Here is a 72,089-nt window from a genome sequence, read left to right on the forward strand (position 1 = left end):
AGTTACGAGACATAGACAAATGTAAGAGGCACGAGGGAATATGGCGTCGATTGCTTCTCAAGAGACTAGTTGTGAAGCTGACCGCCATGCAGGAAACCGCCTGCAAGGAAGCTGACGGGGAAGCTTTCCGAGTTCACGTAGATATTCATCAGCGGGGACCAAAGCGGCAGCGTGTTGAGGAGGAGGTCGAGGAAAGGGATGGGAAGCGTCGCCAGAGTTCGGCTGCGCTTCGGTGGAGGGAGGAACGTGCTCGGGTGTTTATTGCCGGGCTTCGGCCCTGCACGATCGACATGGACGCCCTGGACGAGGAGCTTGGACCGGAACCTGATATCGAGTTCCTGGATGACTGAGCCAATTCATTGAGTCTAGAGCAACGTCTTTTATATCCTCCCCGCCATAGTAATGCCTTATGAGTACTTTGCGTTCCTGTGTTCCGTCCGGGCTATTTCTTTTTAATATTGCCATCATTGCCCAGTAACACAGATATAGCACGCTTGACAAGCGCCGTTTTCTCGTATTTTGTTCATTGTGGAAAGAACTCCTGCAGCTGCATGTGTTGCTTACAACCCTGCAGGGTATACACGATATTGAAATTTGAGCAAATTTCAAAATTTTCGCGAGTTCATCACTGTACACAAGGCAAGTTTCCATTAATTTGTTACATTTAAGTTTCCATCGAGGCATTTTATTTCATTTGCGGTGCAGTCTACCAGATACAGTCTATTCCTTATTTTATCGCGCGTTTTCTTGTATATAGTGCTTTCGACGTATTGTTTGTAAATATCCTCGTCTCAATAAAGGCTTGATTTTCGACAAAGCATACTACACAGCCACAGTTGACGTGTTTGTGGCAAGTAAACTTAGCGGTGATGTACCATCCAGATTTCATAACGACCTCCTCAGCATACCATCATTCTTATTTTTCATTTTTTGGAAACGTCTATTCAATAAACCGGAAAGGGGAACTGAGGAGGAGTCTGGCGACTGCCACCGGAAGGGACACAACGCCTGCCTAATCTTCAGAAAGGAAGTGACAGAAACACGCTAATAGAACATAGGAAGATGGGTAGGATACAGGAACGAAAGAATAACATGATAAGCCTAAGATTATAAATTTGAACACACACTAAACGTCACACACAGTAGGGCCGGGCACTCAAGGTCAAGCTATTACAGAATGTTAAATACTATAGCAGCCTGACCTTCAGTGTCCGGCCCTACGGTCCTTAAAAGGAACGTAATAAAACTGCGCTTTTAATCACCTTTTGTACTCCCTGCAAATATGACGCGTCTATGTTTGTGTAACTGTCGCTAAAATATTACCCGAGCAACTGAATACACCCTGAAGGCAATTTGTTTTCTGTATATACAGAAAGTTATATTGTTGTGTCAGAGAGCTTTACTGTGTGTTACAGGAGCTCATAATATTTAGAAATGTGTGGAATAGGAGTACCAGCAGCAGTTAATTCTTATAAAAAAAATTGCTGGTTACTACCAGCAACTAAAAAAAAAATTACATGGAAATGAGTATCTGCTAGTACCAGCCACTCAGAAATTTGTAAAAAAAGGAGATTGGCTGTTAGAAGCAGTACCTCACGAAAATAAAAACAAAGTGACTGGCTGTGAGTACAAGCAGCAGGAAAAGATATGAAACGAAATTCGTTGCTGCTAGGATGAGCAGCCATAATTCATTAGGGAGAAATTGGCTGCAAGGACGAAGCGCTTAACGTGCTGGTTTATGTTTTCCAAGATGACGGTCTTATAAGAATTCCCGCTCGTATGCGTGAAAGCAAACGGACGCCAAAATTGTAAACATGTACAGACAAAACCATTGCTCAAGGTTCTTGAAGACAACTCATGTGACGGCAACGGCACACGTCACTGACCTCTTGGATCGCAATATTTCGCTGTAAACGCTGCTGTATTTTGGAATACGCATAGTTTATTTTTTTTCCTTCCCTCTTACCTTTCCTTTCCCATTTTCTGCTCTATGGCGCTCGAATATGCGCGGTAAATAACCACGTGCGACCTGTTTGTCCACCCTGCCTCTTTTCTTTTATTTTTCTTTTTTTTTTTGTGGTTCTCCCATTTCTGCTGCAGCCGCGCTTATGACACGTGCGTCCGTATTCGAGGTCACTGCCCACTGCACCTTTCTAGTTCCTCCTTCTGGGAAAGTGGGTTTAAGGAAAGCGATGGAAAGAGGGTATGCCAACAGAAAGCTGCGTTACCTTTACACCGCCTCATTCTGTTCTCTGTTCCTGCACGGACTGGACTGCTCTTCCTGTTTTCCTGATTCCAGTGTCATTCGGGTAAGCAGAGGGTGCTACGTATAAAGCAGGATGAGTGATGCCGATTTTATTCTTTCCGCAGCGTTCAGCAAGTTACGAGACATAGACAAATGTAAGAGGCACGAGGGAATATGGCGTCGATTGCTTCTCAAGAGACTAGTTGTGAAGCTGACCGCCATGCAGGAAACCGCCTGCAAGGAAGCTGACGGGGAAGCTTTCCGAGTTCACGTAGATATTCATCAGCGGGGACAAAAGCGGCAGCGTGTTGAGGAGGAGGTCGAGGAAAGGGATGGGAAGCGTCGCCAGAGTTCGGCTGCGCTTCGGTGGAGGGAGGAACGTGCTCGGGAGTTTATTGCCGGACTTCGGCCCTGCGCGATCGACATGGACGCCCTGGACGAGGAGCTTGGACCGGAACCTGATATCGAGTTCCTGGATGACTGAGCCAATTCATTGAGTCTAGAGCAACGTCCTTTATATCCTCCCCGCCATAGTAATGCCTTATGAGTACTTTGCGTTCCTGTGTTCCGTCCGGGCTATTTCTTTTTAATATTGCCATCATTGCCCAGTAACACAGATATAGCATGCTTGATAAGCGCCGTTTTCTCGTATTTTGTTCATTGTGGAAAGAACTCCTGCAGCTACATGTGTTGCGTACAACCCTGCAGTGTATACACGATATTGAAATTTGAGCAAATTTCAAAATTTTCGCGAGTTCATCACTGTACACAAGGCAAGTTTCCATTAATTTGTTACATTTAAGTATCCATCGAGGCATTTTATTTCATTTGCGGTGCAGTCTACCAGATACAGTCTATTCCTTATTTTATCGCGCGTTTTCTTGTATATAGTGCTTTCGACGTATTGTTTGTAAATATCCTCGTCTCAATAAAGGCTTGATTTTCGACAAAGCATACTACACAGCCACAGTTGACGTGTTTGTGGCAAGTAAACTTAGCGGTGATGTACCATCCAGATTTCATAACGACCTCCTCAGCATACCATCATTCTTATTTTTCATTTTTTGGAAACGTCTATTCAATAAACCGGAAAGGGGAACTGAGGAGGAGTCTGGCGACTGCCACCGGAAGGGACACAACGCCTGCCTAATCTTCAGAAAGGAAGTGACAGAAACACGCTAATAGAACATAGGAAGATGGGTAGGATACAGGAACGAAAGAGTAACATGATAAGCCTAAGATTATAAATTTGAACACACACTAAACGTCAGACACAGTAGGGCCGGGCACTCAAGGTCAAGCTATTACAGAATGTTAAATACTATAGCAGCCTGACCTTCAGTGTCCGGCCCTACGGTCCTTAAAAGGAACGTAATAAAACTGCGCTTTTAATCACCTTTTGTACTCCCTGCAAATATGACGCGTCTATGTTTGTGTAACTGTCGCTAAAATATTACCCGAGCAACTGAATACACCCTGAAGGCAATTTGTTTTCTGTATATACAGAAAGTTATATTGTTGTGTCAGAGAGCTTTACTGTGTGTTACAGGAGCTCATAATATTTAGAAATGTGTGGAATAGGAGTACCAGCAGCAGTTAATTCTTATAAAAAAAATTGCTGGTTACTACCAGCAACTAAAAAAAAATTACATGGAAATGAGTATCTGCTAGTACCAGCCACTCAGAAATTTGTAAAAAAAGGAGATTGGCTGTTAGAAGCAGTACCTCACGAAAATAAAAACAAAGTGACTGGCTGTGAGTAGAAGCAGCAGGAAAAGATATGAAACGAAATTCGTCGCTGCTAGGATGAGCAGCCATAATTCATTAGGGAGAAATTGGCTGCAAGGACCAAGCGCTTAACGTGCTGCTTTATGTTTTCCAAGATGACGGTCTTATAAGAATTCCCGCTCGTATGCGTGAAAGCAAACGGACGCCAAAATTGTAAACATGTACAGACAAAACCATTGCTCAAGGTTCTTGAAGACAACTCATGTGACGGCAACGGCACACGTCACTGACCTCTTGGATCGCAATATTTCGCTGTAAACGCTGCTGTATTTTGGAATACGCATAGTTTATTTTGTTTCCTTCCCTCTTACCTTTCCTTTCCCATTTTCTGCTCTATGGCGCTCGAATATGCGCGATAAATAACCACGTGCGACCTGTTTGTCCACCCTGCATATTTTCTTTTCTTTTATTTTTCTTTTTTTTTGTGGTTCTCCCATTTCTGCTGCAGCCGCGCTTATGACACGTGCGTCCGTATTCGAGGTCACTGCCCACTGCACCTTTCTAGTTCCTCCTTCTGGGAAAGTGGGTTTAAGGAAAGCGGTGGAAAGAGGGTATGCCAACAGAAAGCTGCGTTACCTTTACACCGCCTCATTCTGTTCTCTGTTCCTGCACGGACTGGACTGCTCTTCCTGTTTTCCTGATTCCAGTGTCATTCGGGTAAGCAGAGGGTGCTACGTATCAAGCAGGATGAGTGATGCCGATTTTATTCTTTCCGCAGCGTTCAGCAAGTTACGAGACATAGACAAATGTAAGAGGCACGAGGGAATATGGCGTCGATTGCTTCTCAAGAGACTAGTTGTGAAGCTGACCGCCATGCAGGAAACCGCCTGCAAGGAAGCTGACGGGGAAGCTTTCCGAGTTCACGTAGATATTCATCAGCGGGGACCAAAGCGGCAGCGTGTTGAGGAGGAGGTCGAGGAAAGGGATGGGAAGCGTCGCCAGAGTTCGGCTGCGCTTCGGTGGAGGGAGGAACGTGCTCGGGAGTTTATTGCCGGGCTTCGGCCCTGCACGATCGACATGGACGCCCTGGACGAGGAGCTTGGACCGGAACCTGATATCGAGTTCCTGGATGACTGAGCCAATTCATTGAGTCTAGAGCAACGTCTTTTATATCCTCCCCGCCATAGTAATGCCTTATGAGTACTTTGCGTTCCTGTGTTCCGTCCGGGCTATTTCTTTTTAATATTGCCATCATTGCCCAGTAACACAGATATAGCACGCTTGACAAGCGCCGTTTTCTCGTATTTTGTTCATTGTGGAAAGAACTCCTGCAGCTGCATGTGTTGCTTACAACCCTGCAGGGTATACACGATATTGAAATTTGAGCAAATTTCAAAATTTTCGCGAGTTCATCACTGTACACAAGGCAAGTTTCCATTAATTTGTTACATTTAAGTTTCCATCGAGGCATTTTATTTCATTTGCGGTGCAGTCTACCAGATACAGTCTATTCCTTATTTTATCGCGCGTTTTCTTGTATATAGTGCTTTCGACGTATTGTTTGTAAATATCCTCGTCTCAATAAAGGCTTGATTTTCGACAAAGCATACTACACAGCCACAGTTGACGTGTTTGTGGCAAGTAAACTTAGCGGTGATGTACCATCCAGATTTCATAACGACCTCCTCAGCATACCATCATTCTTATTTTTCATTTTTTGGAAACATCTATTCAATAAACCGGAAAGGGGAACTGAGGAGGAGTCTGGCGACTGCCACCGGAAGGGACACAACGCCTGCCTAATCTTCAGAAAGGAAGTGACAGAAACACGCTAATAGAACATAGGAAGATGGGTAGGATACAGGAACGAAAGAGTAACATGATAAGCCTAAGATTATAAATTTGAACACACACTAAACGTCACACACAGTAGGGCCGGGCACTCAAGGTCAAGCTATTACAGAATGTTAAATACTATAGCAGCCTGACCTTCAGTGTCCGGCCCTACGGTCCTTAAAAGGAACGTAATAAAACTGCGCTTTTAATCACCTTTTGTACTCCCTGCAAATATGACGCGTCTATGTTTGTGTAACTGTCGCTAAAATATTACCCGAGCAACTGAATACACCCTGAAGGCAATTTGTTTTCTGTATATACAGAAAGTTATATTGTTGTGTCAGAGAGCTTTACTGTGTGTTACAGGAGCTCATAATATTTAGAAATGTGTGGAATAGGAGTACCAGCAGCAGTTAATTCTTATAAAAAAAATTGCTGGTTACTACCAGCAACTAAAAAAAAAATTACATGGAAATGAGTATCTGCTAGTACCAGCCACTCAGAAATTTGTAAAAAAAGGAGATTGGCTGTTAGAAGCAGTACCTCACGAAAATAAAAACAAAGTGACTGGCTGTGAGTACAAGCAGCAGGAAAAGATATGAAACGAAATTCGTTGCTGCTAGGATGAGCAGCCATAATTCATTAGGGAGAAATTGGCTGCAAGGACCAAGCGCTTAACGTGCTGGTTTATGTTTTCCAAGATGACGGTCTTATAAGAATTCCCGCTCGTATGCGTGAAAGCAAACGGACGCCAAAATTGTAAACATGTACAGACAAAACCATTGCTCAAGGTTCTTGAAGACAACTCATGTGACGGCAACGGCACACGTCACTGACCTCTTGGATCGCAATATTTCGCTGTAAACGCTGCTGTATTTTGGAATACGCATAGTTTATTTTTTTTCCTTCCCTCTTACCTTTCCTTTCCCATTTTCTGCTCTATGGCGCTCGAATATGCGCGGTAAATAACCACCTGCGACCTGTTTGTCCACCCTGCCTCTTTTCTTTTATTTTTCTTTTTTTTTTGTGGTTCTCCCATTTCTGCTGCAGCCGCGCTTATGACACGTGCGTCCGTATTCGAGGTCACTGCCCACTGCACCTTTCTAGTTCCTCCTTCTGGGAAAGTGGGTTTAAGGAAAGCGGTGGAAAGAGGGTATGCCAACAGGAAGCTGCGTTACCTTTACACCGCCTCATTCTGTTCTCTGTTCCTGCACGGACTGGACTGCTCTTCCTGTTTTCCTGATTCCAGTGTCATTCGGGTAAGCAGAGGGTGCTACGTATAAAGCAGGATGAGTGATGCTGATTTTATTCTTTCCGCAGCGTTCAGCAAGTTACGAGACATAGACAAATGTAAGAGGCACGAGGGAATATGGCGTCGATTGCTTCTCAAGAGACTAGTTGTGAAGCTGACCGCCATGCAGGAAACCGCCTGCAAGGAAGCTGACGGGGAAGCTTTCCGAGTTCACGTAGATATTCATCAGGGGGGACCAAAGCGGCAGCGTGTTGAGGAGGAGGTCGAGGAAAGGGATGGGAAGCGTCGCCAGAGTTCGGCTGCGCTTCGGTGGAGGGAGGAACGTGCTCGGGAGTTTATTGCCGGACTTCGGCCCTGCACGATCGACATGGACGCCCTGGACGAGGAGCTTGGACCGGAACCTGATATCGAGTTCCTGGATTACTGAGCCAATTCATTGAGTCTAGAGCAACGTCTTTTATATCCTCCCCGCCATAGTAATGCCTTATGAGTACTTTGCGTTCCTGTGTTCCGTCCGGGCTATTTCTTTTTAATATTGCCATCATTGCCCAGTAACACAGATATAGCATGCTTGACAAGCGCCGTTTTCTCGTATATTGTTCATTGTGGAAAGAACTCCTGCAGCTGCATGTGTTGCGTACAACCCTGCAGTGTATACACGATATTGAAATTTTAGCAAATTTCAAAATTTCGCGAGTTCATCACTCTACACACGGCAAGTTTCCATTAATTTGTTACATTTAAGTTTCCATCGAGGCATTTTATTTCATTTGCGGTGCAGTCTACCAGATACACTCTATTCCTTATTTTATCGCGCGTTTTCTTGTATATTGTGCTTTCGACGTATTGTTTGTAAATATCCTCGTCTCAATAAAGGCTTGATTTTCGACAAAGCATACTACACAGCCACAGTTGACGTGTTTGTGGCAAGTAAACTTAGCGGTGATGTACCATCCAGATTTCATAACGACGTCCTCAGCATACCATCATTCTTATTTTTCATTTTTTGGAAACGTCTATTCAATAAACCGGAAAGGGGAACTGAGGAGGAGTCTGGCGACTGCCACCGGAAGGGACACAACGCCTGCCTAATCTTCAGAAAGGAAGTGACAGAAACACGCTAATAGAACATAGGAAGATGGGTAGGATACAGGAACGAAAGAGTAACATGATAAGCCTAAGATTATAAATTTGAACACACACTAAACGTCACACACAGTAGGGCCGGGCACTCAAGGTCAAGCTATTACAGAATGTTAAATACTATAGCAGCCTGACCTTCAGTGTCCGGCCCTACGGTCCTTAAAAGGAACGTAATAAAACTGCGCTTTTAATCACCTTTTGTACTCCCTGCAAATATGACGCGTCTATGTTTGTGTAACTGTCGCTAAAATATTACCCGAGCAACTGAATACACCCTGAAGGCAATTTGTTTTCTGTATATACAGAAAGTTATATTGTTGTGTCAGAGAGCTTTACTGTGTGTTACAGGAGCTCATATTATTTAGAAATGTGTGGAATAGGAGTACCAGCAGCAGTTAATTCTTATAAAAAAAATTGCTGGTTACTACCAGCAACTAAAAAAAAAATTACATGGAAATGAGTATCTGCTAGTACCAGCCACTCAGAAATTTGTAAAAAAAGGAGATTGGCTGTTAGAAGCAGTACCTCACGAAAATAAAAACAAAGTGACTGGCTGTGAGTACAAGCAGCAGGAAAAGATATGAAACGAAATTCGTCGCTGCTAGGATGAGCAGCCATAATTCATTAGGGAGAAATTGGCTGCAAGGACCAAGCGCTTAACGTGCTGGTTTATGTTTTCCAAGATGACGGTCTTATAAGAATTACTGCTCGTATGCGTGAAAGCAAACGGACGCAAAAATTGTAAACATGTACAGACAAAACCATTGCTCAAGGTTCTTGAAGACAACTCATGTGACGGCAACGGCACACGTCACTGACCTCTTGGATCGCAATATTTCGCTGTAAACGCTGCTGTATTTTGGAATACGCATAGTTTATTTTTTTTCCTTCCCTCTTACCTTTCCTTTCCCATTTTCTCCTCTATGGCGCTCGAATATGCGCGGTAAATAACCACGTGCGACCTGTTTGTCCACCCTGCCTATTTTCTTTTCTTTTATTTTTCTTTTTTTTTTGTGCTTCTCCCATTTCTGCTGCAGCCGCGCTTATGACACGTGCGTCCGTATTCGAGGTCACTGCCCACTGCACCTTTCTAGTTCCTCCTTGTGGGAAAGTGGGTTTAAGGAAAGCGGTGGAAAGAGGGTATGCCAACAGAAAGCTGCGTTACCTTTACACCGCCTCATTCTGTTCTCTGTTCCTGCACGGACTGGACTGCTCTTCCTGTTTTCCTGATTCCAGTGTCATTCGGGTAAGCAGAGGGTGCTACGTATCAAGCAGGATGAGTGATGCCGATTTTATTCTTTCCGCAGCGTTCAGCAAGTTACGAGACATAGACAAATGTAAGAGGCACGAGGGAATATGGCGTCGATTGCTTCTCAAGAGACTAGTTGTGAAGCTGACCGCCATGCAGGAAACCGCCTGCAAGGAAGCTGACGGGGAAGCTTTCCGAGTTCACGTAGATATTCATCAGCGGGGACAAAAGCGGCAGCGTGTTGAGGAGGAGGTCGAGGAAAGGGATGGGAAGCGTCGCCAGAGTTCGGCTGCGCTTCGGTGGAGGGAGGAACGTGCTCGGGAGTTTATTGCCGGACTTCGGCCCTGCACGATCGACATGGACGCCCTGGACGAGGAGCTTGGACCGGAACCTGATATCGAGTTCCTGGATGACTGAGCCAATTCATTGAGTCTAGAGCAACGTCTTTTATATCCTCCCCGCCATAGTAATGCCTTATGAGTACTTTGCGTTCCTGTGTTCCGTCCGGGCTATTTCTTTTTAATATTGCCATCATTGCCCAGTAACACAGATATAGCATGCTTGACAAGCGCCGTTTTCTCGTATTTTGTTCATTGTGGAATGAACTCCTGCAGCTGCATGTGTTGCGTACAACCCTGCAGTGTATACACGATATTGAAATTTTAGCAAATTTCAAAATTTTCGCGAGTTCATCACTGTACACAAGGCAAGTTTCCATTAATTTGTTACATTTAAGTTTCCATCGAGGCATTTTATTTCATTTGCGGTGCAGTCTACCAGATACAGTCTATTCCTTATTTTATCGCGCGTTTTCTTGTATATAGTGCTTTCGACGTATTGTTTGTAAATATCCTCGTCTCAATAAAGGCTTGATTTTCGACAAAGCATACTACACAGCCACTGTTGACGTGTTTGTGGCAAGTAAACTTAGCGGTGATGTACCATCCAGATTTCATAACGACCTCCTCAGCATACCATCATTCTTATTTTTCATTTTTTGGAAACGTCTATTCAATAAACCGGAAAGGGGAACTGAGGAGGAGTCTGGCGACTGCCACCGGAAGGGACACAACGCCTGCCTAATCTTCCGAAAGGAAGTGACAGAAACACGCTAATAGAACATAGGAAGATGGGTAGGATACAGGAACGAAAGAGTAACATGATAAGCCTAAGATTATAAATTTGAACACACACTAAACGTCAGACGCAGTAGGGCCGGGCACTCAAGGTCAAGCTATTACAGAATGTTAAATACTATAGCAGCCTGACCTTCAGTGTCCGGCCCTACGGTCCTTAAAAGGAACGTAATAAAACTGCGCTTTTAATCACCTTTTGTACTCCCTGCAAATATGACGCGTCTATGTTTGTGTAACTGTCGCTAAAATATTACCCGAGCAACTGAATACACCCTGAAGGCAATTTGTTTTCTGTATATACAGAAAGTTATATTGTTGTGTCAGAGAGCTTTACTGTGTGTTACAGGAGCTCATAATATTTAGAAATGTGTGGAATAGGAGTACCAGCAGCAGTTACTTCTTATAAAAAAAATTGCTGGTTACTACCAGCAACTAAAAAAAAAAATTACATGGAAATGAGTATCTGCTAGTACTAGCCACTCAGAAATTTGTAAAAAAAGGAGATTGGCTGTTAGAAGCAGTACCTCACGAAAATAAAAACAAAGTGACTGGCTGTGAGTACAAGCAGCAGGAAAAGATATGAAACGAAATTCGTCGCTGCTAGGATGAGCAGCCATAATTCATTAGGGAGAAATTGGCTGCAGGGACCAAGCGCTTAACGTGCTGGTTTATGTTTTCCAAGATGACGGTCTTATAAGAATTCCCGCTCGTATGCGTGAAAGCAAACGGACGCCAAAATTGTAAACATGTACAGACAAAACCTTAGCTCAAGGTTCTTGAAGACAACTCATGTGACGGCAACGGCACACGTCACTGACCTCTTGGATCGCAATATTTCGCTGTAAACGCTGCTGTATTTTGGAATACGCATAGTTTATTTTTTTTCCTTCCCTCTTACCTTTCCTTTCCCATTTTCTGCTCTATGGCGCTCGAATATGCGCGGTAAATAACCACGTGCGACCTGTTTGTCCACCCTGCCTATTTTCTTTTCTTTTATTTTTCTTTTTTTTTTGTGGTTCTCCCATTTCTGCTGCAGCCGCGCTTATGACACGTGCGTCCGTATTCGAGGTCACTGCCCACTGCACCTTTCTAGTTCCTCCTTCTGGGAAAGTGGGTTTAAGGAAAGCGGTGGAAAGAGGGTATGCCAACAGAAAGCTGCGTTACCTTTACACCGCCTCATTCTGTTCTCTGTTCCTGCACGGACTGGACTGCTCTTCCTGTTTTCCTGATTCCAGTGTCATTCGGGTAAGCAGAGGGTGCTACGTATCAAGCAGGATGAGTGATGCCGATTTTATTCTTTCCGCAGCGTTCAGCAAGTTACGAGACATAGACAAATGTAAGAGGCACGAGGGAATATGGCGTCGATTGCTTCTCAAGAGACTAGTTGTGAAGCTGACCGCCATGCAGGAAACCGCCTGCAAGGAAGCTGACGGGGAAGCTTACCGAGTTCACGTAGATATTCATCAGCGGGGACAAAAGCGGCAGCGTGTTGAAGAGGAGGTCGAGGAAAGGGATGGGAAGCGTCGCCAGAGTTCGGCTGCGCTTCGGTGGAGGGAGGAACGTGCTCGGGAGTTTATTGCCGGACTTCGGCCCTGCACGATCGACATGGACGCCCTGGACGAGGAGCTTGGACCGGAACCTGATATCGAGTTCCTGGATGACTGAGCCAATTCATTGAGTCTAGAGCAACGTCTTTTATATCCTCCCCGCCATAGTAATGCCTTATGAGTACTTTGCGTTCCTGTGTTCCGTCCGGGCTATTTCTTTTTAATATTGCCATCATTGCCCAGTAACACAGATATAGCATGCTTGACAAGCGCCGTTTTCTCGTATTTTGTTCATTGTGGAAAGAACTCCTGCAGCTGCATGTGTTGCGTACAACCCTGCAGTGTATAAACGATATTGAAATTTTAGCAAATTTCAAAATTTTCGCGAGTTCATCACTGTACACAAGGCAAGTTTCCATTAATTTGTTACATTTAAGTTTCCATCGAGGCATTTTCTTTCATTTGCGGTGCAGTCTACCAGATACAGTCTATTCCTTATTTTATCGCGCGATTTCTTGTATATAGTGCTTTCGACGTATTGTTTGTAAATATCCTCGTCTCAATAAAGGCTTGATTTTCGACAAAGCATACTACACAGCCACAGTTGACGTGTTTGTGGCAAGTAAACTTAGCGGTGATGTACCATCCAGATTTCATAACGACCTCCTCAGCATACCATCATTCTTATTTTTCATTTTTTGGAAACGTCTATTCAATAAACCGGAAAGGGGAACTGAGGAGGAGTCTGGCGACTGCCACCGGAAGGGACACAACGCCTGCCTAATCTTCAGAAAGGAAGTGACAGAAACACGCTAATAGAACATAGGAAGATGGGTAGGATACAGGAGCGAAAGAGTAACATGATAAGCCTAAGATTATAAATTTGAACACACACTAAACGTCACACACAGTAGGGCCGGGCACGCAAGGTCAAGCTATTACAGAATGTTAAATACTATAGCAGCCTGACCTTCAGTGTCCGGCCCTACGGTCCTTAAAAGGAACGTAATAAAACTGCGCTTTTAATCACCTTTTGTACTCCCTGCAAATATGACGCGTCTATGTTTGTGTAACTGTCGCTAAAATATTACCCGAGCAACTGAATACACCCTGAAGGCAATTTGTTTTCTGTATATACAGAAAGTTATATTGTTGTGTCAGAGAGCTTTACTGTGTGTTACAGGAGCTCATAATATTTAGAAATGTGTGGAATAGGAGTACCAGCAGCAGTTAATTCTTATAAAAAAAATTGCTGGTTACTACCAGCAACTAAAAAAAAAATTACATGGAAATGAGTATCTGCTAGTACCAGCCACTCAGAAATTTGTAAAAAAAGGAGATTGGCTGTTAGAAGCAGTACCTCACGCAAATAAAAAACAAAGTAACTGGCTGTGAGTACAAGCAGCAGGAAAAGATATGAAACGAAATTCGTCGCTGCTAGGATGAGCAGCCATAATTCATTAGGGAGAAATTGGCTGCAAGTACCAAGCGCTTAACGTGCTGGTTTATGTTTTCCAAGATGACGGTCTTATAAGAATTACCGCTCGTATGCGTGAAAGCAAACGGACGCCAAAATTGTAAACATGTACAGACAAAACCATTGCTCAAGGTTCTTGAAGACAACTCATGTGACGGCAACGGCACACGTCACTGACCTCTTGTATCGCAATATTTCGCTGTAAACGCTGCTGTATTTTGGAATACGCATAGTTTATTTTTTTTCCTTCCCTCTTACCTTTCCTTTCCCATTTTCTCCTCTATGGCGCTCGAATATGCGCGGTAAATAACCACGTGCGACCTGTTTGTCCACCCTGCCTATTTTCTTTTCTTTTATTTTTCTTTTTTTTTGTGGTTCTCCCATTTCTGCTGCAGCCGCGCTTATGACACGTGCGTCCGTATTCGAGGTCACTGCCCACTGCACCTTTCTAGTTCCTCCTTCTGGGAAAGTGGGTTTAAGGAAAGCGGTGGAAAGAGGGTATGCCAACAGAAAGCTGCGTTACCTTTACACCGCCTCATTCTGTTCTCTGTTCCTGCACGGACTGGACTGCTCTTCCTGTTTTCCTGATTCCAGTGTCATTCGGGTAAGCAGAGGGTGCTACGTATCAAGCAGGATGAGTGATGCCGATTTTATTCTTTCCGCAGCGTTCAGCAAGTTACGAGACATAGACAAATGTAAGAGGCACGAGGGAATATGGCGTCGATTGCTTCTCAAGAGACTAGTTGTGAAGCTGACCGCCATGCAGGAAACCGCCTGCAAGGAAGCTGACGGGGAAGCTTACCGAGTTCACGTAGATATTCATCAGCGGGGACAAAAGCGGCAGCGTGTTGAAGAGGAGGTCGAGGAAAGGGATGGGAAGCGTCGCCAGAGTTCGGCTGCGCTTCGGTGGAGGGAGGAACGTGCTCGGGAGTTTATTGCCGGACTTCGGCCCTGCACGATCGACATGGACGCCCTGGACGAGGAGCTTGGACCGGAACCTGATATCGAGTTCCTGGATGACTGAGCCAATTCATTGAGTCTAGAGCAACGTCTTTTATATCCTCCCCGCCATAGTAATGCCTTATGAGTACTTTGCGTTCCTGTGTTCCGTCCGGGCTATTTCTTTTTAATATTGCCATCATTGCCCAGTAACACAGATATAGCATGCTTGACAAGCGCCGTTTTCTCGTATTTTGTTCATTGTGGAAAGAACTCCTGCAGCTGCATGTGTTGCGTACAACCCTGCAGTGTATAAACGATATTGAAATTTTAGCAAATTTCAAAATTTTCGCGAGTTCATCACTGTACACAAGGCAAGTTTCCATTAATTTGTTACATTTAAGTTTCCATCGAGGCATTTTCTTTCATTTGCGGTGCAGTCTACCAGATACAGTCTATTCCTTATTTTATCGCGCGATTTCTTGTATATAGTGCTTTCGACGTATTGTTTGTAAATATCCTCGTCTCAATAAAGGCTTGATTTTCGACAAAGCATACTACACAGCCACAGTTGACGTGTTTGTGGCAAGTAAACTTAGCGGTGATGTACCATCCAGATTTCATAACGACCTCCTCAGCATACCATCATTCTTATTTTTCATTTTTTGGAAACGTCTATTCAATAAACCGGAAAGGGGAACTGAGGAGGAGTCTGGCGACTGCCACCGGAAGGGACACAACGCCTGCCTAATCTTCAGAAAGGAAGTGACAGAAACACGCTAATAGAACATAGGAAGATGGGTAGGATACAGGAACGAAAGAGTAACATGATAAGCCTAAGATTATAAATTTGAACACACACTAAACGTCACACACAGTAGGGCCGGGCACTCAAGGTCAAGCTATTACAGAATGTTAAATACTATAGCAGCCTGACCTTCAGTGTCCGGCCCTACGGTCCTTAAAAGGAACGTAATAAAACTGCGCTTTTAATCACCTTTTGTACTCCCTGCAAATATGACGCGTCTATGTTTGTGTAACTGTCGCTAAAATATTACCCGAGCAACTGAATACACCCTGAAGGCAATTTGTTTTCTGTATATACAGAAAGTTATATTGTTGTGTCAGAGAGCTTTACTGTGTGTTACAGGAGCTCATAATATTTAGAAATGTGTGGAATAGGAGTACCAGCAGCAGTTAATTCTTATAAAAAAAATTGCTGGTTACTACCAGCAACTAAAAAAAAAATTACATGGAAATGAGTATCTGCTAGTACTAGCCACACAGAAATTTGTAAAAAAAGGAGATTGGCTGTTAGAAGCAGTACCTCACGAAAATAAAAACAAAGTGACTGGCTGTGAGTACAAGCAGCAGGAAAAGATATGAAACGAAATTCGTCGCTGCTAGGATGAGCAGCCATAATTCATTAGGGAGAAATTGGCTGCAGGGACCAAGCGCTTAACGTGCTGGTTTATGTTTTCCAAGATGACGGTCTTATAAGAATTCCCGCTCGTATGCGTGAAAGCAAACGGACGCCAAAATTGTAAACATGTACAGACAAAACCTTAGCTCAAGGTTCTTGAAGACAACTCATGTGACGGCAACGGCACACGTCACTGACCTCTTGGATCGCAATATTTCGCTGTAAACGCTGCTGTATTTTGGAATACGCATAGTTTATTTTTTTTCCTTCCCTCTTACCTTTCCTTTCCCATTTTCTGCTCTATGGCGCTCGAATATGCGCGGTAAATAACCACGTGCGACCTGTTTGTCCACCCTGCCTATTTTCTTTTCTTTTATTTTTCTTTTTTTTTTGTGGTTCTCCCATTTCTGCTGCAGCCGCGCTTATGACACGTGCGTCCGTATTCGAGGTCACTGCCCACTGCACCTTTCTAGTTCCTCCTTCTGGGAAAGTGGGTTTAAGGAAAGCGGTGGAAAGAGGGTATGCCAACAGAAAGCTGCGTTACCTTTACACCGCCTCATTCTGTTCTCTGTTCCTGCACGGACTGGACTGCTCTTCCTGTTTTCCTGATTCCAGTGTCATTCGGGTAAGCAGAGGGTGCTACGTATCAAGCAGTATGAGTGATGCCGATTTTATTCTTTCCGCAGCGTTCAGCAAGTTACGAGACATAGACAAATGTAAGAGGCACGAGGGAATATGGCGTCGATTGCTTCTCAAGAGACTAGTTGTGAAGCTGACCGCCATGCAGGAAACCGCCTGCAAGGAAGCTGACGGGGAAGCTTACCGAGTTCACGTAGATATTCATCAGCGGGGACAAAAGCGGCAGCGTGTTGAAGAGGAGGTCGAGGAAAGGGATGGGAAGCGTCGCCAGAGTTCGGCTGCGCTTCGGTGGAGGGAGGAACGTGCTCGGGAGTTTATTGCCGGACTTCGGCCCTGCACGATCGACATGGACGCCCTGGACGAGGAGCTTGGACCGGAACCTGATATCGAGTTCCTGGATGACTGAGCCAATTCATTGAGTCTAGAGCAACGTCTTTTATATCCTCCCCGCCATAGTAATGCCTTATGAGTACTTTGCGTTCCTGTGTTCCGTCCGGGCTATTTCTTTTTAATATTGCCATCATTGCCCAGTAACACAGATATAGCATGCTTGACAAGCGCCGTTTTCTCGTATTTTGTTCATTGTGGAAAGAACTCCTGCAGCTGCATGTGTTGCGTACAACCCTGCAGTGTATAAACGATATTGAAATTTTAGCAAATTTCAAAATTTTCGCGAGTTCATCACTGTACACAAGGCAAGTTTCCATTAATTTGTTACATTTAAGTTTCCATCGAGGCATTTTCTTTCATTTGCGGTGCAGTCTACCAGATACAGTCTATTCCTTATTTTATCGCGCGATTTCTTGTATATAGTGCTTTCGACGTATTGTTTGTAAATATCCTCGTCTCAATAAAGGCTTGATTTTCGACAAAGCATACTACACAGCCACAGTTGACGTGTTTGTGGCAAGTAAACTTAGCGGTGATGTACCATCCAGATTTCATAACGACCTCCTCAGCATACCATCATTCTTATTTTTCATTTTTTGGAAACGTCTATTCAATAAACCGGAAAGGGGAACTGAGGAGGAGTCTGGCGACTGCCACCGGAAGGGACACAACGCCTGCCTAATCTTCAGAAAGGAAGTGACAGAAACACGCTAATAGAACATAGGAAGATGGGTAGGATACAGGAACGAAAGAGTAACATGATAAGCCTAAGATTATAAATTTGAACACACACTAAACGTCACACACAGTAGGGCCGGGCACTCAAGGTCAAGCTATTACAGAATGTTAAATACTATAGCAGCCTGACCTTCAGTGTCCGGCCCTACGGTCCTTAAAAGGAACGTAATAAAACTGCGCTTTTAATCACCTTTTGTACTCCCTGCAAATATGACGCGTCTATGTTTGTGTAACTGTCGCTAAAATATTACCCGAGCAACTGAATACACCCTGAAGGCAATTTGTTTTCTGTATATACAGAAAGTTATATTGTTGTGTCAGAGAGCTTTACTGTGTGTTACAGGAGCTCATAATATTTAGAAATGTGTGGAATAGGAGTACCAGCAGCAGTTAATTCTTATAAAAAAAATTGCTGGTTACTACCAGCAACTAAAAAAAAAATTACATGGAAATGAGTATCTGCTAGTACTAGCCACACAGAAATTTGTAAAAAAAGGAGATTGGCTGTTAGAAGCAGTACCTCACGAAAATAAAAACAAAGTGACTGGCTGTGAGTACAAGCAGCAGGAAAAGATATGAAACGAAATTCGTCGCTGCTAGGATGAGCAGCCATAATTCATTAGGGAGAAATTGGCTGCAGGGACCAAGCGCTTAACGTGCTGGTTTATGTTTTCCAAGATGACGGTCTTATAAGAATTCCCGCTCGTATGCGTGAAAGCAAACGGACGCCAAAATTGTAAACATGTACAGACAAAACCTTAGCTCAAGGTTCTTGAAGACAACTCATGTGACGGCAACGGCACACGTCACTGACCTCTTGGATCGCAATATTTCGCTGTAAACGCTGCTGTATTTTGGAATACGCATAGTTTATTTTTTTTCCTTCCCTCTTACCTTTCCTTTCCCATTTTCTGCTCTATGGCGCTCGAATATGCGCGGTAAATAACCACGTGCGACCTGTTTGTCCACCCTGCCTATTTTCTTTTCTTTTATTTTTCTTTTTTTTTTGTGGTTCTCCCATTTCTGCTGCAGCCGCGCTTATGACACGTGCGTCCGTATTCGAGGTCACTGCCCACTGCACCTTTCTAGTTCCTCCTTCTGGGAAAGTGGGTTTAAGGAAAGCGGTGGAAAGAGGGTATGCCAACAGAAAGCTGCGTTACCTTTACACCGCCTCATTCTGTTCTCTGTTCCTGCACGGACTGGATTGCTCTTCCTGTTTTCCTGATTCCAGTGTCATTCGGGTAAGCAGAGGGTGCTACGTATCAAGCAGTATGAGTGATGCCGATTTTATTCTTTCCGCAGCGTTCAGCAAGTTACGAGACATAGACAAATGTAAGAGGCACGAGGGAATATGGCGTCGATTGCTTCTCAAGAGACTAGTTGTGAAGCTGACCGCCATGCAGGAAACCGCCTGCAAGGAAGCTGACGGGGAAGCTTACCGAGTTCACGTAGATATTCATCAGCGGGGACAAAAGCGGCAGCGTGTTGAAGAGGAGGTCGAGGAAAGGGATGGGAAGCGTCGCCAGAGTTCGGCTGCGCTTCGGTGGAGGGAGGAACGTGCTCGGGAGTTTATTGCCGGACTTCGGCCCTGCACGATCGACATGGACGCCCTGGACGAGGAGCTTGGACCGGAACCTGATATCGAGTTCCTGGATGACTGAGCCAATTCATTGAGTCTAGAGCAACGTCTTTTATATCCTCCCCGCCATAGTAATGCCTTATGAGTACTTTGCGTTCCTGTGTTCCGTCCGGGCTATTTCTTTTTAATATTGCCATCATTGCCCAGTAACACAGATATAGCATGCTTGACAAGCGCCGTTTTCTCGTATTTTGTTCATTGTGGAAAGAACTCCTGCAGCTGCATGTGTTGCGTACAACCCTGCAGTGTATAAACGATATTGAAATTTTAGCAAATTTCAAAATTTTCGCGAGTTCATCACTGTACACAAGGCAAGTTTCCATTAATTTGTTACATTTAAGTTTCCATCGAGGCATTTTCTTTCATTTGCGGTGCAGTCTACCAGATACAGTCTATTCCTTATTTTATCGCGCGATTTCTTGTATATAGTGCTTTCGACGTATTGTTTGTAAATATCCTCGTCTCAATAAAGGCTTGATTTTCGACAAAGCATACTACACAGCCACAGTTGACGTGTTTGTGGCAAGTAAACTTAGCGGTGATGTACCATCCAGATTTCATAACGACCTCCTCAGCATACCATCATTCTTATTTTTCATTTTTTGGAAACGTCTATTCAATAAACCGGAAAGGGGAACTGAGGAGGAGTCTGGCGACTGCCACCGGAAGGGACACAACGCCTGCCTAATCTTCAGAAAGGAAGTGACAGAAACACGCTAATAGAACATAGGAAGATGGGTAGGATACAGGAACGAAAGAGTAACATGATAAGCCTAAGATTATAAATTTGAACACACACTAAACGTCACACACAGTAGGGCCGGGCACTCAAGGTCAAGCTATTACAGAATGTTAAATACTATAGCAGCCTGACCTTCAGTGTCCGGCCCTACGGTCCTTAAAAGGAACGTAATAAAACTGCGCTTTTAATCACCTTTTGTACTCCCTGCAAATATGACGCGTCTATGTTTGTGTAACTGTCGCTAAAATATTACCCGAGCAACTGAATACACCCTGAAGGCAATTTGTTTTCTGTATATACAGAAAGTTATATTGTTGTGTCAGAGAGCTTTACTGTGTGTTACAGGAGCTCATAATATTTAGAAATGTGTGGAATAGGAGTACCAGCAGCAGTTAATTCTTATAAAAAAAATTGCTGGTTACTACCAGCAACTAAAAAAAAAATTACATGGAAATGAGTATCTGCTAGTACCAGCCACTCAGAAATTTGTAAAAAAAGGAGATTGGCTGTTAGAAGCAGTACCTCACGAAAATAAAAAACAAAGTAACTGGCTGTGAGTACAAGCAGCAGGAAAAGATATGAAACGAAATTCGTCGCTGCTAGGATGAGCAGCCATAATTCATTAGGGAGAAATTGGCTGCAAGTACCAAGCGCTTAACGTGCTGGTTTATGTTTTCCAAGATGACGGTCTTATAAGAATTACCGCTCGTATGCGTGAAAGCAAACGGACGCCAAAATTGTAAACATGTACAGACAAAACCATTGCTCAAGGTTCTTGAAGACAACTCATGTGACGGCAACGGCACACGTCACTGACCTCTTGTATCGCAATATTTCGCTGTAAACGCTGCTGTATTTTGGAATACGCATAGTTTATTTTTTTTCCTTCCCTCTTACCTTTCCTTTCCCATTTTCTCCTCTATGGCGCTCGAATATGCGCGGTAAATAACCACGTGCGACCTGTTTGTCCACCCTGCCTATTTTCTTTTCTTTTATTTTTCTTTTTTTTTGTGGTTCTCCCATTTCTGCTGCAGCCGCGCTTATGACACGTGCGTCCGTATTCGAGGTCACTGCCCACTGCACCTTTCTAGTTCCTCCTTCTGGGAAAGTGGGTTTAAGGAAAGCGGTGGAAAGAGGGTATGCCAACAGAAAGCTGCGTTACCTTTACACCGCCTCATTCTGTTCTCTGTTCCTGCACGGACTGGACTGCTCTTCCTGTTTTCCTGATTCCAGTGTCATTCGGGTAAGCAGAGGGTGCTACGTATCAAGCAGGATGAGTGATGCCGATTTTATTCTTTCCGCAGCGTTCAGCAAGTTACGAGACATAGACAAATGTAAGAGGCACGAGGGAATATGGCGTCGATTGCTTCTCAAGAGACTAGTTGTGAAGCTGACCGCCATGCAGGAAACCGCCTGCAAGGAAGCTGACGGGGAAGCTTTCCGAGTTCACGTAGATATTCATCAGCGGGGACAAAAGCGGCAGCGTGTTGAGGAGGAGGTCGAGGAAAGGGATGGGAAGCGTCGCCAGAGTTCGGCTGCGCTTCGGTGGAGGGAGGAACGTGCTCGGGAGTTTATTGCCGGACTTCGGCCCTGCACGATCGACATGGACGCCCTGGACGAGGAGCTTGGACCGGAACCTGATATCGAGTTCCTGGATGACTGAGCCAATTCATTGAGTCTAGAGCAACGTCTTTTATATCCTCCCCGCCATAGTAATGCCTTATGAGTACTTTGCGTTCCTGTGTTCCGTCCGGGCTATTTCTTTTTAATATTGCCATCATTGCCCAGTAACACAGATATAGCATGCTTGACAAGCGCCGTTTTCTCGTATTTTGTTCATTGTGGAAAGAACTCCTGCAGCTGCATGTGTTGCGTACAACCCTGCAGTGTATACACGATATTGAAATTTGAGCAAATTTCAAAATTTTCGCGAGTTCATCACTGTACACAAGGCAAGTTTCCATTAATTTGTTACATTTAAGTTTCCATCGAGGCATTTTCTTTCATTTGCGGTGCAGTCTACCAGATACAGTCTATTCCTTATTTTATCGCGCGATTTCTTGTATATAGTGCTTTCGACGTATTGTTTGTAAATATCCTCGTCTCAATAAAGGCTTGATTTTCGACAAAGCATACTACACAGCCACAGTTGACGTGTTTGTGGCAAGTAAACTTAGCGGTGATGTACCATCCAGATTTCATAACGACGTCCTCAGCATACCATCATTCTTATTTTTCATTTTTTGGAAACGTCTATTCAATAAACTGGAAAGGGGAACTGAGGAGGAGTCTGGCGACTGCCACCGGAAGGGACACAACGCCTGCCTAATCTTCAGAAAGGAAGTGACAGAAACACGCTAATAGAACATAGGAAGATGGGTAGGATACAGGAACGAAAGAGTAACATGATAAGCCTAAGATTATAAATTTGAACACACACTAAACGTCACACACAGTAGGGCCGGGCACTCAAGGTCAAGCTATTACAGAATGTTAAATACTATAGCAGCCTGACCTTCAGTGTCCGGCCCTACGGTCCTTAAAAGGAACGTAATAAAACTGCGCTTTTAATCACCTTTTGTACTCCCTGCAAATATGACGCGTCTATGTTTGTGTAACTGTCGCTAAAATATTACCCGAGCAACTGAATACACCCTGAAGGCAATTTGTTTTCTGTATATACAGAAAGTTATATTGTTGTGTCAGAGAGCTTTACTGTGTGTTACAGGAGCTCATAATATTTAGAAATGTGTGGAATAGGAGTACCAGCAGCAGTTAATTCTTATAAAAAAAATTGCTGGTTACTACCAGCAACTAAAAAAAAAATTACATGGAAATGAGTATCTGCTAGTACTAGCCACTCAGAAATTTGTAAAAAAAGGAGATTGGCTGTTAGAAGCAGTACCTCACGAAAATAAAAACAAAGTGACTGGCTGTGAGTACAAGCAGCAGGAAAAGATATGAAACGAAATTCGTCGCTGCTAGGATGAGCAGCCATAATTCATTAGGGAGAAATTGGCTGCAGGGACCAAGCGCTTAACGTGCTGGTTTATGTTTTCCAAGATGACGGTCTTATAAGAATTCCCGCTCGTATGCGTGAAAGCAAACGGACGCCAAAATTGTAAACATGTACAGACAAAACCTTAGCTCAAGGTTCTTGAAGACAACTCATGTGACGGCAACGGCACACGTCACTGACCTCTTGGATCGCAATATTTCGCTGTAAACGCTGCTGTATTTTGGAATACGCATAGTTTATTTTTTTCCCTTCCCTCTTACCTTTCCTTTCCCATTTTCTGCTCTATGGCGCTCGAATATGCGCGGTAAATAACCACGTGCGACCTGTTTGTCCACCCTGCCTATTTTCTTTTCTTTTATTTTTCTTTTTTTTTTGTGGTTCTCCCATTTCTGCTGCAGCCGCGCTTATGACACGTGCGTCCGTATTCGAGGTCACTGCCCACTGCACCTTTCTAGTTCCTCCTTCTGGGAAAGTGGGTTTAAGGAAAGCGGTGGAAAGAGGGTATGCCAACAGAAAGCTGCGTTACCTTTACACCGCCTCATTCTGTTCTCTGTTCCTGCACGGACTGGACTGCTCTTCCTGTTTTCCTGATTCCAGTGTCATTCGGGTAAGCAGAGGGTGCTACGTATCAAGCAGTATGAGTGATGCCGATTTTATTCTTTCCGCAGCGTTCAGCAAGTTACGAGACATAGACAAATGTAAGAGGCACGAGGGAATATGGCGTCGATTGCTTCTCAAGAGACTAGTTGTGAAGCTGACCGCCATGCAGGAAACCGCCTGCAAGGAAGCTGACGGGGAAGCTTACCGAGTTCACGTAGATATTCATCAGCGGGGACAAAAGCGGCAGCGTGTTGAAGAGGAGGTCGAGGAAAGGGATGGGAAGCGTCGCCAGAGTTCGGCTGCGCTTCGGTGGAGGGAGGAACGTGCTCGGGAGTTTATTGCCGGACTTCGGCCCTGCACGATCGACATGGACGCCCTGGACGAGGAGCTTGGACCGGAACCTGATATCGAGTTCCTGGATGACTGAGCCAATTCATTGAGTCTAGAGCAACGTCTTTTATATCCTCCCCGCCATAGTAATGCCTTATGAGTACTTTGCGTTCCTGTGTTCCGTCCGGGCTATTTCTTTTTAATATTGCCATCATTGCCCAGTAACACAGATATAGCATGCTTGACAAGCGCCGTTTTCTCGTATTTTGTTCATTGTGGAAAGAACTCCTGCAGCTGCATGTGTTGCGTACAACCCTGCAGTGTATAAACGATATTGAAATTTTAGCAAATTTCAAAATTTTCGCGAGTTCATCACTGTACACAAGGCAAGTTTCCATTAATTTGTTACATTTAAGTTTCCATCGAGGCATTTTCTTTCATTTGCGGTGCAGTCTACCAGATACAGTCTATTCCTTATTTTATCGCGCGATTTCTTGTATATAGTGCTTTCGACGTATTGTTTGTAAATATCCTCGTCTCAATAAAGGCTTGATTTTCGACAAAGCATACTACACAGCCACAGTTGACGTGTTTGTGGCAAGTAAACTTAGCGGTGATGTACCATCCAGATTTCATAACGACCTCCTCAGCATACCATCATTCTTATTTTTCATTTTTTGGAAACGTCTATTCAATAAACCGGAAAGGGGAACTGAGGAGGAGTCTGGCGACTGCCACCGGAAGGGACACAACGCCTGCCTAATCTTCAGAAAGGAAGTGACAGAAACACGCTAATAGAACATAGGAAGATGGGTAGGATACAGGAACGAAAGAGTAACATGATAAGCCTAAGATTATAAATTTGAACACACACTAAACGTCACACACAGTAGGGCCGGGCACTCAAGGTCAAGCTATTACAGAATGTTAAATACTATAGCAGCCTGACCTTCAGTGTCCGGCCCTACGGTCCTTAAAAGGAACGTAATAAAACTGCGCTTTTAATCACCTTTTGTACTCCCTGCAAATATGACGCGTCTATGTTTGTGTAACTGTCGCTAAAATATTACCCGAGCAACTGAATACACCCTGAAGGCAATTTGTTTTCTGTATATACAGAAAGTTATATTGTTGTGTCAGAGAGCTTTACTGTGTGTTACAGGAGCTCATAATATTTAGAAATGTGTGGAATAGGAGTACCAGCAGCAGTTAATTCTTATAAAAAAAATTGCTGGTTACTACCAGCAACTAAAAAAAAAATTACATGGAAATGAGTATCTGCTAGTACTAGCCACACAGAAATTTGTAAAAAAAGGAGATTGGCTGTTAGAAGCAGTACCTCACGAAAATAAAAACAAAGTGACTGGCTGTGAGTACAAGCAGCAGGAAAAGATATGAAACGAAATTCGTCGCTGCTAGGATGAGCAGCCATAATTCATTAGGGAGAAATTGGCTGCAGGGACCAAGCGCTTAACGTGCTGGTTTATGTTTTCCAAGATGACGGTCTTATAAGAATTCCCGCTCGTATGCGTGAAAGCAAACGGACGCCAAAATTGTAAACATGTACAGACAAAACCTTAGCTCAAGGTTCTTGAAGACAACTCATGTGACGGCAACGGCACACGTCACTGACCTCTTGGATCGCAATATTTCGCTGTAAACGCTGCTGTATTTTGGAATACGCATAGTTTATTTTTTTTCCTTCCCTCTTACCTTTCCTTTCCCATTTTCTGCTCTATGGCGCTCGAATATGCGCGGTAAATAACCACGTGCGACCTGTTTGTCCACCCTGCCTATTTTCTTTTCTTTTATTTTTCTTTTTTTTTTGTGGTTCTCCCATTTCTGCTGCAGCCGCGCTTATGACACGTGCGTCCGTATTCGAGGTCACTGCCCACTGCACCTTTCTAGTTCCTCCTTCTGGGAAAGTGGGTTTAAGGAAAGCGGTGGAAAGAGGGTATGCCAACAGAAAGCTGCGTTACCTTTACACCGCCTCATTCTGTTCTCTGTTCCTGCACGGACTGGACTGCTCTTCCTGTTTTCCTGATTCCAGTGTCATTCGGGTAAGCAGAGGGTGCTACGTATCAAGCAGTATGAGTGATGCCGATTTTATTCTTTCCGCAGCGTTCAGCAAGTTACGAGACATAGACAAATGTAAGAGGCACGAGGGAATATGGCGTCGATTGCTTCTCAAGAGACTAGTTGTGAAGCTGACCGCCATGCAGGAAACCGCCTGCAAGGAAGCTGACGGGGAAGCTTACCGAGTTCACGTAGATATTCATCAGCGGGGACAAAAGCGGCAGCGTGTTGAAGAGGAGGTCGAGGAAAGGGATGGGAAGCGTCGCCAGAGTTCGGCTGCGCTTCGGTGGAGGGAGGAACGTGCTCGGGAGTTTATTGCCGGACTTCGGCCCTGCACGATCGACATGGACGCCCTGGACGAGGAGCTTGGACCGGAACCTGATATCGAGTTCCTGGATGACTGAGCCAATTCATTGAGTCTAGAGCAACGTCTTTTATATCCTCCCCGCCATAGTAATGCCTTATGAGTACTTTGCGTTCCTGTGTTCCGTCCGGGCTATTTCTTTTTAATATTGCCATCATTGCCCAGTAACACAGATATAGCATGCTTGACAAGCGCCGTTTTCTCGTATTTTGTTCATTGTGGAAAGAACTCCTGCAGCTGCATGTGTTGCGTACAACCCTGCAGTGTATAAACGATATTGAAATTTTAGCAAATTTCAAAATTTTCGCGAGTTCATCACTGTACACAAGGCAAGTTTCCATTAATTTGTTACATTTAAGTTTCCATCGAGGCATTTTCTTTCATTTGCGGTGCAGTCTACCAGATACAGTCTATTCCTTATTTTATCGCGCGATTTCTTGTATATAGTGCTTTCGACGTATTGTTTGTAAATATCCTCGTCTCAATAAAGGCTTGATTTTCGACAAAGCATACTACACAGCCACAGTTGACGTGTTTGTGGCAAGTAAACTTAGCGGTGATGTACCATCCAGATTTCATAACGACCTCCTCAGCATACCATCATTCTTATTTTTCATTTTTTGGAAACGTCTATTCAATAAACCGGAAAGGGGAACTGAGGAGGAGTCTGGCGACTGCCACCGGAAGGGACACAACGCCTGCCTAATCTTCAGAAAGGAAGTGACAGAAACACGCTAATAGAACATAGGAAGATGGGTAGGATACAGGAACGAAAGAGTAACATGATAAGCCTAAGATTATAAATTTGAACACACACTAAACGTCACACACAGTAGGGCCGGGCACTCAAGGTCAAGCTATTACAGAATGTTAAATACTATAGCAGCCTGACCTTCAGTGTCCGGCCCTACGGTCCTTAAAAGGAACGTAATAAAACTGCGCTTTTAATCACCTTTTGTACTCCCTGCAAATATGACGCGTCTATGTTTGTGTAACTGTCGCTAAAATATTACCCGAGCAACTGAATACACCCTGAAGGCAATTTGTTTTCTGTATATACAGAAAGTTATATTGTTGTGTCAGAGAGCTTTACTGTGTGTTACAGGAGCTCATAATATTTAGAAATGTGTGGAATAGGAGTACCAGCAGCAGTTAATTCTTATAAAAAAAATTGCTGGTTACTACCAGCAACTAAAAAAAAAATTACATGGAAATGAGTATCTGCTAGTACTAGCCACTCAGAAATTTGTAAAAAAAGGAGATTGGCTGTTAGAAGCAGTACCTCACGAAAATAAAAACAAAGTGACTGGCTGTGAGTACAAGCAGCAGGAAAAGATATGAAACGAAATTCGTCGCTGCTAGGATGAGCAGCCATAATTCATTAGGGAGAAATTGGCTGCAGGGACCAAGCGCTTAACGTGCTGGTTTATGTTTTCCAAGATGACGGTCTTATAAGAATTCCCGCTCGTATGCGTGAAAGCAAACGGACGCCAAAATTGTAAACATGTACAGACAAAACCTTAGCTCAAGGTTCTTGAAGACAACTCATGTGACGGCAACGGCACACGTCACTGACCTCTTGGATCGCAATATTTCGCTGTAAACGCTGCTGTATTTTGGAATACGCATAGTTTATTTTTTTTCCTTCCCTCTTACCTTTCCTTTCCCATTTTCTGCTCTATGGCGCTCGAATATGCGCGGTAAATAACCACGTGCGACCTGTTTGTCCACCCTGCCTATTTTCTTTTCTTTTATTTTTCTTTTTTTTTTGTGGTTCTCCCATTTCTGCTGCAGCCGCGCTTATGACACGTGCGTCCGTATTCGAGGTCACTGCCCACTGCACCTTTCTAGTTCCTCCTTCTGGGAAAGTGGGTTTAAGGAAAGCGGTGGAAAGAGGGTATGCCAACAGAAAGCTGCGTTACCTTTACACCGCCTCATTCTGTTCTCTGTTCCTGCACGGACTGGACTGCTCTTCCTGTTTTCCTGATTCCAGTGTCATTCGGGTAAGCAGAGGGTGCTACGTATCAAGCAGGATGAGTGATGCCGATTTTATTCTTTCCGCAGCGTTCAGCAAGTTACGAGACATAGACAAATGTAAGAGGCACGAGGGAATATGGCGTCGATTGCTTCTCAAGAGACTAGTTGTGAAGCTGACCGCCATGCAGGAAACCGCCTGCAAGGAAGCTGACGGGGAAGCTTACCGAGTTCACGTAGATATTCATCAGCGGGGACAAAAGCGGCAGCGTGTTGAAGAGGAGGTCGAGGAAAGGGATGGGAAGCGTCGCCAGAGTTCGGCTGCGCTTCGGTGGAGGGAGGAACGTGCTCGGGAGTTTATTGCCGGACTTCGGCCCTGCACGATCGACATGGACGCCCTGGACGAGGAGCTTGGACCGGAACCTGATATCGAGTTCCTGGATGACTGAGCCAATTCATTGAGTCTAGAGCAACGTCTTTTATATCCTCCCCGCCATAGTAATGCCTTATGAGTACTTTGCGTTCCTGTGTTCCGTCCGGGCTATTTCTTTTTAATATTGCCATCATTGCCCAGTAACACAGATATAGCATGCTTGACAAGCGCCGTTTTCTCGTATTTTGTTCATTGTGGAAAGAACTCCTGCAGCTGCATGTGTTGCGTACAACCCTGCAGTGTATAAACGATATTGAAATTTTAGCAAATTTCAAAATTTTCGCGAGTTCATCACTGTACACAAGGCAAGTTTCCATTAATTTGTTACATTTAAGTTTCCATCGAGGCATTTTCTTTCATTTGCGGTGCAGTCTACCAGATACAGTCTATTCCTTATTTTATCGCGCGATTTCTTGTATATAGTGCTTTCGACGTATTGTTTGTAAATATCCTCGTCTCAATAAAGGCTTGATTTTCGACAAAGCATACTACACAGCCACAGTTGACGTGTTTGTGGCAAGTAAACTTAGCGGTGATGTACCATCCAGATTTCATAACGACGTCCTCAGCATACCATCATTCTTATTTTTCATTTTTTGGAAACGTCTATTCAATAAACCGGAAAGGGGAACTGAGGAGGAGTCTGGCGACTGCCACCGGAAGGGACACAACGCCTGCCTAATCTTCAGAAAGGAAGTGACAGAAACACGCTAATAGAACATAGGAAGATGGGTAGGATACAGGAACGAAAGAGTAACATGATAAGCCTAAGATTATAAATTTGAACACACACTAAACGTCACACACAGTAGGGCCGGGCACTCAAGGTCAAGCTATTACAGAATGTTAAATACTATAGCAGCCTGACCTTCAGTGTCCGGCCCTACGGTCCTTAAAAGGAACGTAATAAAACTGCGCTTTTAATCACCTTTTGTACTCCCTGCAAATATGACGCGTCTATGTTTGTGTAACTGTCGCTAAAATATTACCCGAGCACCTGAATACACCCTGAAGGCAATTTGTTTTCTGTATATACAGAAAGTTATATTGTTGTGTCAGAGAGCTTTACTGGGTGTTACAGGAGCTCATAATATTTAGAAATGTGTGGAATAGGAGTACCAGCAGCAGTTAATTCTTATAAAAAAAATTGCTGGTTACTACCAGCAACTAAAAAAAAAATTACATGGAAATGAGTATCTGCTAGTACCAGCCACTCAGAAATTTGTAAAAAAAGGAGATTGGCTGTTAGAAGCAGTACCTCACGAAAATAAAAAACAAAGTAACTGGCTGTGAGTACAAGCAGCAGGAAAAGATATGAAACGAAATTCGTCGCTGCTAGGATGAGCAGCCATAATTCATTAGGGAGAAATTGGCTGCAAGTACCAAGCGCTTAACGTGCTGGTTTATGTTTTCCAAGATGACGGTCTTATAAGAATTACCGCTCGTATGCGTGAAAGCAAACGGACGCCAAAATTGTAAACATGTACAGACAAAACCATTGCTCAAGGTTCTTGAAGACAACTCATGTGACGGCAACGGCACACGTCACTGACCTCTTGTATCGCAATATTTCGCTGTAAACGCTGCTGTATTTTGGAATACGCATAGTTTATTTTTTTTCCTTCCCTCTTACCTTTCCTTTCCCATTTTCTCCTCTATGGCGCTCGAATATGCGCGGTAAATAACCACGTGCGACCTGTTTGTCCACCCTGCCTATTTTCTTTTCTTTTATTTTTCTTTTTTTTTGTGGTTCTCCCATTTCTGCTGCAGCCGCGCTTATGACACGTGCGTCCGTATTCGAGGTCACTGCCCACTGCACCTTTCTAGTTCCTCCTTCTGGGAAAGTGGGTTTAAGGAAAGCGGTGGAAAGAGGGTATGCCAACAGAAAGCTGCGTTACCTTTACACCGCCTCATTCTGTTCTCTGTTCCTGCACGGACTGGACTGCTCTTCCTGTTTTCCTGATTCCAGTGTCATTCGGGTAAGCAGAGGGTGCTACGTATCAAGCAGGATGAGTGATGCCGATTTTATTCTTTCCGCAGCGTTCAGCAAGTTACGAGACATAGACAAATGTAAGAGGCACGAGGGAATATGGCGTCGATTGCTTCTCAAGAGACTAGTTGTGAAGCTGACCGCCATGCAGGAAACCGCCTGCAAGGAAGCTGACGGGGAAGCTTTCCGAGTTCACGTAGATATTCATCAGCGGGGACAAAAGCGGCAGCGTGTTGAGGAGGAGGTCGAGGAAAGGGATGGGAAGCGTCGCCAGAGTTCGGCTGCGCTTCGGTGGAGGGAGGAACGTGCTCGGGAGTTTATTGCCGGACTTCGGCCCTGCACGATCGACATGGACGCCCTGGACGAGGAGCTTGGACCGGAACCTGATATCGAGTTCCTGGATGACTGAGCCAATTCATTGAGTCTAGAGCAACGTCTTTTATATCCTCCCCGCCATAGTAATGCCTTATGAGTACTTTGCGTTCCTGTGTTCCGTCCGGGCTATTTCTTTTTAATATTGCCATCATTGCCCAGTAACACAGATATAGCATGCTTGACAAGCGCCGTTTTCTCGTATTTTGTTCATTGTGGAAAGAACTCCTGCAGCTGCATGTGTTGCGTACAACCCTGCAGTGTATACACGATATTGAAATTTGAGCAAATTTCAAAATTTTCGCGAGTTCATCACTGTACACAAGGCAAGTTTCCATTAATTTGTTACATTTAAGTTTCCATCGAGGCATTTTCTTTCATTTGCGGTGCAGTCTACCAGATACAGTCTATTCCTTATTTTATCGCGCGATTTCTTGTATATAGTGCTTTCGACGTATTGTTTGTAAATATCCTCGTCTCAATAAAGGCTTGATTTTCGACAAAGCATACTACACAGCCACAGTTGACGTGTTTGTGGCAAGTAAACTTAGCGGTGATGTACCATCCAGATTTCATAACGACGTCCTCAGCATACCATCATTCTTATTTTTCATTTTTTGGAAACGTCTATTCAATAAACCGGAAAGGGGAACTGAGGAGGAGTCTGGCGACTGCCACCGGAAGGGACACAACGCCTGCCTAATCTTCAGAAAGGAAGTGACAGAAACACGCTAATAGAACATAGGAAGATGGGTAGGATACAGGAACGAAAGAGTAACATGATAAGCCTAAGATTATAAATTTGAACACACACTAAACGTCACACACAGTAGGGCCGGGCACTCAAGGTCAAGCTATTACAGAATGTTAAATACTATAGCAGCCTGACCTTCAGTGTCCGGCCCTACGGTCCTTAAAAGGAACGTAATAAAACTGCGCTTTTAATCACCTTTTGTACTCCCTGCAAATATGACGCGTCTATGTTTGTGTAACTGTCGCTAAAATATTACCCGAGCACCTGAATACACCCTGAAGGCAATTTGTTTTCTGTATATACAGAAAGTTATATTGTTGTGTCAGAGAGCTTTACTGGGTGTTACAGGAGCTCATAATATTTAGAAATGTGTGGAATAGGAGTACCAGCAGCAGTTCATTCTTATACAAAAAATTGCTGGTTACTACCAGCAAAAAAAAAAAAATTACATGGAAATGGGTATCTGCTAGTACCAGCCACTCAGAAATTTGTAAAAAAAGGAGATTGGCTGTTAGAAGCAGTACCTCACGAAAATAAAAAACAAAGTGACTGGCTGTGAGTACAAGCAGCAGGAAAAGATATGAAACGAAATTCGTCGCTGCTAGGATGAGCAGCCATAATTCATTAGGGAGAAATTGGCTGCAAGTACCAAGCGCTTAACGTGCTGGTTTATGTTTTCCAAGATGACGGTCTTATAAGAATTACCGCTCGTATGCGTGAAAGCAAACGGACGCCAAAATTGTAAACATGTACAGACAAAACCATTGCTCAAGGTTCTTGAAGACAACTCATGTGACGGCAACGGCACACGTCACTGACCTCTTGTATCGCAATATTTCGCTGTAAACGCTGCTGTATTTTGGAATACGCATAGTTTATTTTTTTTCCTTCCCTCTTACCTTTCCTTTCCCATTTTCTCCTCTATGGCGCTCGAATATGCGCGGTAAATAACCACGTGCGACCTGTTTGTCCACCCTGCCTATTTTCTTTTCTTTTATTTTTCTTTTTTTTTGTGGTTCTCCCATTTCTGCTGCAGCCGCGCTTATGACACGTGCGTCCGTATTCGAGGTCACTGCCCACTGCACCTTTCTAGTTCCTCCTTCTGGGAAAGTGGGTTTAAGGAAAGCGGTGGAAAGAGGGTATGCCAACAGAAAGCTGCGTTACCTTTACACCGCCTCATTCTGTTCTCTGTTCCTGCACGGACTGGACTGCTCTTCCTGTTTTCCTGATTCCAGTGTCATTCGGGTAAGCAGAGGGTGCTACGTATCAAGCAGGATGAGTGATGCCGATTTTATTCTTTCCGCAGCGTTCAGCAAGTTACGAGACATAGACAAATGTAAGAGGCACGAGGGAATATGGCGTCGATTGCTTCTCAAGAGACTAGTTGTGAAGCTGACCGCCATGCAGGAAACCGCCTGCAAGGAAGCTGACGGGGAAGCTTTCCGAGTTCACGTAGATATTCATCAGCGGGGACAAAAGCGGCAGCGTGTTGAGGAGGAGGTCGAGGAAAGGGATGGGAAGCGTCGCCAGAGTTCGGCTGCGCTTCGGTGGAGGGAGGAACGTGCTCGGGAGTTTATTGCCGGACTTCGGCCCTGCACGATCGACATGGACGCCCTGGACGAGGAGCTTGGACCGGAACCTGATATCGAGTTCCTGGATGACTGAGCCAATTCATTGAGTCTAGAGCAACGTCTTTTATATCCTCCCCGCCATAGTAATGCCTTATGAGTACTTTGCGTTCCTGTGTTCCGTCCGGGCTATTTCTTTTTAATATTGCCATCATTGCCCAGTAACACAGATATAGCATGCTTGACAAGCGCCGTTTTCTCGTATTTTGTTCATTGTGGAAAGAACTCCTGCAGCTGCATGTGTTGCGTACAACCCTGCAGTGTATACACGATATTGAAATTTGAGCAAATTTCAAAATTTTCGCGAGTTCATCACTGTACACAAGGCAAGTTTCCATTAATTTGTTACATTTAAGTTTCCATCGAGGCATTTTCTTTCATTTGCGGTGCAGTCTACCAGATACAGTCTATTCCTTATTTTATCGCGCGATTTCTTGTATATAGTGCTTTCGACGTATTGTTTGTAAATATCCTCGTCTCAATAAAGGCTTGATTTTCGACAAAGCATACTACACAGCCACAGTTGACGTGTTTGTGGCAAGTAAACTTAGCGGTGATGTACCATCCAGATTTCATAACGACGTCCTCAGCATACCATCATTCTTATTTTTCATTTTTTGGAAACGTCTATTCAATAAACCGGAAAGGGGAACTGAGGAGGAGTCTGGCGACTGCCACCGGAAGGGACACAACGCCTGCCTAATCTTCAGAAAGGAAGTGACAGAAACACGCTAATAGAACATAGGAAGATGGGTAGGATACAGGAACGAAAGAGTAACATGATAAGCCTAAGATTATAAATTTGAACACACACTAAACGTCACACACAGTAGGGCCGGGCACTCAAGGTCAAGCTATTACAGAATGTTAAATACTATAGCAGCCTGACCTTCAGTGTCCGGCCCTACGGTCCTTAAAAGGAACGTAATAAAACTGCGCTTTTAATCACCTTTTGTACTCCCTGCAAATATGACGCGTCTATGTTTGTGTAACTGTCGCTAAAATATTACCCGAGCACCTGAATACACCCTGAAGGCAATTTGTTTTCTGTATATACAGAAAGTTATATTGTTGTGTCAGAGAGCTTTACTGGGTGTTACAGGAGCTCATAATATTTAGAAATGTGTGGAATAGGAGTACCAGCAGCAGTTCATTCTTATACAAAAAATTGCTGGTTACTACCAGCAAAAAAAAAAAAATTACATGGAAATGGGTATCTGCTAGTACCAGCCACTCAGAAATTTGTAAAAAAAGGAGATTGGCTGTTAGAAGCAGTACCTCACGAAAATAAAAAACAAAGTGACTGGCTGTGAGTACAAGCAGCAGGAAAAGATATGAAACGAAATTCGTCGCTGCTAGGATGAGCAGCCATAATTCATTAAGGAGAAATTGGCTGCAAGTACCAAGCGCTTAACGTGCTGGTTTATGTTTTCCAAGATGACGGTCTTATAAGAATTACCGCTCGTATGCGTGAAAGCAAACGGACGCCAAAATTGTAAACATGTACAGACAAAACCATTGCTCAAGGTTCTTGAAGACAACTCATGTGACGGCAACGGCACACGTCACTGACCTCTTGTATCGCAATATTTCGCTGTAAACGCTGCTGTATTTTGGAATACGCATAGTTTATTTTTTTTCCTTCCCTCTTACCTTTCCTTTCCCATTTTCTCCTCTATGGCGCTCGAATATGCGCGGTAAATAACCACGTGCGACCTGTTTGTCCACCCTGCCTATTTTCTTTTCTTTTATTTTTCTTTTTTTTTGTGGTTCTCCCATTTCTGCTGCAGCCGCGCTTATAACACGTGCGTCCGTATTCGAGGTCACTGCCCACTGCACCTTTCTAGTTCCTCCTTCTGGGAAAGTGGGTTTAAGGAAAGCGGTGGAAAGAGGGTATGCCAACAGAAAGCTGCGTTACCTTTACACCGCCTCATTCTGTTCTCTGTTCCTGCTCGGACTAGACTGCTCTTCCTGTTTTCCTGATTCCAGTGTCATTCGGGTAAGCAGAGGGTGCTACGTATCAAGCAGGATGAGTGATGCCGATTTTATTCTTTCCGCAGCGTTCAGCAAGTTACGAGACATAGACAAATGTAAGAGGCACGAGGGAATATGGCGTCGATTGCTTCTCAAGAGACTAGTTGTGAAGCTGACCGCCATGCAGGAAACCGCCTGCAAGGAAGCTGACGGGGAAGCTTTCCGAGTTCACGTAGATATTCATCAGCGGGGACAAAAGCGGCAGCGTGTTGAGGAGGAGGTCGAGGAAAGGGATGGGAAGCGTCGCCAGAGTTCGGCTGCGCTTCGGTGGAGGGAGGAACGTGCTCGTGAGTTTATTGCCGGACTTCGGCCCTGCACGATCGACATGGACGCCCTGGACGAGGAGCTTGGACCGGAACCTGATATCGAGTTCCTGGATGACTGAGCCAATTCATTGAGTCTAGAGCAACGTCTTTTATATCCTCCCCGCCATAGTAATGCCTTATGAGTACTTTGCGTTCCTATGTTCCGTCCGGGCTATTTCTTTTTAATATTGCCATCATTGCCCAGTAACACAGATATAGCATGCTTGACAAGCGCCGTTTTCTCGTATTTTGTTCATTGTGGAAAGAACTCCTGCAGCTGCATGTGTTGCGTACAACCCTGCAGTGTATACACGATATTGAAATTTTAGAAAATTTCAAAATTTTCGCGAGTTCATCACTGTACACAAGGCAAGTTTCCATTAATTTGTTACATTTAAGTTTCCATCGAGGCATTTTCTTTCATTTGCGGTGCAGTCTACCAGATACAGTCTATTCCTTATTTTATCGCGCGATTTCTTGTATATAGTGCTTTCGACGTATTGTTTGTAAATATCCTCGTCTCAATAAAGGCTTGATTTTCGACAAAGCATACTACACAGCCACAGTTGACGTGTTTGTGGCAAGTAAACTTAGCGGTGATGTACCATCCAGATTTCATAACGACGTCCTCAGCATACCATCATTCTTATTTTTCATTTTTTGGAAACGTCTATTCAATAAACCGGAAAGGGGAACTGAGGAGGAGTCTGGCGACTGCCACCGGAAGGGACACAACGCCTGCCTAATCTTCAGAAAGGAAGTGACAGAAACACGCTAATAGAACATAGGAAGATGGGTAGGATACAGGAACGAAAGAGTAACATGATAAGCCTAAGATTATAAATTTGAACACACACTAAACGTCACACACAGTAGGGCCGGGCACTCAAGGTCAAGCTATTACAGAATGTTAAATACTATAGCAGCCTGACCTTCAGTGTCCGGCCTTACGGTCCTTAAAAGGAACGTAATAAAACTGCGCTTTTAATCACCTTTTGTACTCCCTGCAAATATGACGCGTCTATGTTTGTGTAACTGTCGCTAAAATATTACCCGAGCAACTGAATACACCCTGAAGGCAATTTGTTTTATGTATATACAGAAAGTTATATTGTTGTGTCAGAGAGCTTTACTGTGTGTTACAGGAGCTCATAATATTTAGAAATGTGTGGAATAGGAGTACCAGCAGCAGTTCATTCTTATACAAAAAATTGCTGGTTACTACCAGCAACTAAAAAAAAAATTACATGGAAATGGGTATCTGCTAGTACCAGCCACTCAGAAATTTGTAAAAAAAGGAGATTGGCTGTTAGAAGCAGTACCTCACGAAAATAAAAACAAAGTGACTGGCTGTGAGTACAAGCAGCAGGAAAAGATATGAAACGAAATTCGTCGCTGCTAGGATGAGCAGCCAAAATTCATTAGGGAGAAATTGGCTGCAAGGACCAAGCGCTTAACGTGCTGGTTTATGTTTTCCAAGATGACGGTCTTATAAGAATTCCCGCTCGTATGCGTGAAAGCAAACGGACGCCAAAAATTGTAAACATGTACAGACAAAACCATTGCTCAAGGTTCTTGAAGACAACTCATGTGACGGCAACGGCACACGTCACTGACCTCTTGGATCGCAATATTTCGCTGTAAACGCTGCTGTATTTTCGAATACGCATAGTTTATTTTTTTTCCTTCCCTCTTACCTTTCCCATTTTCTGCTCTATGGCGCTCGAATATGCGCGGTAAATAACCACGTGCGACCTGTTTGTCCACCCTGCCTATTTTCTTTTCTTTTATTTTTCTTTTTTTTTTTGTGGTTCTCCCATTTCTGCTGCAGCCGCGCTTATGACACGTGCGTCCGTATTCGAGGTCACTGCCCACTGCACCTTTCTAGTTCCTCCTTCTGGGAAAGTGGGTTTAAGGAAAGCGGTGGAAAGAGGGTATGCCAACAGAAAGCTGCGTTACCTTTACACCGCCTCATTCTGTTCTCTGTTCCTGCACGGACTGGACTGCTCTTCCTGTTTTCCTGATTCCAGTGTCATTCGGGTAAGCAGAGGGTGCTACGTATCAAGCAGGATGAGTGATGCCGATTTTATTCTTTCCGCAGCGTTCAGCAAGTTACGAGACATAGACAAATGTAAGAGGCACGAGGGAATATGGCGTCGATTGCTTCTCAAGAGACTAGTTGTGAAGCTGACCGCCATGCAGGAAACCGCCTGCAAGGAAGCTGACGGGGAAGCTTTCCGAGTTCACGTAGATATTCATCAGCGGGGACAAAAGCGGCAGCGTGTTGAGGAGGAGGTGGAGGAAAGGGATGGGAAGCGTCGCCAGAGTTCGGCTGCGCTTCGGTGGAGGGAGGAACGTGCTCGTGAGTTTATTGCCGGACTTCGGCCCTGCACGATCGACATGGACGCCCTGGACGAGGAGCTTGGACCGGAACCTGATATCGAGTTCCTGGATGACTGAGCCAATTCATTGAGTCTAGAGCAACGTCTTTTATATCCTCCCCGCCATAGTAATGCCTTATGAGTACTTTGCGTTCCTATGTTCCGTCCGGGCTATTTCTTTTTAATATTGCCATCATTGCCCAGTAACACAGATATAGCATGCTTGACAAGCGCCGTTTTCTCGTATTTTGTTCATTGTGGAAAGAACTCCTGCAGCCTCATGTGTTGCGTACAACCCTGCAGTGTATACACGATATTGAAATTTTAGAAAATTTCAAAATTTTCGCGAGTTCATCACTGTACACAAGGCAAGTTTCCATTAATTTGTTACATTTAAGTTTCCATCGAGGCATTTTCTTTCATTTGCGGTGCAGTCTACCAGATACAGTCTATTCCTTATTTTATCGCGCGATTTCTTGTATATAGTGCTTTCGACGTATTGTTTGTAAATATCCTCGTCTCAATAAAGGCTTGATTTTCGACAAAGCATACTACACAGCCACAGTTGACGTGTTTGTGGCAAGTAAACTTAGCGGTGATGTACCATCCAGATTTCATAACGACGTCCTCAGCATACCATCATTCTTATTTTTCATTTTTTGGAAACGTCTATTCAATAAACCGGAAAGGGGAACTGAGGAGGAGTCTGGCGACTGCCACCGGAAGGGACACAACGCCTGCCTAATCTTCAGAAAGGAAGTGACAGAAACACGCTAATAGAACATAGGAAGATGGGTAGGATACAGGAACGAAAGAGTAACATGATAAGCCTAAGATTATAAATTTGAACACACACTAAACGTCACACACAGTAGGGCCGGGCACTCAAGGTCAAGCTATTACAGAATGTTAAATACTATAGCAGCCTGACCTTCAGTGTCCGGCCCTACGGTCCTTAAAAGGAACGTAATAAAACTGCGCTTTTAATCACCTTTTGTACTCCCTGCAAATATGACGCGTCTATGTTTGTGTAACTGTCGCTAAAATATTACCCGAGCAACTGAATAGACCCTGAAGGCAATTTGTTTTATGTATATACAGAAAGTTATATTGTTGTGTCAGAGAGCTTTACTGTGTGTTACAGGAGCTCATAATATTTAGAAATGTGTGGAATAGGAGTACCAGCAGCAGTTCATTCTTATACAAAAAATTGCTGGTTACTACCAGCAACTAAAAAAAAAATTACATGGAAATGGGTATCTGCTAGTACCAGCCACTCAGAAATTTGTAAAAAAAGGAGATTGGCTGTTAGAAGCAGTACCTCACGAAAATAAAAACAAAGTGACTGGCTGTGAGTACAAGCAGCAGGAAAAGATATGAAACGAAATTCGTCGCTGCTAGGATGAGCAGCCAAAATTCATTAGGGAGAAATTGGCTGCAAGGACCAAGCGCTTAACGTGCTGGTTTATGTTTTCCAAGATGACGGTCTGATAAGAATTCCCGCTCGTATGCGTGAAAGCAAACGGACGCCAAAAATTGTAAACATGTACAGACAAAACCATTGCTCAAGGTTCTTGAAGACAACTCATGTGACGGCAACGGCACACGTCACTGACCTCTTGGATCGCAATATTTCGCTGTAAACGCTGCTGTATTTTCGAATACGCATAGTTTATTTTTTTTCCTTCCCTCTTACCTTTCCTTTCCCATTTTCTGCTCTATGGCGCTCGAATATGCGCGGTAAATAACCACGTGCGACCTGTTTGTCCACCCTGCCTATTTTCTTTTCTTTTATTTTTCTTTTTTTTTTTGTGGTTCTCCCATTTCTGCTGCAGCCGCGCTTATGACACGTGCGTCCGTATTCGAGGTCACTGCCCACTGCACCTTTCTAGTTCCTCCTTCTGGGAAAGTGGGTTTAAGGAAAGCGGTGGAAAGAGGGTATGCCAACAGAAAGCTGCGTTACCTTTACACCGCCTCATTCTGTTCTCTGTTCCTGCACGGACTGGACTGCTCTTCCTGTTTTCCTGATTCTAGTGTCATTCGGGTAAGCAGAGGGTGCTACGTATCAAGCAGGATGAGTGATGCCGATTTTATTCTTTCCGCAGCGTTCAGCAAGTTACGAGACATAGACAAATGTAAGAGGCACGAGGGAATATGGCGTCGATTGCTTCTCAAGAGACTAGTTGTGAAGCTGACCGCCATGCAGGAAACCGCCTGCAAGGAAGCTGACGGGGAAGCTTTCCGAGTTCACGTAGATATTCATCAGCGGGGACAAAAGCGGCAGCGTGTTGAGGAGGAGGTCGAGGAAAGGGATGGGAAGCGTCGCCAGAGTTCGGCTGCGCTTCAGTGGAGGGAGGAACGTGCTCGGGAGTTTATTGCCGGACTTCGGCCCTGCACGATCGACATGGACGCCCTGGACGAGGAGCTTGGACCGGAACCTGATATCGAGTTCCTGGATGACTGAGCCAATTCATTGAGTCTAGAGCAACGTCTTTTATATCCTCCCCGCCATAGTAATGCCTTATGAGTACTTTGCGTTCCTGTGTTCCGTCCGGGCTATTTCTTTTTAATATTGCCATCATTGCCCAGTAACACAGATATAGCATGCTTGACAAGCGCCGTTTTCTCGTATTTTGTTCATTGTGGAAAGAACTCCTGCAGCTGCATGTGTTGCGTACAACCCTGCAGTGTATACACGATATTGAAATTTGAGCAAATTTCAAAATTTTCGCGAGTTCATCACTGTACACAAGGCAAGTTTCCATTAATTTGTTACATTTAAGTTTCCATCGAGGCATTTTATTTCATTTGCGGTGCAGTCTACCAGATACAGTCTATTCCTTATTTTATCGCGCGTTTTCTTGTATATAGTGCTTTCGACGTATTGTTTGTAAATATCCTCGTCTCAATAAAGGCTTGATTTTCGACAAAGCATACTACACAGCCACAGTTGACGTGTTTGTGGCAAGTAAACTTAGCGGTGATGTACCATCCAGATTTCATAACGACGTCCTCAGCATACCATCATTCTTATTTTTCATTTTTTGGAAACGTCTATTCAATAAACCGGAAAGGGGAACTGAGGAGGAGTCTGGCGACTGCCACCGGAAGGGACACAACGCCTGCCTAATCTTCAGAAAGGAAGTGACAGAAACACGCTAATAGAACATAGGAAGATGGGTAGGATACAGGAACGAAAGAGTAACATGATAAGCCTAAGATTATAAATTTGAACACACACTAAACGTCACACACAGTAGGGCCGGGCACTCAAGGTCAAGCTATTACAGAATGTTAAATACTATAGCAGCCTGACCTTCAGTGTCCGGCCCTACGGTCCTTAAAAGGAACGTAATAAAACTGCGCTTTTAATCACCTTTTGTACTCCCTGCAAATATGACGCGTCTATGTTTGTGTAACTGTCGCTAAAATATTACCCGAGCAACTGAATACACCCTGAAGGCAATTTGTTTTCTGTATATACAGAAAGTTATATTGTTGTGTCAGAGAGCTTTACTGTGTGTTACAGGAGCTCATAATATTTAGAAATGTGTGGAATAGGAGTACCAGCAGCAGTTCATTCTTATACAAAAAATTGCTGGTTACTACCAGCAACTAAACAAAAAATTACATGGAAATGGGTATCTGCTAGTACCAGCCACTCAGAAATTTGTAAAAAAAGGAGATTGGCTGTTAGATGCAGTACCTCACGAAAATAAAAAACAAAGTGACTGGCTGTGAGTACAAGCAGCAGGAAAAGATATGAAACGAAATTCGTCGCTGCTAGGATGAGCAGCCATAATTCATTAGGGAGAAATTGGCTGCAAGTACCAAGCGCTTAACGTGCTGGTTTATGTTTTCCAAGATGACGGTCGTATAAGAATTACCGCTCGTATGCGTGAAAGCAAACGGACGCCAAAATTGTAAACATGTACAGACAAAACCATTGCTCAAGGTTCTTGAAGACAACTCATGTGACGGCAACGGCACACGTCACTGACCTCTTGTATCGCAATATTTCGCTGTAAACGCTGCTGTATTTTGGAATACGCATAGTTTATTTTTTTTCCTTCCCTCTTACCTTTCCTTTCCCATTTTCTCCTCTATGGCGCTCGAATATGCGCGGTAAATAACCACGTGCGACCTGTTTGTCCACCCTGCCTATTTTCTTTTCTTTTATTTTTCTTTTTTTTTTTGTGGTTCTCCCATTTCTGCTGCAGCCGCGCTTATGACACGTGCGTCCGTATTCGAGGTCACTGCCCACTGCACCTTTCTAGTTCCTCCTTCTGGGAAAGTGGGTTTAAGGAAAGCGGTGGAAAGAGGGTATGCCAACAGAAAGCTGCGTTACCTTTACACCGCCTCATTCTGTTCTCTGTTCCTGCACGGACTGGACTGCTCTTCCTGTTTTCCTGATTCCAGTGTCATTCGGGTAAGCAGAGGGTGCTACGTATCAAGCAGGATGAGTGATGCCGATTTTATTCTTTCCGCAGCGTTCAGCAAGTTACGAGACATAGACAAATGTAAGAGGCACGAGGGAATATGGCGTCGATTGCTTCTCAAGAGACTAGTTGTGAAGCTGACCGCCATGCAGGAAACCGCCTGCAAGGAAGCTGACGGGGAAGCTTTCCGAGTTCACGTAGATATTCATCAGCGGGGACAAAAGCGGCAGCGTGTTGAGGAGGAGGTCGAGGAAAGGGATGGGAAGCGTCGCCAGAGTTCGGCTGCGCTTCGGTGGAGGGAGGAACGTGCTCGTGAGTTTATTGCCGGACTTCGGCCCTGCACGATCGACATGGACGCCCTGGACGAGGAGCTTGGACCGGAACCTGATATCGAGTTCCTGGATGACTGAGCCAATTCATTGAGTCTAGAGCAACGTCTTTTATATCCTCCCCGCCATAGTAATGCCTTATGAGTACTTTGCGTTCCTGTGTTCCGTCCGGGCTATTTCTTTTTAATATTGCCATCATTGCCCAGTAACACAGATATAGCATGCTTGACAAGCGCCGTTTTCTCGTATTTTGTTCATTGTGGAAAGAACTCCTGCAGCTGCATGTGTTGCGTACAACCCTGCAGTGTATACACGATATTGAAATTTTAGAAAATTTCAAAATTTTCGCGAGTTCATCACTGTACACAAGGCAAGTTTCCATTAATTTGTTACATTTAAGTTTCCATCGAGGCATTTTCTTTCATTTGCGGTGCAGTCTACCAGATACAGTCTATTCCTTATTTTATCGCGCGATTTCTTGTATATAGTGCTTTCGACGTATTGTTTGTAAATATCCTCGTCTCAATAAAGGCTTGATTTTCGACAAAGCATACTACACAGCCACAGTTGACGTGTTTGTGGCAAGTAAACTTAGCGGTGATGTACCATCCAGATTTCATAACGACGTCCTCAGCATACCATCATTCTTATTTTTCATTTTTTGGAAACGTCTATTCAATAAACCGGAAAGGGGAACTGAGGAGGAGTCTGGCGACTGCCACCGGAAGGGACACAACGCCTGCCTAATCTTCAGAAAGGAAGTGACAGAAACACGCTAATAGAACATAGGAAGATGGGTAGGATACAGGAACGAAAGAGTAACATGATAAGCCTAAGATTATAAATTTGAACACACACTAAACGTCACACACAGTAGGGCCGGGCACTCAAGGTCAAGCTATTACAGAATGTTAAATACAATAGCAGCCTGACCTTCAGTGTCCGGCCCTACGGTCCTTAAAAGGAACGTAATAAAACTGCGCTATTAACCACCTTTTGTACTCCCTGCAAATATGACGCGTCTATGTTTGTGTAACTGTCGCTAAAATATTACCCGAGCAACTGAATACACCCTGAAGGCAATTTGTTTTCTGTATATACAGAAAGTTATATTGTTGTGTCAGAGAGCTTTACTGTGTGTTACAGGAGCTCATAATATTTAGAAATGTGTGGAATAGGAGTACCAGCAGCAGTTAATTCTTATAAAAAAAATTGCTGGTTACTACCAGCAACTAAAAAAAAATTACATGGAAATGAGTATCTGCTAGTACCAGCCACTCAGAAATTTGTAAAAAAAGGAGATTGGCTGTTAGAAGCAGTACCTCACGAAAATAAAAACAAAGTGACTGGCTGTGAGTACAAGCAGCAGGAAAAGATATGAAACGAAATTCGTCGCTGCTAGGATGAGCAGCCATAATTCATTAGGGAGAAATTGGCTGCAAGGACCAAGCGCTTAACGTGCTGGTTTATGTTTTCCAAGATGACGGTCTTATAAGAATTACCGCTCGTATGCGTGAAAGCAAACGTGCGCAAAAATTGTAAACATGTACAGACAAAACCATTGCTCAAGGCTCTTGAAGACAACTCATGTGACGGCAACGGCACACGTCACTGACCTCTTGGATCGCAATATTTCGCTGTAAACGCTGCTGTATTTTGGAATACGCATAGTTTATTTTTTTTCCTTCCCTCTTACCTTTCCTTTCCCATTTTCTGCTCTATGGCGCTCGAATATGCGCGGTAAATAACCACGTGCGACCTGTTTGTCCACCCTGCCTATTTTATTTTCTTTTATTTTTCTTTCTTTTTTTTTGTGCTTCTCCCATTTCTGTTGCAGCCGCGCTTATGACACGTGCGTCCGTATTCGAGGTCACTGCCCACTGCACCTTTCTAGTTCCTCCTTCTGGGAAAGTGGGTTTAAGGAAAGCGGTGGTAAGAGGGTATGCCAACTGAAAGCTGCGTTACCTTTACACCGCCTCATTCTGTTCTCTGTTCCTGCACGGACTGGACTGCTCTTCCTGTTTTCCTGATTCCAGTGTCATTCGGGTAAGCAGAGGGTGCTACGTATCAAGCAGGATGAGTGATGCCGATTTTATTCTTTCCGCAGCGTTCAGCAAGTTACGAGACATAGACAAATGTAAGAGGCACGAGGGAATATGGCGTCGATTGCTTCTCAAGAGACTAGTTGTGAAGCTGACCGCCATGCAGGAAACCGCCTGCAAGGAAGCTGACGGGGAAGCTTTCCGAGTTCACGTAGATATTCATCAGCGGGGACAAAAGCGGCAGCGTGTTGAGGAGGAGGTCGAGGAAAGGGATGGGAAGCGTCGCCAGAGTTCGGCTGCGCTTCGGTGGAGGGAGGAACGTGCTCGGGAGTTTATTGCCGGACTTCGGCCCTGCACGATCGACATGGACGCCCTGGACGAGGAGCTTGGACCGGAACCTGATATCGAGTTCCTGGATGACTGAGCCAATTCATTGAGTCTAAAGCAACGTCTTTTATATCCTCCCCGCCATAGTAATGCCTTATGAGTACTTTGCGTTCCTGTGTTCCGTCCGGGCTATTTCTTTTTAATATTGTCATCATTGCCCAGTAACACAGATATAGCATGCTTGACAAGCGCCGTTTTCTCGTATTTTGTTCATTGTGGAAAGAACTCCTGCAGCTGCATGTGTTGCGTACAACCCTGCAGTGTATACACGATATTGAAATTTTGGCAAATTTCAAAATTTTCGCGAGTTCATCATTGTACACAAGGCAAGTTTCCATTAATTTGTTACATTTAAGTTTCCATCGAGGCATTTTATTTCATTTGCGGTGCAGTCTACCAGATACAGTCTATTTCTTATTTTATCGCGCGTTTTCTTGTATATAGTGCTTTCGACGTATTGTTTGTAAATATCCTCGTGTCAATAAAGGCTTGATTTTCGACAAAGCATACTACACAGCCACAGTTGACGTGTTTGTGGCAAGTAAACTTAGCGGTGATGTACCATCCAGATTTCATAACGACCTCCTCAGCATACCATCATTCTTATTTTTCATTTTTTGGAAACGTCTATTAAATAAACCGGAAAGGGGAACTGAGGAGGAGTCTGGCGACTGCCACCGGAAGGGACACAACGCCTGCCTAATCTTCAGAAAGGAAGTGACAGAAACACGCTAATAGAACATAGGAAGATGGGTAGGATACAGGAACGAAAGAGTAACATGATAAGCCTAAGATTATAAATTTGAACACACACTAAACGTCACACACAGTAGGGCCGGGCACTCAAGGTCAAGCTATTACAGAATGTTAAATACTATAGCAGCCTGACCTTCAGTGTCCGGCCCTACGGTCCTTAAAAGGAACGTAATAAAACTGCGCTTTTAATCACCTTTTGTACTCCCTGCAAATATGACGCGTCTATGTTTGTGTAACTGTCGCTAAAATATTACCCGAGCAACTGAATACACCCTGAAGGCAATTTGTTTTCTGTATATACAGAAAGTTATATTGTTGTGTCAGAGAGCTTTACTGTGTGTTACAGGAGCTCATAATATTTAGAAATGTGTGGAATAGGAGTACCAGCAGCAGTTAATTCTTATAAAAAAAATTGCTGGTTACTACCAGCAACTAAAAAAAAATTACATGGAAATGAGTATCTGCTAGTACCAGCCACTCAGAAATTTGTAAAAAAAGGAGATTGGCTGTTAGAAGCAGTACCTCACGAAAATAAAAACAAAGTGACTGGCTGTGAGTAGAAGCAGCAGGAAAAGATATGAAACGAAATTCGTCGCTGCTAGGATGAGCAGCCATAATTCATTAGGGAGAAATTGGCTGCAAGGACCAAGCGCTTAACGTGCTGGTTTATGTTTTCCAAGATGACGGTCTTATAAGAATTCCCGCTCGTATGCGTGAAAGCAAACGGACGCCAAAATTGTAAACATGTACAGACAAAACCATTGCTCAAGGTTCTTGAAGACAACTCATGTGACGGCAACGGCACACGTCACTGACCTCTTGGATCGCAATATTTCGCTGTAAACGCTGCTGTATTTTGGAATACACATAGTTTATTTTTTTTTCCTTCCCTCTTACCTTTCCTTTCCCATTTTCTGCTCTATGGCGCTCGAATATGCGCGGTAAATAACCACGTGCGACCTGTTTGTCCACCCTGCCTATTTTCTTTTCTTTTATTTTTCTTTTTTTTTTGTGCTTCTCCCATTTCTGCTGCAGCCGCGCTTATGACACGTGCGTCCGTATTCGAGGTCACTGCCCACTGCACCTTTGTAGTTCCTCCTTCTGGGAAAGTGGGTTTAAGGAAAGCGGTGGAAAGAGGGTATGCCAACAGAAAGCTGCGTTACCTTTACACCGCCTCATTCTGTTCTCTGTTCCTGCACGGACTGGACTGCTCTTCCTGTTTTCCTGATTCCAGTGTCATTCGGGTAAGCAGAGGGTGCTACGTATCAAGCAGGATGAGTGATGCCGATTTTATTCTTTCCGCAGCGTTCAGCAAGTTACGAGACATAGACAAATGTAAGAGGCACGAGGGAATATGGCGTCGATTGCTTCTCAAGAGACTAGTTGTGAAGCTGACCGCCATGCAGGAAACCGCCTGCAAGGAAGCTGACGGGGAAGCTTTCCGAGTTCACGTAGATATTCATCAGCGGGGACAAAAGCGGCAGCGTGTTGAGGAGGAGGTCGAGGAAAGGGATGGGAAGCGTCGCCAGAGTTCGGCTGCGCTTCGGTGGAGAGAGGAACGTGCTCGGGAGTTTATTGCCGTACTTCGGCCCTGCACGATCGACATGGACGCCCTGGACGAGGAGCTTGGACCGGAACCTGATATCGAGTTCCTGGATGACTGAGCCAATTCATTGAGTCTAGAGCAACGTCTTTTATATCCTCCCCGCCATAGTAATGCCTTATGAGTACTTTGCGTTCCTGTGTTCCGTCCGGGCTATTTCTTTTTAATATTGCCATCATTGCCCAGTAACACAGATATAGCATGCTTGACAAGCGCCGTTTTCTCGTATTTTGTTCATTGTGGAAAGAACTCCTGCAGCTGCATGTGTTGCGTACAACCCTGCAGTGTATACACGATATTGAAATTTGAGCAAATTTCAAAATTTTCGCGAGTTCATCACTGTACACAAGGCAAGTTTCCATTAATTTGTTACATTTAAGTTTCCATCGAGGCATTTTCTTTCATTTGCGGTGCAGTCTACCAGATACAGTCTATTCCTTATTTTATCGCGCGTTTTCTTGTATATAGTGCTTTCGACGTACTGTTTGTAAATATCCTCGTCTCAATAAAGGCTTGATTTTCGACAAAGCATACTACACAGCCACAGTTGACGTGTTTGTGGCAAGTAAACTTAGCGGTGATGTACCATCCAGATTTCATAACGACGTCCTCAGCATACCATCATTCTTATTTTTCATTTTTTGGAAACGTCTATTCAATAAACCGGAAAGGGGAACTGAGGAGGAGTCTGGCGACTGCCACCGGAAGGGACACAACGCCTGCCTAATCTTCAGAAAAGAAGTGACAGAAACACGCTAATAGAACATAGGAAGATGGGTAGGATACAGGAACGAAAGAGTAACATGATAAGCCTAAGATTATAAATTTGAACACACACTAAACGTCACACACAGTAGGGCCGGGCACTCAAGGTCAAGCTATTACAGAATGTTAAATACTATAGCAGCCTGACCTTCAGTGTCCGGCCCTACGGTCCTTAAAAGGAACGTAATAAAACTGCGCTTTTAATCACCTTTTGTACTCCCTGCAAATATGACGCGTCTATGTTTGTGTAACTGTCGCTAAAATATTACCCGAGCAACTGAATACACCCTGAAGGCAATTTGTTTTCTGTATATACAGAAAGTTATATTGTTGTGTCAGAGAGCTTTACTGTGTGTTACAGGAGCTCATAATATTTAGAAATGTGTGGAATAGGAGTACCAGCAGCAGTTAATTCTTATAAAAAAAATTGCTGGTTACTACCGGCAACTAAAAAAAAATTACATGGAAATGAGTATCTGCTAGTACCAGCCACTCAGAAATTTGTAAAAAAAGGAGATTGGCTGTTAGAAGCAGTACCTCACGAAAATAAAAACAAAGTGACTGGCTGTGAGTACAAGCAGCAGGAAAAGATATGAAACGAAATTCGTCGCTGCTAGGATGAGCAGCCATAATTCATTAGGGAGAAATTGGCTGCAAGGACCAAGCGCTTAACGTGCTGGTTTATGTTTTCCAAGATGACGGTCTTATAAGAATTCCCGCTCGTATGCGTGAAAGCAAACGGACGCCAAAATTGTAAACATGTACAGACAAAACCATTGCTCAAGGTTCTTGAAGACAACTCATGTGACGGCAACGGCACACGTCACTGACCTCTTGGATCGCAATATTTCGCTGTAAACGCTGCTGTATTTTGGAATACGCATAGTTTATTTTTTTTCCTTCCCTCTTACCTTTCCTTTCACATTTTCTGCTCTATGGCGCTCGAATATGCGCGGTAAATAACCACGTGCGACCTGTTTGTCCACCCTGCCTATTTTCTTTTCTTTTATTTTTCTTTTTTTTTTTTTGTGGTTCTCCCATTTCTGCTGCAGCCGCGCTTATGACACGTGCGTCCGTATTCGAGGTCACTGCCCACTGCACCTTTCTAGTTCCTCCTTCTGGGAAAGTGGGTTTAAGGAAAGCGGTGGAAAGAGGGTATGCCAACAGAAAGCTGCGTTACCTTTACACCGCCTCATTCTGTTCTCTGTTCCTGCACGGACTGGACTGCTCTTCCTGTTTTCCTGATTCCAGTGTCATTCGGGTAAGCAGAGGGTGCTACGTATCAAGCAGGATGAGTGATGCCGATTTTATTCTTTCCGCAGCGTTCAGCAAGTTACGAGACATAGACAAATGTAAGAGGCACGAGGGAATATGGCGTCGATTGCTTCTCAAGAGACTAGTTGTGAAGCTGACCGCCATGCAGGAAACCGCCTGCAAGGAAGCTGACGGGGAAGCTTTCCGAGTTCACGTAGATATTCATCAGCGGGGACAAAAGCGGCAGCGTGTTGAGGAGGAGGTCGAGGAAAGGGATGGGAAGCGTCGCCAGAGTTCGGCTGCGCTTCGGTGGAGGGAGGAACGTGCTCGGGAGTTTATTGCCGGGCTTCGGCCCTGCACGATCGACATGGACGCCCTGGACGAGGAGCTTGGACCGGAACCTGATATCGAGTTCCTGGATGACTGAGCCAATTCATTGAGTCTAGAGCAACGTCTTTTATATCCTCCCCGCCATAGTAATGCCTTATGAGTACTTTGCGTTCCTGTGTTCCGTTCGGGCTATTTCTTTTTATTATTGCCATCATTGCCCAGTAACACAGATATAGCATGCTTGACAAGCGCCGTTTTCTCGTATTTTGTTCATTGTGGAAAGAACTCCTGCAGCTGCATGTGTTGCGTACAACCCTGCAGTGTATACACGATATTGAAATTTGAGCAAATTTCAAAATTTTCGCGAGTTCATCACTGTACACAAGGCAAGTTTCCATTAATTTGTTACATTTAAGTTTCCATCGAGGCATTTTCTTTCATTTGCGGTGCAGTCTACCAGATACAGTCTATTCCTTATTTTATCGCGCGTTTTCTTGTATATAGTGCTTTCGACGTATTGTTTGTAAATATCCTCGTCTCAATAAAGGCTTGATTTTCGACAAAGCATACTACACAGCCACAGTTGACGTGTTTGTGGCAAGTAAACTTAGCGGTGATGTACCATCCAGATTTCATAACGACGTCCTCAGCATACCATCATTCTTATTTTTCATTTTTTGGAAACGTCTATTCAATAAACCGGAAAGGGGAACTGAGGAGGAGTCTGGCGACTGCCACCGGAAGGGACACAACGCCTGCCTAATATTCAGAAAGGAAGCGACAGAAACACGCTAATAGAACATAGGAAGATGGGTAGGATACAGGAACGAAAGAGTAACATGATAAGCCTAAGATTATAAATTTGAACACACACTAAACGTCACACACAGTAGGGCCGGGCACTCAAGGTCAAGCTATTACAGAATGTTAAATACTATAGCAGCCTGACCTTCAGTGTCCGGCCCTACGGTCCTTAAAAGGAACGTAATAAAAATGCGCTTTTAATCACCTTTTGTACTCCCTGCAAATATGACGCGTCTATGTTTGTGTAACTGTCGCTAAAATATTACCCGAGCAACTGAATACACCCTGAAGGCAATTTGTTTTCTGTATATACAGAAAGTTATATTGTTGTGTCAGAGAGCTTTACTGTGTGTTACAGGAGCTCATAATATTTAGAAATGTGTGGAATAGGAGTACCAGCAGCAGTTAATTCTTATAAAAAAAATTGCTGGTTACTACCAGCAACTAAAAAAAAATCACATGGAAATGAGTATCTGCTAGTACCAGCCACTCAGAAATTTGAAAAAAAAGGAGATTGGCTGTTAGAAGCAGTACCTCACGAAAATAAAAACAAAGTGACTGGCTGTGAGTACAAGCAGCAGGAAAAGATATGAAACGAAATTCGTCGCTGCTAGGATGAGCAGCCATAATTCATTAGCGAGAAATTGGCTGCAAGGACCAAGCGCTTAACGTGCTGGTTTATGTTTTCCAAGATGACGGTCTTATAAGAATTCCCGCTCGTATGCGTGAAAGCAAACGGACGCCAAAATTGTAAACATGTACAGACAAAACCATTGCTCAAGGTTCTTGAAGACAACTCATGTGACGGCAACGGCACACGTCACTGACCTCTTGGATCGCAATATTTCGCTGTAAACGCTGCTGTATTTTGGAATACGCATAGTTTATTTTTTTTCCTTCCCTCTTACCTTTCCTTTCCCATTTTCTGCTCTATGGCGCTCGAATATGCGCGGTAAATAACCACGTGCGACCTGTTTGTCCACCCTGCCTATTTTCTTTTCTTTTATTTTTCTTTTTTTTTTGTGGTTCTCCCATTTCTGCTGCAGCCGCGCTTATGACACGTGCGTCCGTATTCGAGGTCACTGCCCACTGCACCTTTCTAGTTCCTCCTTCTGGGAAAGTGGGTTTAAGGAAAGCGGTGGAAAGAGGGTATGCCAACAGAAAGCTGCGTTACCTTTACACCGCCTCATTCTGTTCTCTGTTCCTGCACGGACTGGACTGCTCTTCCTGTTTTCCTGATTCCAGTGTCATTCGGGTAAGCAGAGGGTGCTACGTATCAAGCAGGATGAGTGATGCCGATTTTATTCTTTCCGCAGCGTTCAGCAAGTTACGAGACATAGACAAATGTAAGAGGCACGAGGGAATATGGCGTCGATTGCTTCTCAAGAGACTAGTTGTGAAGCTGACCGCCATGCAGGAAACCGCCTGCAAGGAAGCTGACGGGGAAGCTTTCCGAGTTCACGTAGATATTCATCAGCGGGGACAAAAGCGGCAGCGTGTTGAGGAGGAGGTCGAGGAAAGGGATGGGAAGCGTCGCCAGAGTTCGGCTGCGCTTCGGTGGAGAGAGGAACGTGCTCGGGAGTTTATTGCCGTACTTCGGCCCTGCACGATCGACATGGACGCCCTGGACGAGGAGCTTGGACCGGAACCTGATATCGAGTTCCTGGATGACTGAGCCAATTCATTGAGTCTAGAGCAACGTCTTTTATATCCTCCCCGCCATAGTAATGCCTTATGAGTACTTTGCGTTCCTGTGTTCCGTCCGGGCTATTTCTTTTTAATATTGCCATCATTGCCCAGTAACACAGATATAGCATGCTTGACAAGCGCCGTTTTCTCGTATTTTGTTCATTGTGGAAAGAACTCCTGCAGCTGCATGTGTTGCGTACAACCCTGCAGTGTATACACGATATTGAAATTTTAGCAAATTTCAAAATTTTCGCGAGTTCATCACTGTACACAAGGCAAGTTTCCATTAATTTGTTACATTTAAGTTTCCATCGAGGCATTTTCTTTCATTTGCGGTGCAGTCTACCAGATACAGTCTATTCCTTATTTTATCGCGCGTTTTCTTGTATATAGTGCTTTCGACGTATTGTTTGTAAATATCCTCGTCTCAATAAAGGCTTGATTTTCGACAAAGCATACTACACAGCCACAGTTGACGTGTTTGTGGCAAGTAAACTTAGCGGTGATGTACCATCCAGATTTCATAACGACCTCCTCAGCATACCATCATTCTTATTTTTCATTTTTTGGAAACGTCTATTCAATAAACCGGAAAGGGGAACTGAGGAGGAGTCTGGCGACTGCCACCGGAAGGGACACAACGCCTGCCTAATCTTCAGAAAGGAAGTGACAGAAACACGCTAATAGAACATAGGAAGATGGGTAGGATACAGGAACGAAAGAGTAACATGATAAGCCTAAGATTATAAATTTGAACACACACTAAACGTCACACACAGTAGGGCCGGGCACTCAAGGTCAAGCTATTACAGAATGTTAAATACTATAGCAGCCTGACCTTCAGTGTCCGGCCCTGCGGTCCTTAAAAGGAACGTAATAAAACTGCGCTTTTAATCACCTTTTGTACTCCCTGCAAATATGACGCGTCTATGTTTGTGTAACTGTCGCTAAAATATTACCCGAGCAACTGAATACACCCTGAAGGCAATTTGTTTTCTGTATATACAGAAAGTTATATTGTTGTGTCAGAGAGCTTTACTGTGTGTTACAGGAGCTCATAATATTTAGAAATGTGTGGAATAGGAGTACCAGCAGCAGTTAATTCTTATAAAAAAAATTGCTGGTTACTACCAGCAACTAAAAAAAAAATTACATGGAAATGAGTATCTGCTAGTACCAGCCACTCAGAAATTTGTAAAAAAAGGAGATGGCTGTTAGAAGCAGTACCTCACGAAAATAAAAGCAAAGTGACTGGCTGTGAGTACAAGCAGCAGCAAAAGATATGAAACGAAATTCGTCGCTGCTAGGATGAGCAGCCGTAATTCATTAGGGAGAAATTGGCTGCAAGGACCAAGCGCTTAACGTGCTGGTTTATGTTTTCCAAGATGACGGTCTTATAAGAATTCCCGCTCGTATGCGTGAAAGCAAACGGACGCCAAAATTGTAAACATGTACAGACAAAACCATTGCTCAAGGTTCTTGAAGACAACTCATATGACGGCAACGGCACACGTCACTGACCTCTTGGATCGCAATATTTCGCTGTAAACGCTGCTGTATTTTGGAATACGCATAGTTTATTTTTTTTCCTTCCCTCTTACCTTTCCTTTCCCATTTTCTGCTCTATGGCGCTCGAATATGCGCGGTAAATAACCACGTGCGACCTGTTTGTCCACCCTGCCTATTTTGTTTTCTTTTATTTTTCTTTTTTTCTTTTTTTTTTTTGTGGTTCTCCCATTTCTGCTGCAGCCGCGCTTATGACACGTGCGTCCGTATTCGAGGTCACTGCCCACTGCACCTTTCTAGTTCCTCCTTCTGGGAAAGTGGGTTTAAGGAAAGCGGTGGAAAGAGGGTATGCCAACAGAAAGCTGCGTTACCTTTACACCGCCTCATTCTGTTCTCTGTTCCTGCACGGACTGGACTGCTCTTCCTGTTTTCCTGATTCCAGTGTCATTCGGGTAAGCAGAGGGTGCTACGTATCAAGCAGGATGAGTGATGCCGATTTTATTCTTTCCGCAGCGTTCAGCAAGTTACGAGACATAGACAAATGTAAGAGGCACGAGGGAATATGGCGTCGATTGCTTCTCAAGAGACTAGTTGTGAAGCTGACCGCCATGCAGGAAACCGCCTGCAAGGAAGCTGACGGGGAAGCTTTCCGAGTTCACGTAGATATTCATCCGTGGGGACAAAAGCGGCAGCGTGTTGAGGAGGAGGTCGAGGAAAGGGATGGGAAGCGTCGCCAGAGTTCGGCTGCGCTTCGGTGGAGGGAGGAACGTGCTCGGGAGTTTATTGCCGGACTTCGGCTGTTGGAATCGCACCGCAGACACGAGTTGTTGGGGTCTCGGTGCTGACGCCCGTTATTGCCAATGGGTCGCAAGCCCCAAGGGTAGCGTTGGCCTGGCGGCCTGGGGCACTGGAAGCATCCGAAGGTCCCGGCAAAGCATGAGAAGACTGGTAACAGAACAACTTGTTTATTCTAACATAGCAAAAGAGCGGCCGGTCAGGTCGACCGGAGTGAAGAGACGGGAGAGCACGTAACTCAATAGTACAAATCGGAGCCTCTCTCTTGGCGTCCGGGGGCAGCTGCTCTTATACTCCCGGCGTCGCGGTCCAAAAGGGAAGGAGGGAAGGTCACGGGATGAAGGTCACGGGACGGCGCAGCAGGAGCCCACGACGGCGCGAACTGTCGGGCCGAGAGACCTGCTGAACCGAGTGTAGTGACGCATCGCCAACCCTCACCCGCACGACGGCGCGAACAGTTGAGCCGAGAGACGTCCAGGCTCCTCATTCGGGGAACTCCGCTCCCCGGCTGCCGCGCTTTGACAAGCGAGGGCACACACACACACACGCACACACGAAGACACGTGGCACTGAAACACGCCTGGACACGCTTGGCGGGTAGGCGTTGCGGCGGCGTCGAACAGGCCAAAATGTCCGCCGTTTTGAACAAAGCCCCGGCGTCCGTTGCATCCGCGCCGGCATTACCGCGCGTTGAAGGCGAAACGTAACAGACCGCCCCGCCGGGGGAAGGAGATCCCGATGGTCAGGGGACTGCATCCGCTGTCCGGAGGGATGTCGCTCGATGAGGCTCATAACCGAAGTTGGGCGTCCTTGGGCGTTTCTTGAGCGCAGCGCACAGAGAAGGCCTCGTTCTCACGTTCAGGTGCACACAGGACACTGCAAAGTGACTTCGGGAGAGTTGACATTTTTGTTCTCGTTTCCGGCAAGCGTTAGAACCACGCCAAAAGTCAACCGCTCAGTCAGCAAGCACGGCACAACCCTCACTAAGCCCTGCCAGGCTCTTCCCCCTTTTATACTGCTGCCTAGTTCCTTACAGTAGTTTAGCAGCACTCAGAACGCGTCCACAAATCGGAAAAATTGCACTAAAAAGCACATCATCACTTTGAAACACTACACAAAAGCAATAAGTTAAAAAAAAATCCTGCCTCAGGAAGAAAAACATCAGTAACAAGCAATTTTGAGGCTGATTCCCACGTTAGGGGCTTCGACTTAAGCCATCGGCGTTACCGTTGAGACTCCCCTTTTTGTAACGCACCTCGAAGGAATATTGTTGCAAAGCGAGGCTCCAGCGCAGGAGGCGGCCATTTTTGGGAGAGATGGTCTGCAGCCATTGGAGAGGGCAGTGATCCGTTTCAATGATAAACCTCGAGCCAGCTAGGTAACATGACAATTTCTGAACGGCCCACACGATACACGCACACTCTTTCTCGGTGGCGCTATACGCCTGCTCACGACTCGTCAGCTTACGACTAGCATACAGGACGGGGTGTTCTACTTCTCCATTTTCCCATTGGCACAGTACAACGCCCATGCCTCGCTCACTAGCATCACACTGAACAACGAACCCTTTTGTGTAGTCGGGCGATCGTAGCACCGGCTGGCTTGTTAGGGCGCTCTTTAGGGCGCTAAAAGCCCTTTCCTTCGTCTCCTCCCAGACGACTGTTTGCGGCTCTGTCTTTCTTAGAGCATCCGTCAAGGGAGCCGCGATATCAGAGTACCTGGGGATGTACCTCTGATAGTAGCCGGCGACACCTAAGAACGACCGAATATCGGTCTTCGTGCGCGGTCGCGGGAAGTCTCGCACAGCGGCCACCTTTATTTCAGAGGGGCGGCGACGACCCCGACCAATCACGTGTCCGAGGTAGACAACCTCGGCCTGTGCTAACTGGCACTTGGGAGCCTTGACTGTCAAGCCCGCATCGCGAAGGCGGGTTAGCACTGCCCGCAAGTGCGCCATATGTTCCGGCCAGGATGCGGAGAATATCGCTACGTCGTCTAGATACGGTAAAGCGAATTCTTGCTGTCCCCGCAACACTTTATCCATGAGGCTCGAAAAGCAGTATGGCGCGTTCTTCAAACCAAAACTCAAAACTTTAGGACGGAATGTCCCCAGTGGTGAAATGAACGCCGCATACCTACTAGCCTCTTCTGTAAGTGGAACCTGCCAATAACCCCTGACAAGATCTAGGGTGGAAATAAACTGAGCGCTACTCACTCTCTCAAGGCGCTCCTCGATGTTAGGGATCGGATAAATTTGATCCTTAGTGATGGAATTAAGCCTGCGGTAGTCGACGCAAGGACGAGGTTCCTTGCCCGGTACCTCAACTAAAATCAAAGGGGAGGTATAATCACTCTCACCCGCTTCAATAACACCGAGCTGTAGCATTTTCTTTACCTCAGCCTCCATAATATCGCTCTGGCGGGGTGACACCCGGTACGCCTTGGATCGTACTGGCTCTGGGGAGGTAAGTTCTATGTCATGAGTAAGGACAGAAGTCCTACCAGGCCTCTCAGAGAACAGACCTTGAAACTCTTGTAAGAGCTGGTGTAGTTCGGTTTTCTGCTCAGGCGACAGCGATGCTTTACTTATTAAGTCACTAATGACTTGATCGGTGTCTTTCCTGTTCGTCACTGAGCCTAGTCCCGGAAGCTCGACCGGAAGCTCTTCTAACTTTCCCGCATCGGGAATTTCCTCTCCAGTATCTGGTGCCCTTAACGCTACAGGCTCAATTTTATCCCGTTCGGGCGTGCTCCGAATACCAGCTTGCTGCGCCTCTGACCCTTTCTCATCGTTCAACAACGTCGGTCCCGCATCTACCGCCTTTGCAGCGAGCTCCCGAACCTTCGATCTGGTTAAGGCCTGAACGCTAGCCTCACCAAACAAAAGCCCCTTCTCGCGCAGGAGGTGATCGGACCTGTTCGAAAATAGGTACGGGTACTGGGGGGGCAGCATAGATGACACTGCGGCCTCCGTCTCAAGTGCTCCGAAAGGTCCTTCAATAAGCACTTTTGCTACCGGCAGACACACGCTACGAGCTTCCACTGCTTGCTTGATCCATGCGCACTCGCCCGTGAACATATCGGGTTCTACGTAAGAGGGGTGAACGACATCCATCGTAGCTGCGGTATCGCGAAGCACTCGGCACTCTTTCCCGTTCACGAGGAGGTCTCGCATGTAAGGCTCGAGAAGCTTCATGTTCTCGTCAGTGCTGCCTAATGAAAAAAACACGACTTTTGGTTTTGTTTCTGGGCACTGCGCCGAAAAGTGACCCGGCTTCTGGCACGTATAACACAGGCGCGCTTGCCTCGCCTCGAACCGCTTTCTGCGTTCGGCTTCGGCTGCCGCCGTCTCCTTACGTTCGGTCGGACACTGCGCCGAAAAGTGACCCGGCTTCTGGCACGTATAACAAACGCGCGCTTGCCTCATCTCGAACCGCTTTCTGCGTTCGGCTTCGGTTGCCGCCGTCTCCGTACGTTCGGTCGGACTGCTTTCACTCGCATCCGAACTACGTGTGTCCCCCTTTGCTCTCATGGGCGTGAACTTTGGCCTCTCAAACTTGGAGCCAAATTCACCCTTTTGACCGTCCTTAGCTCCACGAGCCCGACGCGTCACAAACTCCTCGGCTAACTCAGCGGCTCTAGCCACCGTACTAACGTCTGGCCTATCCAAGACCCAGTACTGCACGTTCTCAGGTAACCGACTATAAAACTGTTCTAGCCCGAAACACTGCAGAACTTTCTCGTGGTCACCAAACGCTTTCTCTTCTTTGAGCCACTCCTGCATGTTTGACATAAGCCTGTAGGCAAACTCTGTATATGACTCACTTTTGCCTTTCTCATTTTCCCGAAACTTCCGACGGAACGCCTCCGCTGACAGCCGGTACTTTTTTAGCAGACTCGATTTCACTTTGTCGAAATCCTCTGCCTCCTCTCTCTCCAAGCGAGCGACTACGTCGGCCGCCTCGCCGGGTAGCAAAGTGAGCAAGCGCTATGGCCACGTTTCCCGAGAGAACCCCTGCTTCTCGCACGTTCGCTCAAAGTTAACCAGGAACAAACCAATGTCCTCTCCAAGCTTAAACGGCCGCATCAGGTCAGTCATTTTGAACAATACTCGTTCTCCTGCACCGTGTGCCTGACTTCCATTACGAGCGCGTTCCATCTCTAACTCGAGACGCTTCATTTCCAACGCGTGTTGACGGTCGCGCTCTTCTTTTTCTTTCTCTTTTTGTTCTTTAAGTTCACGCTCATCTTTCTCTTTCTGTTCTTTACGTTCGCGCTCATCTTTCTCTTTCTGTTCTTTAAGTTCGCGCTCCTGTTTCTCTTTTTGTTCCTCCCTCTCCTCAATGGTCTCAAGGCATTCCGACAGCTCGTCATCCTCAGCTTCTAACTCAAGAATAGCCCTTAGCAGTTCTGGTTTTCTGAGTTTGTCTGAGACATCCAGACCCAACTCTCTCGCAAGCTCCAACAATTTCGGTTTGCGCAACGACTTCAAATCCATGGCTGCTCTGAATGCTGCTTTCTCTACTGCCTACTATTGTCTTGCCGCAAACTAACCCGGTAGCAACGACAACCACAATTACCAGCTCTGTTTCTAACACTAACAAAAGCCTGGCAAAACTCAGAAGAAGAAACTCCCGCACTCACCAAACCTCGCAGCCAAGACTTCAGCGCAGTCGTTCCGCTGCAGGCAACCAGTCATCACACAGGGCTCGTTGCACTGCTCCCGGATGGTCGTTGAGCTGCTCAGCATACAGTCAACCGCATCTCTTCGCTGCTGGCCTCCGTTGTCGCGATCTCACCGCTGGCAACCAGATGTTGGAATCGCACCGCAGACACGAGTTGTTGGGGTCTCGGTGCTGACGCCCGTTATTGCCAATGGGTCGCAAGCCCCAAGGGTAGCGTTGGCCTGGCGGCCTGGGGCACTGGAAGCATCCGAAGGTCCCGGCAAAGCATGAGAAGACTGGTAACAGAACAACTTGTTTATTCTAACATAGCAAAAGAGCGGCCGGTCAGGTCGACCGGAGTGAAGAGACGGGAGAGCACGTAACTCAATAGTACAAATCGGAGCCTCTCTCTTGGCGTCCGGGGGCAGCTGCTCTTATACTCCCGGCGTCGCGGTCCAAAAGGGAAGGAGGGAAGGTCACGGGATGAAGGTCACGGGACGGCGCAGCAGGAGCCCACGACGGCGCGAACTGTCGGGCCGAGAGACCTGCTGAACCGAGTGTAGTGACGCATCGCCAACCCTCACCCGCACGACGGCGCGAACAGTTGAGCCGAGAGACGTCCAGGCTCCTCATTCGGGGAACTCCGCTCCCCGGCTGCCGCGCTTTGACAAGCGAGGGCACACACACACACACGCACACACGAAGACACGTGGCACTGAAACACGCCTGGACACGCTTGGCGGGTAGGCGTTGCGGCGGCGTCGAACAGGCCAAAATGTCCGCCGTTTTGAACAAAGCCCCGGCGTCCGTTGCATCCGCGCCGGCATTACCGCGCGTTGAAGGCGAAACGTAACACGGCCCTGCACGATCGACATGGACGCCCTGGACGAGGAGCTTGGACCGGAACCTGATATCGAGTTCCTGGATGACTGAGCCAATTCATTGAGTCTAGAGCAACGTCTTTTATATCCTCCCCGCCATAGTAATGCCTTATGAGTACTTTGCGTTCCTGTGTTCCGTCCGGGCTATTTCTTTTTAATATTGCCATCATTGCCCAGTAACACAGATATAGCATGCTTGACAAGCGCCGTTTTCTCGTATTTTGTTCATTGTGGAAAGAACTCCTGCAGCTGCATGTGTTGCGTACAACCCTGCAGTGTATACACGATATTGAAATTTTAGCAAATTTCAAAATTTTCGCGAGTTCATCACTGTACACAAGGCAAGTTTCCATTAATTTGTTACATTTAAGTTTCCATCGAGGCATTTTATTTCATTTGCGGTGCAGTCTACCAGATACAGTCTATTCCTTATTTTATCGCGCGTTTTCTTGTATATAGTGCTTTCGACGTATTGTTTGTAAATATCCTCGTCTCAATAAAGGCTTGATTTTCGACAAAGCATACTACACAGCCACAGTTGACGTGTTTGTGGCAAGTAAACTTAGCGGTGATGTACCATCCAGATTTCATAACGACCTCCTCAGCATACCATCATTCTTATTTTTCATTTTTTGGAAACGTCTATTCAATAAACCGGAAAGGGGAACTGAGGAGGAGCCTGGCGACTGCCACCGGAAGGGACACAACGCCTGCCTAATCTTCAGAAAGGTAGTGACAGAAACACGCTAATAGAACATAGGAAGATGGGTATGATACAGGAACGAAAGAGTAACATGATAAGCCTAAGATTATAAATTTGAACACACACTAAACGTCAGACACAGTAGGGCCGGGCACTCAAGGTCAAGCTATTACAGAATGTTAAATACTATAGCAGCCTGACCTTCAGTGTCCGGCCCTACGGTCCTTAAAAGGAACGTAATAAAACTGCGCTTTTAATCACCTTTTGTACTCCCTGCAAATATGACGCGTCTATGTTTGTGTAACTGTCGCTAAAATATTACCCGAGCAACTGAATACACCCTGAAGGCAATTTGTTTTCTGTATATACAGAAAGTTATATTGTTGTGTCAGAGAGCTTTACTGTGTGTTACAGGAGCTCATAATATTTAGAAATGTGTGGAATAGGAGTACAAGCAGCAGTTAATTCTTATAAAACAAATTGCTGGTTACTACCAGCAACCAAAAAAAAAATTACATGGAAATGAGTATCTGCTAGTACCAGCCACTCAGAAATTTGTAAAAAAAGGAGATTGGCTGTTAGAAGCAGTACCTCACGAAAATAAAAACAAAGTGACTGGCTGTGAGTACAAGCAGCAGGAAAAGATATGAAACGAACATCGTCGCTGCTAGGATGAGCAGCCATAATTCATTAGGGAGAAATTGGCTGCAAGGACCAAGCGCTTAACGTGCTGGTTTATGTTTTCCAAGATGACGGTCTTATAAGAATTCCCGCTCGTATGCGTGAAAGCAAACGGACGCCAAAATTGTAAACATGTACAGACAAAACCATTGCTCAAGGTTCTTGAAGACAACTCATGTGACGGCAACGGCACACGTCACTGACCTCTTGGATCGCAATATTTCGCTGTAAACGCTGCTGTATTTTGGAATATGCATAGGTTATTTTTTTTTCCTTCCCTCTTACCTTTCCTTTCCCATTTTCTGCTCTATGGCGCTCGAATATGCGCGGTAAATAACCACGTGCGACCTGTTTGTCCACCCTGCCTATTTTCTTTTCTTTTATTTTTCTTCTTTTTTTTTTGTGGTTCTCCCATTTCTGCTGCAGCCGCGCTTATGACACGTGCGTCCGTATTCGAGGTCACTGCCCACTGCACCTTTCTAGTTCCTCCTTCTGGGAAAGTGGGTTTAAGGAAAGCGGTGGAAAGAGGGTATGCCAACAGAAAGCTGCGTTACCTTTACACCGCCTCATTCTGTTCTCTGTTCCTGCACGGACTGGACTGCTCTTCCTGTTTTCCTGATTCCAGTGTCATTCGGGTAAGCAGAGGGTGCTACGTATCAAGCAGGATGAGTGATGCCGATTTTATTCTTTCCGCAGCGTTCAGCAAGTTACGAGACATAGACAAATGTAAGAGGCACGAGGGAATATGGCGTCGATTGCTTCTCAAGAGACTAGTTGTGAAGCTGACCGCCATGCAGGAAACCGCCTGCAAGGAAGCTGACGGGGAAGCTTTCCGAGTTCACGTAGATATTCATCAGCGGGGACAAAAGCGGCAGCGTGTTGAGGAGGAGGTCGAGGAAAGGGATGGGAAGCGTCGCCAGAGTTCGGCTGCGCTTCGGTGGAGGGAGGAACGTGCTCGGGAGTTTATTGCCGGACTTCGGCCCTGCACGATCGACATGGACGCCCTGGACGAGGAGCTTGGACCGGAACCTGATATCGAGTTCCTGGATGTCTGAGCCAATTCATTGAGTCTAGAGCAACGTCTTTTATATCCTCCCCGCCATAGTAATGCCTTATGAGTACTTTGCGTTCCTGTGTTCCGTCCGGGCTATTTCTTTTTAATATTGCCATCATTGCCCAGTAACACAGATATAGCATGCTTGACAAGCGCCGTTTTCTCGTATTTTGTTCATTGTGGAAAGAACTCCTGCAGCTGCATGTGTTGCGTACAACCCTGCAGTGTATACACGATATTGAAATTTTAGCAAATTTCAAAATTTTCGCGAGTTCATCACTGTACACAAGGCAAGTTTCCATTAATTTGTTACATTTAAGTTTCCATCGAGGCATTTTATTTCATTTGCGGTGCAGTCTACCAGATACAGTCTATTCCTTATTTTATCGCGCGTTTTCTTGTATATAGTGCTTTCGACGTATTGTTTGTAAATATCCTCGTCTCAATAAAGGCTTGATTTTCGACAAAGCATACTACACAGCCACAGTTGACGTGTTTGTGGCAAGTAAACTTAGCGGTGATGTACCATCCAGATTTCATAACGACCTCCTCAGCATACCATCATTCTTATTTTTCATTTTTTGGAAACGTCTATTCAATAAACCGGAAAGGGGAACTGAGGAGGAGCCTGGCGACTGCCACCGGAAGGGACACAACGCCTGCCTAATCTTCAGAAAGGTAGTGACAGAAACACGCTAATAGAACATAGGAAGATGGGTATGATACAGGAACGAAAGAGTAACATGATAAGCCTAAGATTATAAATTTGAACACACACTAAACGTCACACACAGTAGGGCCGGGCACTCAAGGTCAAGCTATTACAGAATGTTAAATACTATAGCAGCCTGACCTTCAGTGTCCGGCCCTACGGTCCTTAAAAGGAACGTAATAAAACTGCGCTTTTAATCACCTTTTGTACTCCCTGCAAATATGACGCGTCTATGTTTGTGTAACTGTCGCTAAAATATTACCCGAGCAACTGAATACACCCTGAAGGCAATTTGTTTTCTGTATATACAGAAAGTTATATTGTTGTGTCAGAGAGCTTTACTGTGTGTTACAGGAGCTCATAATATTTAGAAATGTGTTGAATAGGAGTACCAGCAGCAGTTAATTCTTATAAAACAAATTGCTGGTTACTACCAGCAACCAAAAAAAAAATTACATGGAAATGAGTATCTGCTAGTACCAGCCACTCAGAAATTTGTAAAAAAAGGAGATTGGCTGTTAGAAGCAGTACCTCACGAAAATAAAAACAAAGTGACTGGCTGTGAGTACAAGCAGCAGGAAAAGATATGAAACGAACATCGTCGCTGCTAGGATGAGCAGCCATAATTCATTAGGGAGAAATTGGCTGCAAGGACCAAGCGCTTAACGTGCTGGTTTATGTTTTCCAAGATGACGGTCTTATAAGAATTCCCGCTCGTATGCGTGAAAGCAAACGGACGCCAAAATTGTAAACATGTACAGACAAAACCATTGCTCAAGGTTCTTGAAGACAACTCATGTGACGGCAACGGCACACGTCACTGACCTCTTGGATCGCAATATTTCGCTGTAAACGCTGCTGTATTTTGGAATATGCATAGGTTATTTTTTTTTCCTTCCCTCTTACCTTTCCTTTCCCATTTTCTGCTCTATGGCGCTCGAATATGCGCGGTAAATAACCACGTGCGACCTGTTTGTCCACCCTGCCTATTTTCTTTTCTTTTATTTTTCTTCTTTTTTTTTTGTGGTTCTCCCATTTCTGCTGCAGCCGCGCTTATGACACGTGCGTCCGTATTCGAGGTCACTGCCCACTGCACCTTTCTAGTTCCTCCTTCTGGGAAAGTGGGTTTAAGGAAAGCGGTGGAAAGAGGGTATGCCAACAGAAAGCTGCGTTACCTTTACACCGCCTCATTCTGTTCTCTGTTCCTGCACGGACTGGACTGCTCTTCCTGTTTTCCTGATTCCAGTGTCATTCGGGTAAGCAGAGGGTGCTACGTATCAAGCAGGATGAGTGATGCCGATTTTATTCTTTCCGCAGCGTTCAGCAAGTTACGAGACATAGACAAATGTAAGAGGCACGAGGGAATATGGCGTCGATTGCTTCTCAAGAGACTAGTTGTGAAGCTGACCGCCATGCAGGAAACCGCCTGCAAGGAAGCTGACGGGGAAGCTTTCCGAGTTCACGTAGATATTCATCAGCGGGGACAAAAGCGGCAGCGTGTTGAGGAGGAGGTCGAGGAAAGGGATGGGAAGCGTCGCTAGAGTTCGGCTGCGCTTCGGTGGAGGGAGGAACGTGCTCGGGAGTTTATTGCCGGACTTCGGCCCTGCACGATCGACATGGACGCCCTGGACGAGGAGCTTGGACCGGAACCTGATATCGAGTTCCTGGATGACTGAGCCAATTCATTGATATACTTTGTGGCGCAAAATACATTTCTGGAAAAGGGACAGAAGAAAGGGAGACAGTGAAGCGCCAATTCTCCCTTTCTTCTGTCCCTTTTCCAGAAATGTATTTTGCGCCACAAAGTATACCTAGGAAATCTAAGCACCAACTTGCCCAAGAAGAAGTCCTTTTGGAACACCAATTCATTGAGTCTAGAGCAACGTCTTTTGTATCCTCCCCGCCATAGTAATGCCTTATGAGTACTTTGCGTTCCTGTGTTCCGTCAGGGCTATTTCTTTTTAATATTGCCATCATTGCCCAGTAACACAGATATAGCATGCTTGACAAGCGCCGTTTTCTCGTATTTTGTTCATTGTGGAAAGAACTCCTGCAGCTGCATGTGTTGCGTACAACCCTGCAGTGTATACACGATATTGAAATTTTAGCAAATTTCAAAATTTTCGCGAGTTCATCACTGTACACAAGGCAAGTTTCCATTAATTTGTTACATTTAAGTTTCCATCGAGGCATTTTCTTTCATTTGCGGTGCAGTCTACCAGATACAGTCTATTCCTTATTTTATCGCGCGTTTTCTTGTATATAGTGCTTTCGACGTATTGTTTGTAAATATCCTCGTCTCAATAAAGGCTTGATTTTCGACAAAGCATACTACACAGCCACAGTTGACGTGTTTGTGGCAAGTAAACTTAGCGGTGATGTACCATCCAGATTTCATAACGACGTCCTCAGCATACCATCATTCTTATTTTTCATTTTTTGGAAACGTCTATTCAATAAACCGGAAAGGGGAACTGAGGAGGAGTCTGGCGACTGCCACCGGAAGGGACACAACGCCTGCCTAATCTTCAGAAAGGAAGTGACAGAAACACGCTAATAGAACATAGGAAGATGGGTAGGATACAGGAACGAAAGAGTAACATGATAAGCCTAAGATTATAAATTTGAACACACACTAAACGTCACACACAGTAGGGCCGGGCACTCAAGGTCAAGCTATTACAGAATGTTAAATACTATAGCAGCCTGACCTTCAGTGTCCGGCCCTACGGTCCTTAAAAGGAACGTAATAAAACTGCGCTTTTAATCACCTTTTGTACTCCCTGCAAATATGACGCGTCTATGTTTGTGTAACTGTCGCTAAAATATTACCCGAGCAACTGAATACACCCTGAAGGCAATTTGTTTTCTGTATATACAGAAAGTTATATTGTTGTGTCAGAGAGCTTTACTGTGTGTTACAGGAGCTCATAATATTTAGAAATGTGTGGAATAGGAGTACCAGCAGCAGTTCATTCTTATACAAAAAATTGCTGGTTACTACCAGCAACTAAAAAAAAAATTACATGGAAATGGGTATCTGCTAGTACCAGCCACTCAGAAATTTGTAAAAAAAGGAGATTGGCTGTTAGAAGCAGTACCTCACGAAAATAAAAACAAAGTGACTGGCTGTGAGTACAAGCAGCAGGAAGAGATATGAAACGAAATTCGTCGCTGCTAGGATGAGCAGCCAAAATTCATTAGGGAGAAATTGGCTGCAAGGACCAAGCGCTTAACGTGCTGGTTTATGTTTTCCAAGATGACGGTCTTATAAGAATTCCCGCTCGTATGCGTGAAAGCAAACGGACGCCAAAAATTGTAAACATGTACAGACAAAACCATTGCTCAAGGTTCTTGAAGACAACTCATGTGACGGCAACGGCACACGTCACTGACCTCTTGGATCGCAATATTTCGCTGTAAACGCTGCTGTATTTTCGAATACGCATAGTTTATTTTTTTTCCTTCCCTCTTACCTTTCCTTTCCCATTTTCTGCTCTATGGCGCTCGAATATGCGCGGTAAATAACCACGTGCGACCTGTTTGTCCACCCTGCCTATTTTCTTTTCTTTTATTTTTCTTTTTTTTTTTTGTGGTTCTCCCATTTCTGCTGCAGCCGCGCTTATGACACGTGCGTCCGTATTCGAGGTCACTGCCCACTGCACCTTTCTAGTTCCTCCTTCTGGGAAAGTGGGTTTAAGGAAAGCGGTGGAAAGAGGGTATGCCAACAGAAAGCTGCGTTACCTTTACACCGCCTCATTCTGTTCTCTGTTCCTGCACGGACTGGACTGCTCTTCCTGTTTTCCTGATTCTAGTGTCATTCGGGTAAGCAGAGGGTGCTACGTATCAAGCAGGATGAGTGATGCCGATTTTATTCTTTCCGCAGCGTTCAGCAAGTTACGAGACATAGACAAATGTAAGAGGCACGAGGGAATATGGCGTCGATTGCTTCTCAAGAGACTAGTTGTGAAGCTGACCGCCATGCAGGAAACCGCCTGCAAGGAAGCTGACGGGGAAGCTTTCCGAGTTCACGTAGATATTCATCAGCGGGGACAAAAGCGGCAGCGTGTTGAGGAGGAGGTCGAGGAAAGGGATGGGAAGCGTCGCCAGAGTTCGGCTGCGCTTCGGTGGAGGGAGGAACGTGCTCGGGAGTTTATTGCCGGACTTCGGCCCTGCACGATCGACATGGACGCCCTGGACGAGGAGCTTGGACCGGAACCTGATATCGAGTTCCTGGATGACTGAGCCAATTCATTGAGTCTAGAGCAACGTCTTTTATATCCTCCCCGCCATAGTAATGCCTTATGAGTACTTTGCGTTCCTGTGTTCCGTCCGGGCTATTTCTTTTTAATATTGCCATCATTGCCCAGTAACACAGATATAGCATGCTTGACAAGCGCCGTTTTCTCGTATTTTGTTCATTGTGGAAAGAACTCCTGCAGCTGCATGTGTTGCGTACAACCCTGCAGTGTATACACGATATTGAAATTTGAGCAAATTTCAAAATTTTCGCGAGTTCATCACTGTACACAAGGCAAGTTTCCATTAATTTGTTACATTTAAGTTTCCATCGAGGCATTTTATTTCATTTGCGGTGCAGTCTACCAGATACAGTCTATTCCTTATTTTATCGCGCGTTTTCTTGTATATAGTGCTTTCGACGTATTGTTTGTAAATATCCTCGTCTCAATAAAGGCTTGATTTTCGACAAAGCATACTACACAGCCACAGTTGACGTGTTTGTGGCAAGTAAACTTAGCGGTGATGTACCATCCAGATTTCATAACGACGTCCTCAGCATACCATCATTCTTATTTTTCATTTTTTGGAAACGTCTATTCAATAAACCGGAAAGGGGAACTGAGGAGGAGTCTGGCGACTGCCACCGGAAGGGACACAACGCCTGCCTAATCTTCAGAAAGGAAGTGACAGAAACACGCTAATAGAACATAGGAAGATGGGTAGGATACAGGAACGAAAGAGTAACATGATAAGCCTAAGATTATAAATTTGAACACACACTAAACGTCACACACAGTAGGGCCGGGCACTCAAGGTCAAGCTATTACAGAATGTTAAATACAATAGCAGCCTGACCTTCAGTGTCCGGCCCTACGGTCCTTAAAAGGAACGTAATAAAACTGCGCTATTAACCACCTTTTGTACTCCCTGCAAATATGACGCGTCTATGTTTGTGTAACTGTCGCTAAAATATTACCCGAGCAACTGAATACACCCTGAAGGCAATTTGTTTTCTGTATATACAGAAAGTTATATTGTTGTGTCAGAGAGCTTTACTGTGTGTTACAGGAGCTCATAATATTTAGAAATGTGTGGAATAGGAGTACCAGCAGCAGTTAATTCTTATAAAAAAAATTGCTGGTTACTACCAGCAACTAAAAAAAAAATTACATGGAAATGAGTATCTGCTAGTACCAGCCACTCAGAAATTTGTAAAAAAAGGAGATTGGCTGTTAGAAGCAGTACCTCACGAAAATAAAAACAAAGTGACTGGCTGTGAGTACAAGCAGCAGGAAAAGATATGAAACGAAATTCGTCGCTGCTAGGATGAGCAGCCATAATTCATTAGGGAGAAATTGGCTGCAAGGACCAAGCGCTTAACGTGCTGGTTTATGTTTTCCAAGATGACGGTCTTATAAGAATTACCGCTCGTATGCGTGAAAGCAAACGTGCGCAAAAATTGTAAACATGTACAGACAAAACCATTGCTCAAGGCTCTTGAAGACAACTCATGTGACGGCAACGGCACACGTCACTGACCTCTTGGATCGCAATATTTCGCTGTAAACGCTGCTGTATTTTGGAATACGCATAGTTTATTTTTTTTCCTTCCCTCTTACCTTTCCTTTCCCATTTTCTGCTCTATGGCGCTCGAATATGCGCGGTAAATAACCACGTGCGACCTGTTTGTCCACCCTGCCTATTTTATTTTCTTTTATTTTTCTTTCTTTTTTTTTGTGCTTCTCCCATTTCTGTTGCAGCCGCGCTTATGACACGTGCGTCCGTATTCGAGGTCACTGCCCACTGCACCTTTCTAGTTCCTCCTTCTGGGAAAGTGGGTTTAAGGAAAGCGGTGGTAAGAGGGTATGCCAACAGAAAGCTGCGTTACCTTTACACCGCCTCATTCTGTTCTCTGTTCCTGCACGGACTGGACTGCTCTTCCTGTTTTCCTGATTCCAGTGTCATTCGGGTAAGCAGAGGGTGCTACGTATCAAGCAGGATGAGTGATGCCGATTTTATTCTTTCCGCAGCGTTCAGCAAGTTACGAGACATAGACAAATGTAAGAGGCACGAGGGAATATGGCGTCGATTGCTTCTCAAGAGACTAGTTGTGAAGCTGACCGCCATGCAGGAAACCGCCTGCAAGGAAGCTGACGGGGAAGCTTTCCGAGTTCACGTAGATATTCATCAGCGGGGACAAAAGCGGCAGCGTGTTGAGGAGGAGGTCGAGGAAAGGGATGGGAAGCGTCGCCAGAGTTCGGCTGCGCTTCGGTGGAGGGAGGAACGTGCTCGGGAGTTTATTGCCGGACTTCGGCCCTGCACGATCGACATGGACGCCCTGGACGAGGAGCTTGGACCGGAACCTGATATCGAGTTCCTGGATGACTGAGCCAATTCATTGAGTCTAGAGCAACGTCTTTTATATCCTCCCCGCCATAGTAATGCCTTATGAGTACTTTGCGTTCCTGTGTTCCGTCCGGGCTATTTCTTTTTAATATTGTCATCATTGCCCAGTAACACAGATATAGCATGCTTGACAAGCGCCGTTTTCTCGTATTTTGTTCATTGTGGAAAGAACTCCTGCAGCTGCATGTGTTGCGTACAACCCTGCAGTGTATACACGATATTGAAATTTTGGCAAATTTCAAAATTTTCGCGAGTTCATCATTGTACACAAGGCAAGTTTCCATTAATTTGTTACATTTAAGTTTCCATCGAGGCATTTTATTTCATTTGCGGTGCAGTCTACCAGATACAGTCTATTTCTTATTTTATCGCGCGTTTTCTTGTATATAGTGCTTTCGACGTATTGTTTGTAAATATCCTCGTGTCAATAAAGGCTTGATTTTCGACAAAGCATACTACACAGCCACAGTTGACGTGTTTGTGGCAAGTAAACTTAGCGGTGATGTACCATCCAGATTTCATAACGACCTCCTCAGCATACCATCATTCTTATTTTTCATTTTTTGGAAACGTCTATTAAATAAACCGGAAAGGGGAACTGAGGAGGAGTCTGGCGACTGCCACCGGAAGGGACACAACGCCTGCCTAATCTTCAGAAAGGAAGTGACAGAAACACGCTAATAGAACATAGGAAGATGGGTAGGATACAGGAACGAAAGAGTAACATGATAAGCCTAAGATTATAAATTTGAACACACACTAAACGTCACACACAGTAGGGCCGGGCACTCAAGGTCAAGCTATTACAGAATGTTAAATACTATAGCAGCCTGACCTTCAGTGTCCGGCCCTACGGTCCTTAAAAGGAACGTAATAAAACTGCGCTTTTAATCACCTTTTGTACTCCCTGCAAATATGACGCGTCTATGTTTGTGTAACTGTCGCTAAAATATTACCCGAGCAACTGAATACACCCTGAAGGCAATTTGTTTTCTGTATATGCAGAAAGTTATATTGTTGTGTCAGAGAGCTTTACTGTGTGTTACAGGAGCTCATAATATTTAGAAATGTGTGGAATAGGAGTACCAGCAGCAGTTAATTCTTATAAAAAAAATTGCTGGTTACTACCGGCAACTAAAAAAAAATTACATGGAAATGAGTATCTGCTAGTACCAGCCACTCAGAAATTTGTAAAAAAAGGAGATTGGCTGTTAGAAGCAGTACCTCACGAAAATAAAAACAAAGTGACTGGCTGTGAGTACAAGCAGCAGGAAAAGATATGAAACGAAATTCGTCGCTGCTAGGATGAGCAGCCATAATTCATTAGGGAGAAATTGGCTGCAAGGACCAAGCGCTTAACGTGCTGGTTTATGTTTTCCAAGATGACGGTCTTATAAGAATTCCCGCTCGTATGCGTGAAAGCAAACGGACGCCAAAATTGTAAACATGTACAGACAAAACCATTGCTCAAGGTTCTTGAAGACAACTCATGTGACGGCAACGGCACACGTCACTGACCTCTTGGATCGCAATATTTCGCTGTAAACGCTGCTGTATTTTGGAATACGCATAGTTTATTTTTTTTCTTCCCTCTTACCTTTCCTTTCCCCTTTTTGTGCTCTATGGCGCTCGAATATGCGCGGTAAATAACCACGTGCGACCTG

Source organism: Dermacentor andersoni, chromosome 9 (assembly GCF_023375885.2).
Source record: "Dermacentor andersoni chromosome 9, qqDerAnde1_hic_scaffold, whole genome shotgun sequence".
Taxonomy (NCBI): domain Eukaryota; kingdom Metazoa; phylum Arthropoda; class Arachnida; order Ixodida; family Ixodidae; genus Dermacentor; species Dermacentor andersoni.